At 52.7% G+C, this 70772-nt stretch overlaps 1 protein-coding gene across 1 annotated transcript; it reads right to left on the reverse strand.

Annotated features, from left to right (window-relative positions):
• Positions 1-13594: 13594 nt before the first annotated feature.
• Positions 13595-45475, reverse strand: LOC113181698 (guanylate cyclase D-like). Its single transcript, XM_026387309.2, has 18 exons — positions 44755-45475; positions 40400-40695; positions 39252-39606; positions 36733-36817; positions 36174-36270; positions 35960-36088; positions 34740-34820; positions 32214-32390; positions 31851-32001; positions 31425-31574; positions 28155-28303; positions 26629-26792; positions 25794-25986; positions 21474-21648; positions 20460-20558; positions 19086-19180; positions 17735-17820; positions 13595-13703 (listed from the first exon to the last, which is right to left on the reverse strand). The coding sequence occupies exons 1-18, from the start codon at positions 45473-45475 to the stop codon at positions 13595-13597; spliced, it is 3312 nt and encodes a 1103-aa protein (XP_026243094.2).
• Between the last annotated feature and the right edge of the window lie 25297 nt (positions 45476-70772).

Genomic DNA, 70772 nt, shown 5'->3' on the forward strand with positions numbered 1-70772 from the left:
CTGTGGAAACAGACCTGAGCAGATGGAGGGAACCCACAGAGACATGCTGTGACAGGAGTGGCCCCAAGGCTTGTGGAGGTCAGGGAAGGCTTCCCAGAGAAGGGAACCAGAGCTGCCATGAGGAGATGCCTAGGAGGTTGCAGGAAGGGATCCAGCAAGTCCAGAGAAGGGCATCCAACCCCGCAGACCCCCAGCCCAATCCCACCCACCTCCAGCCCACATGGCTAATCTGTGCCCACAGGAATCCGAGCTGGTCCATCCTGGCCCTTCTCTGGTGCTAGCGCCCTATCTGGTCAAACAGAACCTCAGTTTCTCTTGGAGTTGATGCCATATGTAAGGACAAGGAATCCAGGTCAGGGCCTGTGCCCAGGGGGTGTTCGGTAACTACTCTGATATCTATTACAGTGTTTGGTTGATACTTCTGTTATACCTTGAGGGCTTCCTTTTCCAGGTTCTATTCAAGGGAAAGTGCTTTGCAGCTGCCCTGTGCTTTGAGCAGATCCAGGAGTCCTGAGTTCTCTGCCACCTGCAGCTTTCGCTCAGGCCCAGGCTAGCTGAGCCCTGCCTTGCCCTACCTGGGTTGCTGCGGAGCAGAAACCACTGTGCTTACGAAGCTTGGGGAGAGCTGCAGCAGGGTGGGGCTGGGGCCATGGTGGTGGGGGCAGGGTGGGATAGCAGCCCCCCTGCACCCCTAGAAGCTGTGGTTGTGGTTAGATGGTTCACGGGGTTCCACCTTACTCTGTCCGGATGGGGCTCCCCAAGAGTTGGAGATGTGTGGGCATCCACGCGTGCCCACCCACTACAGATGCCTCTTGGGACCAGGGGCTAAAGACCAGGAACTCCTCGGCACCCTTCCTTCACCCCCTCCCTTCTTCAGCTGCCACTTTATGTGTGACTTTTGGCAGATTGCTTGATCTTTTGACCTCAGCATGTTGATCTGCAGAGCAAGGCTAATTCTATCACCGAGGTCGTGCCCTGATGGGAGGGCATGTGGAATGTGCTGAGTGCCTGGTGGGGCCTGGCCTTGTATCTGCTCAGAAAACATCATCCCCTTTCCCTGGTGGGCTTTGGAGAGATGCTGATGTCTGTGCCTACTCTGTGGACCTCCCAGGCCAGATGGGAGAGGCCACAAACACAGAGGATGACTGAGTCCAGAGGCCTTGAAGGCCACATCCAGGAAGCTGAGCTTGAGTCTACAAGAGGTAGAGGGGTGGGATTTGCCAGGCAACCATGCGGAACGCAGTGATCTGTTAAAGGCCACAGAGGCCAACTTTCCACACAATACTCTTAGCTCCTGCTCACACGCAGGTTCTAGGAGAACTTCTGGGGAGTTCTCCTAGACAGCCTGTGAATGCACAGCTCAGACTCTACAGTGTTGATGTTTCTGTGGAAATTCTTGCAGTCTCTCATGTATTGGTCAGTGAAGACAGGAGACATTTCTTTTTCTGGATCCTCATGACTATTATTCTGAGACAGTGCCTCTCAAGCACCAAGTCAGGTTTACTGGGTGTGTTTTGCACAGATCAGGTTGAAACCTCAAGATCTTATGTGTGGCCTTAGAGAAGTTGCTAAACCTCTCTGAGCCTTGCTATCCTTATAGAACTAGAGTGGGAAAGATGATGGCACTCTGGACCCCAACTCAGTTTTCTCTGCTTTTTGCCACTCACTCACTACAGACCTGTCCTTCCTGTCACGTGGCAAATCAGAATAAAGACAGCCGTAGTCTTCCAATTAGGTGCCTTTATTCTCAATTATTGGCTGGAAACGGAAGTTCACAGAATTTCAGTAACTCACCCAAGTCACACAGTTTTGGAGTCAGGAATTGAACCTGGGTGGGTCTCTTACTTCCTAGGCCACATCTCAATGCAAAAACGTGACTTGTCCTCACTCCGGGCCCCTGCCCAGCCCCCATGTGGGCCCGTGGGAGTCAGGGAGTTCCCCATCAGCCCTTATTTGAGCCCTGCCTTCTGGAGCAGAACCCTGGGTTCCCCAGTTCTCCCCCGCCCACCCTCCTTTGTGCCCGCAGGCAGCTGGGCTCAAGCCATATCCCTTGTGAACCCCTCCTGAAGGGACAATGGGAGAAGGCAGCGGATGTGTCTGGGTGTCAGCTGCAAGGATTTTGTGAGCCAAATGCCAACATGGGGTTCGTGGGAAACAGACGCCGTGGGGACTGGGGGGACTGTGACTCAGGAACGGCTGGTGTGTTTCAGTGAAAGCAAGAGGGCTTGCAGAACCTAGCCTGGTGCCAGCCATCCACGAGGCAAGGACCCCACTGGCCCCTTTTACAGAGGAGGGACCACCCCACACAGTGGACAGGGAAGGGCACGGCAGGTGCTCCCATCTGGGTCCTCAGGCTCCACCGGCCTCAGCCCTGGTTCGTGGCCAGAATTTGCGTGGCTGTTCTCCGTGGGACACAGGTCACCCCTCACCGTGCCATTGTGCGCCAGGCAGGGGAGCAGGTGCCAGTGAGGCCCAGAGCCCCCCTTGGCCTCCACGCAGGAGACTTCTGGCTCAGAGTCCCATCTGTGAGTAACTGTGGCTGAGGGCTCTGGAGGCTCGCTGAGGGCTCTGGAGGCTCCCCGAGGCCCCCCAGGACGGGGAGATGTTCAGTGAGAAAATTCGAGACTGGGTGAGCCAGGCAGGGCAGGATTAGAAGCGTCTCCGCGGCCTGACTCTGTGCTGAGCTGTGGACCGTGAAACCACAGCTTTCTTCTGCCCCGGGGCTGCTGGGAGCCCGGGGGCTCGTCTCTCTGAGCCTCACCACTCCCCCCCCCCCTGAGTTTTACTCGTCTGCAGGTTCACCTGGGTGGATCCTGTTTTTGAGGGTGCCAGATTCTGCAGCCTGGGCTTGGGTTGGGGTCCATGAGGCCGGAAAGCACCTACTCCAAGCTACCGACAGCCACCGAGCCACACCCCGGGCCAGGCAGCTGCCAGCACAGGAGTCCCTGAAGAGGGCGCCGCTGGGAACAGGGTGCAGGCCAAGGGGAGGCGGGCAGCCTGAGGACAGCCCTGCCCCAGGGAGCTGCCGCCCGAGCCATTCTCCCTGGGGTGTTTCCTCAGCTGTAAAAGGAAGGTGGTCATCCTGCCAAGTTCAGGGGGTGGCGGGCATGGTGCCGTGGGAAGAGGGAGGGCACATGGGCTGGGTAAATCTGACGCTTGGTACCATCTTCCTCATGGGAAAGTCCACAGTCCATGGTTGACTGAAGGGAACTGATGGCAAAGGAAGCCCCCCGTAGCGGAAAACCATAACCGGAAGTCCTGGGAGGCCTGGGAAGTCTGGGCTGTGGGGGGAGCTATGTCAGGTCCCTGGCCCCTGAGGCTCAGTGCACCCAAGTCAGCTCCACGCCTGTGAAGCTGGGAGGGCTGTGCCCTGGCAGAGGTCTCCTGGTGGGCACATCCTGCCTCCAGCCGTTCCCACAGCCCCTCTCCCTTGGTGCAGACCAGGGTTTCGGGTTCCTCACTGGGCTGAGCTCCTGTCTTCCTCAGAGTGGTCAAATCCCCAGGGCCTAGCAGAGCGTCCAGAGAGTGGCTCTCATGCCTCTCTCTGGGTGATCCTCACAGATAATGGTCACCTTCCAAAGTTTCAGAGAATGCTACTTGCACTCCAATGAGGATGACAGATTCTAGGCTCAGAAAGGGTAAGGATGTCGCCCAAGGTCACACAGTACACCGAAGGTCTGATTCTCTTGCCCCAGACTGGATCCTTCTGCATGCCCCGCATGGGGCACTGCCAGGTTCACACGATAACCTCTTCAGAGGCCAAGTCCAGTTCTTCTCAAACTTGAGAAAGTATCAGAATCCCCTAGGGCTTGTTAAAATAGACTGCTGGGCTCCACCCCCGGCTGGTTCTGTAGGTTGGAGGTGGAGCCCAGAATCTGCATCTCTAGCAAACTCCAGTGGTGCCAGGGCTGCCGGTCCACAGACCACCCTTCGAGAGGCGCTGGGCCAGGAGTGCTATCACCACAAAATCCAGGGAATAGGGGGCCCCCGCAGGGAGGCTGGTGCAAACCTTGGCCGGGGGCTCACAGTGGGGCAACCTTTGCTAATGAAATGGGGGTAATAGTAGCCCCTCCCCCCTGAGGTGCAGAAATGAGGGAATGAAGTCCAAGGTCCCGGTGAGCAGGTTATGAATTTGCTTATCATGAGTGATTTCACCAGCTGGGCCCGGCAACTTTCACGTTCCAGCTCATCCGATCCTTACTGTACCCAGTGAGGCGGATTTTATTATCATTCATATTATTATGAATGTCCAGTCACCTTGCTCCCCTGTGCACTGGGGCAGGGGACCTGGGTTGGAGGCCAGAACTCAATTCCACTCAATTACACTATATTCTCCATTTTGCAGATGACACATGAAGAAACCCAGAGAGGTTCAGTAATTAACTTAAGCTTGCACAGCCAGTGCAGATGGGTCCAGGCAGTGAGGCTCTGGTGCCTACCTACTCATTGTCACTTGATAGAGCATTAATTAGCCATTAGCCAAAAGAGCAGATAATCTGAAATTTCTGTGTTGAGCTCTATTCCCCCTCCCACCATAGGTGGGGTGAGGAGGGCCTGAGGAGGGCAGAATGGAGAAAGGGAAAAGCCTAAGTTTTGGAAAGAGATCCACCTGGGATTCTGTTCTTGCTGTGCCACTCTGCTGTGTGCTCTTGGGCTGGTCTTCTCTCTTCTCTGAGCTCATCCCATCTCTGTGCAATGGGGACAAGGATGCATGACTCTGAAGAGTGAGCTGGTTTGTGACCAGTGCCTGCCCCCCACGGCACTCAGGCGTCAGTGCACAGCTGCTTGGGTTCCTAGTGGGTTACTGATGGCATCCATAAAGCCTCAGTTATCTGTCTGATTTCCTTTGGGGAGCTCCTAGAGTGGTCTGTGAAGCTTCTCCCGGGCAGTGCAAGGGGGTGGCCATCCCATTCTGCAGGGGGAAGTGGAGGCCCCCCAAAATGGGTGGGAGGGTGAGGGTGGAACCCAGTCTCTCCCAGCTCTCAGCTGCAGACTGATGACCTTGTCCTATTCACGGTGCCCTCCTCCTCGGGACCCTGAGGCCTTCCTGGGCGCTGCAGTGCTGCCTTCAAGGGGAAGCTGAGGCTTGAGATGTGCAGTAGCTAGCTCCAGGTCACACAGCCAGGAGGAGGCAATGTGGGGTGGACCCTCTGCTGCTGGACACTCTGCTCCCTCCCCATGACACTGCTCCATATGCTACTGGGAGCCACACGCGCCCCACAGACAGCACACCTGGAACCCACACTTATCCGCCTCCACATGTACCTGCAAAATAATACAGGATGCCGGACCACAGCTCACGGGAACCATAGGCATGCATCACCTCACATAAAAATGTCACACAGGCGCATACTGTCACAGACACCAAGGCTTTTAGAGACACCCTCAAGAGTCATATAGTCACACATGCTGAGACACACACCCTGCACGAGTCCAGCTCACAAATATGCACAGGAAGCACCAAAATGTATGTAATGTGCGTGCCGCGGATCTGCAAAGCCTGCAAGAACACCAGGCCACATGCACCACACACGAACCCCGCGCAGCGCACACCCCACAACATAGCAAGGCCTTAAGATGAGCAGACTCCCCAAATCCAGTGCCCACACCCCAAGACAGCAGGGAAAAGTCCTGGTCTGGACACGAGGGTGCATCTGCACGGGCTGGTGCTCGTGCTCCTGGGAACCGGGCTATCAGCTCGGATTGCACGTGACTCGGATTTTCTCAGAAGCAGACCACACAGGAGTCCAGTAGCTTTCGCTCCAGCTGACATCCTGGGATGTAAAAAGGAAAGAGGGGAAAGGCCATCGTTTGGTCTAAATAAGTCAGAGACTGCCGTGGCCCCTCTGGGAATCCAAGATGAGTGCAGATGGGATGCTGGGGGCTGGCCCAGGGCTCTGGATCCCGTCCTCTGAGGGGTGGATGCTGGCCCTGTCCACAAAGCCAGCTGCTCTGCCAGGCACCCTCTCCAGCTCTGGAAGCTTGGAAATGGTTATCTGGCCTCTTCCAGACCATGGGACTTGTCTAGTCACCTTGCTCCCCTGTGCTCTGGGGCAGGGGACCTGGGTTGGAGGCCAGAACGCAATTCCCCAAGACAAACTTGCTGATGGCATCCATAAAGTCTCAGTTATCTGTCTGATTGCACGTGACTCGTGCTCCCCAAGACAAGACCTGCCCGCCTTCTGGGGGCCGGGCTGTGCTGCCTGCTGGGCCCCTGGGAGCTCCTGAGCCCCACTCCTGCAGGTTCTCCCACTGTCACCTACAGGCTCTGGTTCATAACCCCCTTCCAGGCTTCCCTGGTCCCCTCCAGCCACTGCCTGACCCACCTGTCCCTTCCTAACCTGTGAAGCAGCACCTTCTCCTCACTTCTGCCTTCACTGCTATCCAGACCCCTCATTCCACCAGTCTCGAGGCTGGCCTCCATGGGCAGCACTGCTGTGGGTGGTCAGCCTCCCCTGGCCACGGTCACATTTTCCACAGCCACCCTTCCCTCCTTCTCTAATCGCCCTCCTCCCTAGCACCTGTACCACCTGCTCCTGGTGCTCCTCTTGGCCCCGGCGTTTCTCCCTCCTTGCCCTCTCCCCAGGACAGCACCCGGGCCAGAGTCCCCCTTTCCTGTTTACGTGTCCACCCGGTCATCCTCCACGGGCAGCCACGTGGACTTTCTCTGAAACACAGTCTTGACCAGGTGACTCCCCTGCCTAAAAGCCTTTGATGGCACCAGGAATCAAAGCACGGGCCACGGTTCCCATTTTCCTGCTCCTATGTGTCACCCACAGGCATCCTCCATCACCCCCTCTCCGTCCTGCCCTCTCCCAGTCTGCTCGAGTCTCTGCCAAACTCCCTCTCCCCTCAAACCTTCTCCTTCCTCCCCCTCTCCCTCTTTCTTCCCATCCGTGCCCCTCTGCCTGCCCCTCTCCCTCCATGGGATCTCTTTTGTGGGGTTCTTTGCCAACAACAAGAAAGTCTAGCCCGCTGCTGGAAGGGGCTCCTCATGCTGGTGGACCACGGGTCCGGGATCCAGAGCAGGAACTGTGGCAGCCGAGGCGAGAAAGCCCTCTCCCCTGGCTTACCCTGGATGACCACAGGTCATGGGCTTCCCTGCTCTTCATTTTCCCATAGTCCCCCTGACACTGTGGCTCTGACCTTGACCTCTGTCCCCAGAACACTCTGGCATCTGCCCTCTCAACTCCTCCATCTGCGACCCAGACATCTGGCTGTTGGCCCTGGCTTCACCTGGGACCCTTTCCTCACTGGCCTAACTCCTCTGAACCTCACCCCATAACTCACCCATTTCTGTGACTGGGTCCCCCCCCCCCCCGCAGTGGGTGACTGTCTGTGTCACCTCTTCCCATGTGGCCCCTAAGGATGCTAGAGTAGAGCAGTTGGTAGGAGCTTGGAGTCAAGGTCCATTTCTGCCACTGGCTTGCTGAATGACCTTGGGCTGAGTCTTAAGAGCTTCATCTAAAAAATGAGGAGAGCAATACTTACCTTGTGTGATCGTAGTGAGGACTCAATTGCAGAGATATTATTCTTGTTATTTCTCTTTTTTTTTTTTTTTTTTTTTTTTAGTGAAATTTAGCGCCTCCATGGGCTGCCCAAGAGGAGCCTTGAAGGTAGCTTGTCCAGGCCCTGGGAGACCTGGATCAGCCCTTTAAAGGGTTCCTGAGCCTTTGATGATACTACAGCTGCTCTTGGGGTAACCACCAGTGAATCAGGAAGCTGAGGCTGCGTGTTGGTGGGACCCAGGGAGTTTGGAGAAAAGAGTGCCTGGGGCATGTGGGTTGGGGTGTAGTCCATGGTGGAGAGCTCACCTAGCATGTGGGTGGCCCTGGGTTCAATCCCTAGCACCAGGTAGGAAACAAAGAGGATGATGGGAAGAAGACAGGGAAAGGGGAGGGGGCCACGAGGGAGGGAGCTCTGGGCTCCCAACCGAGAGGCTGACTGCAGGGTGAGCAGTCTTCGACAGCTCTCCAATTCTCTCTGGTGCGCTGGTTTAAGGGCTGTATCAAAGCTGGGAGTGTGGGCTGAAGGTGGACGTGGCGGGGCGGCCCACAGCCAGCTTGCCCCAGGCCCTGTTTATAGTAACAAATCTGGGAAAGAGCAAAGTGGATCTCACGATGGTCCTCGAGCCATGCGCCTGACACATGGTGACAGAGACCGTAATTACAGTCTCCTGGCCACTGCTTCCAGGTCTTGAGGGGTGGTCGTAGCTCTTAACAGAAATACTTTGTATGATAAATAGCCTCGGGGTTGGGGTTGGGGGTTTGAGCAGTACTAGAGGACAGGGTGAGCCAAGGTGGAGCAGGGAGGGGAAGGGCTGGCGGTCAGGGAATGGCTGGGAGGGCCAGAGGCAGAGCTCCTGTGAGGGACCTCGGCCCCTGCAGTGAGCCCGAGGGGAGCAGCAGAGTGTCATGAGGCCTGTGCTGCAGGGACACCTGCCTGCACGGGTGCCCTTGTGAAGGACCCGGCTGATGAGGCCTGAACCGGAGTCCAGGGCTGGCTGTAACTCAGGGTGGCTGTGGGGTGAGGAGAGGTGTCATGCAAAGGTCGGGTGGAGGATTGGTCATCACCCCATCTGGCCCAGGTGACCAGGCAGAGCATAGGGAGATCCGGGGCTCACTGGGAAGGTATCCACAGATCAGAGATGCTGCTGGGCCTGGAGCTCAGAAGGAAGGTCCCAGGCATCTTTGAAGAGGACAGCTCTCCAGTCTGTAGATGGGGACGGTCTCACCTGCCTCCCAGGAGAGGGTGTGGTAGGCCAGGGGGAGCCAGTGCCCAGGACAGCACACTGAACATCACCTAAAAACATGAATAGCTGGCAGTCCGACAAACCCTCGGACACATGTTGACCTGGGCCACACCTTTTGGGTGGGAACAGGACACACATGTGCTGTCCTCTCACTGTCCTTCCGTCATCAGGGAGATTACCCCATCCCTCGGTGGACCCCGTTCTCCCTCCCGGCGCTGGAATAGCCCAGCCCTGGCATCTCCAGGTTGAGAACCAGACGGCCCCGCTCCAGTTCTCTCTGGCACAACTTGCCTGCCCTCTAGTGGATCTCGGAAGAGTCTCAGACTCAAGGAAACCCTTTGGAGAGAGACCAAGCCACTCAGTCCAACCCTGTCCCCCTCTGAGTTGAAGACTGGAGTCCTGAGCAGGAGAGACTCCTGAAGGAGGTCAGGAAGATGGGTGGGGCAGGCCCTCAGGAGGGTAAGGGACCTCGGCCTTGAGAAGGAGCAGGGGCTTGGGCGCCCAGCCCCAGGGGAGCCCAGCAACACATCAGTCACTGCACCCTCCCCTGGAGGCCTTGGTCCTCACCCTCAGCGGGGAGGCAGGCACCATCCCCCAGGGCTGCGAGGGTGGCTCCCAGTGACAGCACAGGACGGGTGCTGGCCTGTGGCCCTGCCCTGCCCTGACCATTCACCTCCTCCTCTCGAGTGTTGGCTTTCTGATCCCCTTTTGAGCAAATCCAGACTTTCATTCATATGGATTCCTTAAATTGAGATTCACCTGCCACCATCTCCTCAGCTCCATCGTATTTCTTCTTCTCTGTGACTTTTCTGGCCAGACACTGGGGTCAGAGAAAGAGGACCCAGCCTTGCCTGTAGGAAGGTCCTACAGCAAAGTCCAACCCAGGACCGTACCAGAGTGTGATCAGTACCAGAAAGAGTGGCTGAGGCTCCAGGGCCAGAGGAGGTGCCCCTCTGACAGCACATGTGGGTGGGAGGGAGGGCATCAGGGAAGGCTTCCTGGAGGAAGAGTCAGAGGAGAGGAAACATGGGGCAGGAGGGCCAGAAAGTAGGAAGCATGGGTCTGGGAAAGAGCAGGGGCTGAGGGTGAGGTGGCCTTTGAGGAATGAGGGGTAGGGGAGAAGCACCAAGAAGGGCCATGGGCGGTCACGCTGTCGGCACCTGGCATGCCAGGTCCCAACTAAGCATTAGACCAAGAAGGTCAGAGGCAGGGTTCATCAGAGAAGAAAAACCAGGCAGATGGCCTTGGGGGCTGTCACTGCGGGACGGAGATTGTTCCCAGAAGCCTTTGGATGAATTGATCCGTTTATTCTTCCCTTCAATTTCTCCTCCTCGGCCTGCCTCCTCCCGCACCATGGGCCAAAGGAACGGACTGGATGAGTTTTCTGCTGTCAAGTGCGGGTCAGGCCTGGTGACAGCTCAACCATTCAGGGGACAGTTGGAAAGGACCTCAGGAGGAGGTGTTTCCTTAGGTGGACCTTGGAGGGCGTGACACTTGCTGGCTGTTGAAGGGGGACACAGTGCTCTAGGTGGAGAACAGCAAGACGAGGATCTGGGGAAGAGTAAGGAGCCAGCCATGGCCAGAGAGTTGGGGACAGGGGGCAGTCAGGGGGCCAGCATCGCAGGCCTTGAATATGGCTAATGTGTTGGGGCTTTTCCAAGGAGTCCATCCCAAACTGGGCCCACACGAAGAACCAGGAACCAAGGGATTCTGGGTTGCCTAGCCCCGTGAGGACCCTCTGGAAGCCTGTGGCCCCATCTTTCATAGTGAGGCCCCTTTCCTAGAGATTCCAATAGTGTCCCATTGTTAGGAACCCACCCCAAGAGACAGAAAGGTGGCTCTAGGCTGATGGGACACCTCCTGGCACCAGTTGCCCCAGCGCATCCTGAAAGCCATGACTTGGGGCCCATTTCCAGGTCCCACCTGGGCATGTGCTCAGGAGCCCATGCAAACGCCAGGCTGGCTCCTCTCCAGGGGTGGCAGCCCAGCTCCAAGGGCCTCCTCAGCCTCACCCGGCAGGTGTTATCCTCACCCCATTCTGCAGAGGAGCAAGCTGTGTGCCCCTGACTACCTCTGCTGGAGCCTTTCAGGGACCAAGGCTACTCCTCTGCTTCTGAAGCTCTGAGTTCTTCCTGAGATCAGGAGGCAGACAGGCTGGCGGGGACAAGGCGCTTCATCCTCCCCCACCCCCACCCCCATCCTACCCCCCCCCCCCCCCGTGTTTCCTCATCTGTAAGCAGGTGGGTGTGGTCGGAATACAGAGCATGGAAGCCCCTGCCCACTGCAGGCAGCAGGTACACAGGGAACGAGCGAGGCTCAGAAGCAGCCAGCAGGGGCATGCTGCAGGACCTGGTGGGCATTGTGCCTCCCTCACCCCGGGCTGATGGCAGAGGTCGGGCAGAAGATCCCTGAGTGGAGAGTCAGCACACAGCGTGTGGGCTTTGGAGCTGGGGTTCCCTCCCAGAGCTCCCAGGGGATCTGAGCAAGTGCCTCTGAGAACAGAACTGCCTCAGCCCATCTGCAGCTCTGAGTGGGCAATGCAGAGGGTGGTCAGAGGCTCAGCAGCTGTCCCCCACACTACCCATCCGGAGGGCCCAAGAGCTGGACCCAGGCACACCCTGGCAGACTCCCCATGCATAAAAGATGCATACATGGACACATACAGACGGACACATGTCACCTGCAGACACAGATTCATGATGTACCACTGCCACCAGAACTTTGGTGCCCAAACGTACAGGCTTAGACAGCACACCCAGCTAAGGCCGCTTACACGGAGGAGGCCCACGTGATACAGGTGCACAGACACACGGGACATATGAGTGCAATATGTACAGACAGCACCCACAGACGTCCAGACGAGCATGTGCAAGCAGATAAAGTGGCAACCCACACGTGCCCACAGGCGCAGACACAGGCTTGCAATCACCCACCGTCTGCTAAAGGTCCTTTGAACTCTGATGGCCCCGGGATCTGAGCAGGTGCCTCTGAGAACAGAACTGCCTCAGCCCATCTGCAGCTCTGAGTGGGCAACGCAGAGGGTGGTCAGAGGCTCAGCAGCTCCCGAGAACCATCCACACCGCCCCCCACACCAGCCAGGTCTGTCCCCCATCACTCAGTGTGCTCTTAGCTCTCTGCCTCCTTTGATCTCACAGCAGCTGGAAGGGGAGGCAGGGCAGGGGTCTGCAGTGAGGAAGGAGATCTAGAGATGCCAGCTGATGGCCCAGGCCACACGGCTCACAGAGGGCAAGCTGAAGCCTGGTTTGAGGTTGGGTTTCTTGTGTCTGCCCACCAGGCTGCTCCTCCACTTACCCAGGCAGGGGCTCATGGATACAGCGAACACACAGCCAGGCACCTGGTGGGGCCTCGCTGTCACCCAGTCTAAACACTCATGTCCCAGTTGAAGAAACAGGCCTGAGAGAAACTCTGCAGGCCTTAGGTGGCCACAGTGAGAGCCCGCGGAGGAGCCAGGGTCACACGTTTGTTCACACACGCCACCACCGAGGCTGTGACACACACACACAGACGGGATCTCACAGGAGCTGTGGGCATGGGCTGCGGACACACGTGCATAGGTTCTCCTGTCTCATCAGCCCTCGCAGGGCCAGACATGGTCCTGTGTTAAGTCCTCACAGTGACAAGGGAGGTAAGAGTGACTGACCCTATTTTGCATTTGAGGAAACTGAGGTGTGAAAAGATAAGGCCCAAAGTTGTGCAGGAAGGGACAGGCAGTGGCATGTTCCAAAGGCAAGTCCACACGTCATACACATCCCCATGCGTCCCCTCTCTCTCTCTCTCTCTCACACACACACATACACACACACACACACACACACGCACGCACGCACACACAGCTTCCTGGACTCTAGACACAGCAGCCCCCAGATGCAACATTTTCCCGGCAACCCAAAGTTCAAAGTTTTAGTGTCAGCACCTCCTTCCCAAGGGGTCTCCTGAAGACTGACGAGTTTGTTTAGGGCTTACCCTGCCTCCCAGGCCCCTGGCCCCCGCCCCTCAATGGGGAAATGAATCCCACGTGCACCTAATCTGCCTGCTCTGAGATGGCCGCGGGATCTGGAGAGGGCTCTTTGACGTGGAAGCCAGGGTACTGCACGGATTGTGGGTTTTTGGTGGTTGCTGTTTCATTTTCCTGAGAGCCAAGGAATTCTCAGCCTCCATCTCCCATCCTGAGATTCTGGGGGCCCAAAGCCTGGACTCCCAGCACGTACTCACAGATGCCCAAGGTCAAGGCTGGCTCCGGAGAGACAGGGAAGGCGCCAGTGCACCTTGAGCATGTCCTGTGGGCCACGCTCTATGTTAGCAACTTTAAAATCCTCTCCCAGAGAGGACCACACCAGGACTCCAAGAAGTGGCCCGAGTGTGTGGCCCAACTGATCCCGAGTCCTCATCCGCCTGTCTCCTTCCCCACCCCAGTCCTGACCCAGTTCCTGGCAGCTTTGCCACCTGGAGTGAGTGACCTCCTCCCTCTGGGCCTCCGGTCCTTCCACGGGTCAGTGAGGACAGTGTTCCTCCGTGTAGGAATAATGAGCTCCTGTGATAACAAGCCCTGTGTCAAAATGATTTGTCCAGCACCAAACACTGTGTGACCAGAAGGGAATAGTTCTATTTTTATTGTTTTCATGTCAAGAGGCAAATTTGCCCCTAGGATTCATACAGGAACGCATCACTTAATATGGCTCCTGGGCACTTGGTAATGAGCACCTGGTTGGCCACCAGAGAGCCCAGCAAGCCAGTCCTCTCAGGAAGTGGGGCGGTGGGGGTGGGGTGGGGGTAAGCACCAGAAGCTTGGCTGGTGGGGCCTGGCCTGGCCTGTTCCTCCGCTCAGGGCTGGGCTGGGGCCTCCTCTGAGCTCGAGGGCCCCGCTGCACCCTGGCGGGCTCTGGCAAAGGCTGCCTTGATTTCTTGGTTGATGAGGTCCCGCCAGGGGTCTCTGAGGAAAAAGGAGAAACAAGAATCATAAACGATCACCAGGAACAACAGTCAATGGAGCCCCGCTGAGAGCTGAGGGGCCACTCCTTTCGGGTCACCATCTCCTGACCCCACAGCAGCCCTGCCGTGGGCATGCCCCGACCCCCACCCTTGAACTGTAGGGACCTAGTGTTCAGACGGGCGATGTGACTTCTCCAAGGCCACACAGAGGCTCCCTCGTCTGCATGTGTGTCTTCCAGCCCAGTGGCCTCCAGGAGATGAGGAGCTAGCCCCAGCTCTGTCCCCTTCTCTGGACCTGACCTGGGAGGCCTGAGGCCCTGGGGCAGGGGCTCTGTGACTCTCAGGTGATATGAAATTCTCAGGAGTTCCTGGTCTCCCACCAGAACCTACTTTTGCTTTCTCATTTGCTGTCCTTGGGTACCTGGGGCAGGCAGACCCAGGTTACTGTCTTGACGCAGTGAAGGAAGCGAGGCTCTGTGTGACAGCTAGACATCACAGCAGCATGACAAGGGACACTTTTTTTTTTCCCTAGTGCTGGAGATAGAACCCAAGGCCTCATGCATGGAGAGAAGGAGCCGCTTTGTGGAGTGTCCTCCTGTCGTGTGACAGAGGCACTCCTCTGGGCTCTGCTGCTTGGGCTACCTCCAGACATGGTTGAGAAGTTTTTATGCCTTTGCCCTGATCTCTGCCAGGCTTTCCAACACCCCCAGAGAGAGGCTAAATAACTTCTGCAGATAGAGGAAATATGTAAGGTGAAGATAAAAGCATCTGGGAAATTTGGCTTTAAAAAAAAGTCAGATGTAACATTGAATTCAACTAAAATGTGGTAACAACCTTGTAAATCCACTTCCAAGAAGAGTTCCCGTCCAGCTGGCACCCAGGGCCCTCCAGCAGAGATCTGTGTGTGTCTGTCTGTTATCTCATCCCCAGACAAGCAGAAGGGCTTGTGGTTCTGTTTCCATGCATGTGCACACCTAGTGCCTACGATGGATTCTGTGTGTGTGTGCGCACGCGCGTGCTCATGTGCATGTGCGTGCACAAGGACCCTGTGAGCTTTGTGCAGGACCAGAGTGCAGATTCTCCTGAAAGGTTCCTAAGCTGGGGAGATGCTCACTGCAACTAATCTCTCCTCCCCCCCCCCTCCTTTCCTGAGCCAAGACGATGAAAATGTTTCTGGCACTTTCTAAAGTTTCTGTCTAGGAGTGGAAAAATCATCAACTGGGAGAGCTCGGGTGTAGGAGATGACAAATGGCTACCAGACCTGCAGGTTCCCAGGGTGGCAGGAGGAAGGCTGGGAGCTAGGCTTCCCATAGTGCTGGCAGGGACAGAGCTAGGCTGGAACAGGGCCAGAGGGTAGCTGGTCAGAAGCCCACACTCCCTCAGCGGTGGGCACTAATGGGCGGAGGTACAGGCGCCTTGGCCATCCAGGGTCTCATGAGACTTGCAGGGCAGGTAAAAGCCCCATAAACACGTCATCAAGAAATACCAGGTAGTTACGAGTACTATGGAGACCACCACACTGGGTAATGGGCTGGAAGGTGACAGCAGGTGGCCAGTGGACAGAGGTGGCCATGGGGCAGGTGCTAGCCGGGCTGGTGAAGTCTGGGAGGCTTTGTGGGAGTTGGGCTTGAGCCCCCAAACAAGAGGATGGCCCTGGAGGGAACTTCCATGTTCATCATGTCTGTGCTTTTAACTTTGGTGGAGATGGGTGGAGGGACCCAGTGGACAAGAGGAAGCTGACTGGGAGCCCTGCAGGGGGCCAGGGTGGATGGGGAAGCCAGCCAGAGGTGGGGGCAAGATGGAGGCCAGGCGGCGGGCTGCATGTGCCTACATGTGGGTGGGGGTCCACGGGAGCTGAGTCCCTGGCCTAGGCGGGAGCCCTCCTGCCTGGAGGTCCCAGAGGCTGCAGACTTGCTTCTGACAGATTAGATGGAGGTGCGCGTTGGGACCTGGGGGAGCCTGGGACAGTAGGCCACTTTTCCACTGAGGAGGGTGATGCCCTGGGTGAGAAGGGGATTCTGCAGGAGGCTGGGTTTCCAGGGCGGTTGGACCTTTGGGGTCTGAGGTTCCCTGAGAGCCGCAGAAGGAAGGCCTGGGGTGGGGAGATCACCGGCCTGGGGAGCCAAGGCAGGCTGAGGAGAGCACTGGTGCCGGGCACCCCCAGGGCCTGCACAGGAACGGAAGCCCCCAGGGTTCCACGGAGCCCAGCACTCAGGCTGGGAGAGGAGAGGGAAGGAGCTGGCAGGGAGCAGAGAGAGACCATTGGGGGGGGGGAGAAGGGAGTGGAGGCTGGGCCGCGTGCTTCTAGGAAGAGGGAGGCTGCGGAGACGTGGTGGGACTGTCAGTGACGAACTGCAACTGCCCACGGTTCTAAGTGACATGGATGGAGGTCACGGGTGACCTTCTTGAGAACCTTGTGGGCGGGACAGGTGGAAGTCAGACTGCGGGGGCACCAGGGAAAGGGTGGGAGGAAGTAGGCCGTCAGCAGACCCAGCAGAGGCAGGAGCGGTGGGTGGGCCTACAGGGAAGTGGGCCAGAGGGCCGGCTCCTGGGGCACAGGGGGGGAGGCCTCAGGGTACAGGAAGAGCAGGGAGGGCCCTGGCCCCTGCCACAGGGGGAGGGTGGGCTGGGGCTGCTGTGGCAATGCAGCCAGCCTAGCGGAATCTCCTCGGGGCCCTGGGAGCCAGGCTGGGGGAGAGGGACCTGCCAGAGGCCACACAGAACCCAGGCTGGGGCCCTCTCTGGCCCTAAACCTGAGTCTTCCTCACACCCAGCTGGTGCCAGCAGCCATCCACACCCAGACTGTACACCAAGGAAGGGCCCTGGGCTGCACGGCCTCTCCATGAGCGGGGGCTGCTTCTGCACCCAGGAGGCTGGTGTGCCCAAGTGAAAAGGTGCCCTGTGTTCCGTACCCCAAGGCGTCTCCCTTTGCCGGTGCCACCCGTCAGTGCTCCCTTCCCCCCTGGGAGCCCCTCAGGACCCTGCTATGTGTGGTGACAGGTGGCCGAGCACTCAGGTGACTGCCCTCAGGCAGGGCTATGCCCCAGGCTCCCTGGGTCCTGAGGCCTTGGCTCCCTGACAACAGGAATGGAGAGAAATGGCTGCTTGACCAGCTGCCTACAGTGGCCCCTGTCCACACCAGTCCTGTCTGCTTGGAAGCATGGCCTGGCCTGCGTCAGCCCGAGTCCGTCCCAGGGAGCCCGCCTGTGCCCCACACATTTCGTTTCGTTGAGGGATGGTCAGGGGTGGCCTTGGTCAGGGGTCCGTCCTTCAAGAGCTGGGAGATTTGGAATGAAGGGGAAATTCTGGGCAGGAAGAGGACAAGCCTGGTTCTGGCCCAAGTTCTGCTGTCATGCTGAGCGGCCCCAGGGCCTTCCCAGTCACGGGTGACAGCTGTGTCCCTTGCCCTCTGCCCTCTGTGGACTGCCCCTGACTGGGAGGAAGTGAGAGGAATCAGCATCTCAGAGCAAAACAGCCCTGCTCCCAGGTGGCCCCTGGGAGGGACAGGGGTCCTAAAAGATGGGACAGAGGGAAGAGCCAAGCCACAGCAGGCTCACGCTCTCAGAGAATCTGCTTCACGTGGCCCCTAAAAGGCAGGTGCCCTTTGGATCCCCAAACTCCATGTGTGGAAACTGTGAACAGTGGCAAAGGTGTAATATTTACCAGATTGTCACCCAGAAAGGAGCCGCACGCTCAGCAATAAGGGAAGGGCCAAGCCAACTGCCCCGAGCTGCGGTCCTGGCGTGTCACCACCACACGTCTGAAGTGCTCTGCACCATACAGGGGCTGCTCAGGGCAGAGTTGGGAGCTCAGGGCGGGATGAGGAGCTCCCCGGGTGGCCGGACCCCACCCGCCAGGACCCCCCACTGGGCGCCACGCTAGTGCTGATGCGGACAGACGTGCTTGAACGTAGTTGAAGAATTCTATATTTTCCAAGTTTTCTGCCCGAGGCACGTCTTACTTTTATAATCAGAAAAACAACAAACATCAACCTTAGAAGAGCCAGGCCCTTTGGGAAACCCTCTTACTCACCCGGGTTGGATGGGCAGCGGTGTGGGGAGGGGTCTGGGGAATCCTGCCTTCCCCACCAGCCAGTAGGTCTCCTGTACGCCCTTCCCCTGCAAGAGAGAGGAAGGGTTCTGAAAGGCCTCCTGCACCCCCAAACCTTCTCGAATGAGTGAGGGCACAGCTGGGCGATTCCTCCAGCCTGTCGGGAGCAGCTAGAGCCTGGAGACCCCTCCTGGGTCCGGATCCACTTGCTCTGCCGCTCGCTGGCTGTGTGATGTTGGCCAACTGACTTGGCCTCTCTAGGCCTAGTCTCCTCTGTACCTCACACAGCTTTTGTGAAGATTTTTTTTAAAAGTTCATATGTATCGGTGAAACAAGAAAGAAGGGACTTGAACTTGGTGGCCAGCAGGTCTGGGATGCTGGGACCGAGGCTCCTGTGATCTGTGATTCTCTCCAGTCCCCACCACCCAAGCCTCCGATGGCCTTCCTGGGAGAGGAGTGGCAGCCCTGGAGGTGAGGAGGGAGGGAGTCTGAGGGGTGCTCAGGTCAGGGTTGGCTGGTCTGGAGGTTCTAAACCCACCCTGGCCGAGGTGTCACGGGGTGGGTATGGCACTACGGAGTCCCACGCCAGCTTCAAGAACCCAAGGTCAGCATGCTATCCTCCCCGCCTCTCTCTGCATCCTTTCCTACCATCACAGTCCTGTTTCTCAGGACACCCAGTGCCCACTCCCTCAAGCAAGAAATGCCTGCTCTGACTTATCCAGGCTATTCTGCCATATCCCCAGCCATAGGGAGCCATACAGGGATTCCAGGCTGCGTGACCATGCACAAGTCACTGCCCCTCTCTGAGCTGCATTCTCGTGCTCTGACTTTCTGTAGTGTAATGAAGAGAGCCCCACAGTCCCTGAGGGAAGGAGGTGAAGCAGAGGCGTCTCTGCACATGGCAGGTTCAGTGAGTGGCAATGTCCGAGCCCGGGTTCCAGGGGTGACCAGGAGCCTGACCGTGCTCTGGAGAAGCACAGGCTTTGGGGACATCGGATCTGGGTTTTGAGCCGTGTCACTCTGACAAGTCACTTGTCCTCTCTAGTTGAATTACTTCAACTATAAAACGGGGCCGAGTTACTCCTGTCACTATTGCTGTGAGTGACAGATGGGTCGTGTGCATCACACAGCAGTGCGCTACCCCTGCAGGTTGTCCCCACAGGGACTGCTCTGCTCTGGCCAAACGGTTTCCAGGGGAGAGAGGCGTCACTGGAATTTGGGGAGCAAAGAGCGCATGTGCGGTCATCAGACAGCCCAGCTCCCAGCGGCCAGGTCAGGTCAGGTCCCGCGGCCCCCAGAAGCCGCGTCCTTGGGGACTAAGGACGCCTCTCACCTTCAGCTCAGTCTGACCCCGGACAGCAACTTCGTAGCCCTCATCGAGGCCGAGCAGCGCTTCCACGGCGCTCCGGCTGGCATGAATTCTGTACGCTGAGGAGAAGGGCAGTGTCAGGTCACAGCGGGCAGCAGCAGGCCCCGTATTTGGTACAATCATCAAAAAGCCCCAACAGCTCCAGCCCAACCAGTCACAGGTTCTGTGTCTCTCCAGATGATTGGTTACCAAGAGAAATCCCAAGGTGAAGCAAATTGCATAGATTGACTATTAGGGGAACTCAGGATGAAGTCAGAAGCCTCAGAAACATGATTTTACTTGTAGGAAAGTCTATGAAGGCTGAGTCGGAGAAGGTAGGCAGTTGTTTTTCTGAAAGCAGGAATACCCCGTGGGGCTATCATGTTCAGTTACACAGCATGTGCACTGAACATTAGGGATTACACAACCTATTCAGCCAGAAGCAGAGGCCCTGAGGATTTCAACATTTCAGCTGTTCTAACCATGCTATCAGAGTAGCTCCTGTTGCCAGCAAGGGCCTGCATGGTTAGGGATGCCCTTGTGGCAGTGTGAGGGCTATTCCAACATAATGGGAGCTGGCAGGCAGTCAGGGAAAAAAAAAAAAAACTGGTGTCAGGTTCAGTCTTGAAAATGGAATATTACTCAGCCATAAAAAAGAAGAATGAAATTATGGCATTTGCTGAAAAATGGATGGAACTGGAAGCTCTATCATGCCAAGTGAAATAAGCCAATCCCAAAGAACTGAATGTTCTCTCTGCTATGTGGATGCTGACTCACAATAGGCTGAGGGGAATGGAGAGTGGAGGTTCACTGGATTGGACAGGGTGGAGTGGGGGCAAGGGAGGGGGAGGGGAATGGGAAAGACAGAGGAATGAACCGGATATACCTTTCCTTTGCACAGAGGAAACTGTAACTCCACGTCATGTGCAATCACAAAAATGGGAATGTATGATATATGTCAAAATACAGACTACGGTGTGTATATCTAAAAAAACAAATAAGAAATTTAAACCAAAAAAAAAAAAGAAAGAAAGAAAGAAAGAAAAAGCAAAACTGGAAGGGATCTTCTCACTGAAAATGAGGAGACTGCGGTCCCCAGGAAGAGTACTTTGCTCAAGGACACTAAGCAAGCCAGTGGCAGGGCCAGGACTAGGACCCAGCTTCCCGCATCTGGAGTCTCTGTTCTCTCTGTTAATCCCCTCATGAGATCATCACAGGTTAAAAGGACCCATGACATGTCCTCCCCACTGCTTTGACAACTAGTGCACACTGCCACCACATGGTGACCTGGTGACTAAGCACCGAGCCTGTAGAGCAGGAGAGCCCCTCCCACGCAGGACAGGAGCAGGCCATACTCACGCAGCCCCGTGGACTCCATCCGGGATGCGGTGTTGACAGTGTCCCCAAACAGGCAGTACCGAGGCATGGTGAGACCCACGACCCCTGCCACACAGGGCCCTGGAACCCGAATGTGCCTGGTGAGCTCCAGCAGGTCCCGGACCAGAGAGCGTCCCTGTGCCAGCTGCACCTGTCCCTACCCCCACTGCCATTCCCTCTGGATGTCCTGGGCTGCGGTTGGGGGCGAGGACAATGCTATCTGCAGTCTCCAACAGTACCCACCCGAGAAGAGAGGACACCTGGGTGAGGCCCTGGGCTGGGCACGGGAGGGCCAGTCCTAGCCCCTGGGCGAGCTGCATGACTGCCATCAATGCTGGGGCAAGGGATCACTGTGCCAGCCCGGAAAAGGACCTCCAGCCCCCCCCCAGGGGCTTTCTGGAGTAGGTGATGCTGAGCTGCGTCTCAAGGGTCGAGAAATAGCAGGCAGGGAACAGCAAGTGCGAAGGCTCAGAGGCAGAGCCCAGGGTTCTGTGGGAAACACAAGCAGCAGGAACGAGGACCCAGGCGGGGAGTGGTGGGCAGTGGGGTCGTGGAGGTGAGCAGGGGCTCGGGGGCCATGGGGTGCAGTAAGTGTGGACTTGATCCTACAGGGCGGCCACCGAGGAAGGGAGGACTGGGGACGTGGGGAAGGCTGAGCAGCTGCTCTGAGGTCTCTCCCGGGTTGTGCACACCAGACTCTTGTTCCGCCTCCTGCCTCAGACTGTCAGCTCCTCTATACGGAATCAGACACCCTTGGCCAGGCGCTGAGACCGACAAGCCCAAACAAAAGACCCAAATCATCACAGACTCTTTGATTCTGATATATTAGAACTTGAAGATGATAAAAGGGAAAAAGAAACCAAATTATTTTAGCATAGAATTTTAGAATCTCAGAACTCTGCAAGCAGTCATTGGGGCTGTCCCAAGCCAACGCCCCAGGGAGGCCTGGACACTGACCCTACCCACATGTAGTGTCACCCAGGTCCCCTCCCATACCTGAGTGCAGGCCGGCCCTGATGTGTACAGGCACACCGGGCGCGTGCCTCATCCGGAAGTCCCCCACAGAGCTCAGGAGGTCCAGGGCCAGGTTGGCGATCTCGGCTGCGTGCCGGTCCCCATTGCGCTGGGGCAGCCCCGATGCCACCATGTAGGCGTCCCCGATGGTCTCCACCTAGGAACCACAGTCTTCATGCTCCAGCTCGGGGACATGCCCTCCCTGGGCTGCCCCACACCTACCCACATGAAGCCACTGCTCAGGAGCCCTGGCCCAGCCCTGTGGGTCCCCTGCCCACAGTGCCACCTCTGCCGGGCCTCCCGCCTGGCACTTTAGCAATGACCAGATCTGTACATTCCGAGTGACCTCTGTCTGCATCCCAGGTGACCATGGCTTTTTTGTCTCAGACCCGGGCTGTGAGGGATAAACGTGGGGACAGACCAGGGGTGCCATCTACACAAGGCCACTGTGGCAGGCCAGGCCTTAGCTGGAGGCCACAGCTGCGTTCTGAACCCCTCAGGCCTTCCAAGGCACGATGGACAGAAAGTGGGCTCTGGAACCAGACGCATGCGGGTCCAGCCCTGGCTCTGCTCTCGGCCTGGGCACACTTTCCACCCTCCAGAGCCTTCATGGGAAGGGCGAGCACGCGGGAAGATGGCCCCTGGGGAGCCAGGCCCGTCAATGCTGAGTGGTGGCTGCGCTCCCTCCTCCTCCTCCTGGTGTTGGAGAAGATAAGCCCTCAGCATCTCCTAAGTGGCAGGGACTCTAATGTCACCTGCCTCAACTCCCCAAGCTCCACACTCTACCCTGGCCAGGGCTCTACTGTATGACTCTTGGCTGCTGGGTCCCCAGGCCAGTCTCCAGGACCTGAGGGTGGCACGCTGTTCTCTCTGCCCTCTCTGCCTCCCCTTCTACCATCCGAGGCCTGAGCTGGTCAGGACACCCAGCAACCACTGCCCCAGCAGGACTCGCTTCCCCCACCTACCCAGCTCACTCTCCCACAGCCCAGCCATCCACACACCAGAGGCCAAACGTGACCGCCTCCGTCACAAAGGCGGTGACTCAGAGGTGCCAGCAGAGTGAGCTCTCGGCTGGAGGCAGGGCCCTGGCTCCGGCACACGGTTGTCCCCTCTCATCCATGGGAGGACGCAGCCAGAGCACAGGTGAGTGCAAAGGCTTCAATACTAATACACATAGATGTGAAGGGTTTTTTTTTTATCTACCAGGGATTGAACTCAGGGGCACTCGACCACTGAGCCACAACCCCAACCCCACTTTGTGTTTTATTTAGAGACAGGGTCTCACTATTGCTGAGGCTGGCTTTGAACTCGCAATTCCCGTGCCTCAGCCTCCTGAGCCGCTGGGATTACAGACATGCGCCCCCACACCTGGCCATAGATGTGAATTTTAACTCTAATACTGACTTGCTGGGTGACCCTGAGCGAGCCATCACCTGCCTCTGAGCCTGTGTCCTCATTTGTACAGCAGGGATAATAATCCATCCTGCGGAGAGGCATTAAAAGGGTTAAAGAAGAGGCTGCATTTGTGGCTCAGCGCAGAGCACTTGCCTAGCAGGTGTGAGGCTCTGGGTTTGAGCCTCAGCACCACATAAAAAGAAAATAAATAAAATACAGTTATTTTTTTAAAAAGGATTAAATGAGACCCGGTGAAAATCCCGAGGCCCGTGACCCCTGTGGATGCCACGCAGCTGCCCAGGCCTTGCCCTGTGGCTCCCGCGTGCGTAGATGCGTGGCATTGTGGTGTGGATGAAGGAAGGACAGCACTGTCTTCTATTTCCTAATCTGAAGCGCAATCTGTTACCACAGGCGCTTTCATCCATCTGCTTTACAAATGGAGACCTTCAGGCTCAGGGTTGGCCTGCCCAGTGTGGCTTCCCGGGACTCACCCCAGGCTGGGTGGCCATGCGGGGCTCACCGGGCTCTGCTCTGAGCCTGGTCCATAGGAGTGCCTGCTCAGCCAGGGAATCCCAGACCCCTGCAGAACCAGGAAATGGCTGCCTGGCTGCCTCCCAGCCCAGACAGATTAGAGAGCAGAAACCAGATCCTGCTGGGGATGGAACCCGAGGCCAAGGCGGCAGTGAGGAGTGACGCACTCGCCTCCGAGCCCCACATCTGGAGGGGTGCAAGGGCCTGGTTTTAATTCACCTCCCTCTGCCAGAAAGATGCAGGCCTCCTGGCCAAAGTTCAGAGCAGATCAGAAAGCGTGAGTCAGAGCCGGGAGGGGACACGTGCAAAGATCAGCAGCCCAGGAAGAGTGGAGACCAGGGGTGACTCAGGGCCCATCAAGGCCACTGGGCTCAGCCAGATGGATGAGGAATCTTTTCCTGAGGAATCTTTTTCTGTGTCCCGTGGGGCTGGGGCGGCCAAGAAGGCAGGAGGGAGACAGCCAGCCTGAGGACAGACCCTCCGAACTCCAGGGGCGCAGAGTCCTGAGCAGGAAGTGGAGAGGCTGCAGAAGCACCTGGGCCACTATGAACCTCTGGCTTTACTTCAAGGGTGTCCACATCAGGCAAATGCTGAGCCTGAGAAGGGGCCTTGGGGACCAAATGCTAGAGTTCAGATTTGAGCCTCACATTCCCCAGAATATAATATCAAACAAGCCACTTAAACTCTATCTCCTCATTTTCTTCATCTGTAAGTTAGGGGTGCCAGTATGTACCTCAGAAATCGTGCTGGTTAATGGGTCAGCTCCTACAGAGCATTAGTAGCGGCATCAGTACACAGGAAGCCCTCAGTCAGTGTGGGTGACTATCGTCATTGACACTATAGATAATGACATCACCAACTGCCCCACACTCAGGGTGACAGCTGTCCTCTGGCTCCTCTTTCCCAGCATCCCCTTCAGCCTGGCTTCCGCCCTCAGCCCCTGCGTCCCCCTCTGCCTTCTTGGATGGCTGTGGCTGGAAGGGAGCTTGGGGGTTACAGATGGGGACTAAGGCCAGTGGCCGAGTGTGGCTGTCTCTGGGCCCTCCCTCCCCTCCTTCTCCACCACATCTGAAGCTGCACCTCGGTCCCCAGCTCCTGGGTCAGTGTAAGGGGCAGGGCTGGGGACGGGCAAGGCTGGGGAGGGGCAGGGCTGGGGTGGGGCAGGGCTGGGGTGGGGCAGGACTGAGGTGGGACTGGTCCCACGGCAGGGTGGGCTGGAGAGGACAGGGCAGGAGGTGTGCTGGGAGAGGGTCCTCCCACCATCTAGGAACCTGCTGGTTTGGGGTCATTACACTGGACAAGGAACCAGAGAGGGGAAGTGGAGATTCTTTGTGTAAAGCTACACAGGAACCTGTGGCCGGGCTGAGACCCAGACCCCGGATCCAGAGGTGCATGGGGACTGGGTGGCAGAGGGTGTTGCGGCCCTGCCTGGGCCCCTGCCGCTCTCTCCCCAGCCTTGCCCCTCCACGGGGCCCCTTGGTGGCCTGCCGTGCCAACCCACTCAGCACCACACTCTCCCCAAGTACCCCCAAACCTCAGGCCTTCACAGGTGGTACCCATGTCCAGCCTGGAGCTGCCACGGCCAGGCAGGGTGATGCCGGGAAGACAGCACCTCTTCCAGGAAGTCCTCCCTATCTGGCACAGGGTGCTCTCAGCCTCCCTCGATGGCCACTTCCACTGGGTGGACATTATCATTTACCTGCAGGCCTGAGGGCTTCTGGAGGGCAGGGACTGGGCAGACTCCTCTGTGTGCCCTTGCCCACTAAGGGCCAGGCACAGAGGGACCCATCTGTGGAGATGCTAAAGGGATGGGTGGGTGGATGATGGACAAGGGAACACAGTGGCGACATAAATGCAAGTGGCCCACCCTGTCCACCCCCTCTATATCCACACCCAGTGGGACTCTGCAGTTTCTCCCACCAGAGGTGGAGTTTATTTCGTCTTCTTGAATCTTTTCCTTTGACCAGTAGAATATGTTAGAAATGGCAGTTGCCTCATCCCAGGTGAGGGCATGTGCCTCTGCCCTTCTCCCAGGACCTGGACACACCATGGAAACAATCTGAGTCTCACTGGTCAGAAGGTGAGACTCTGTGGACCAGAACTAAGTCTTCCCTATCAAGGCCACAGAGATGTGGAGAACCCAGCTAAGATCAGCAGAGCTGCTCACCTCACCCACAGCTGACCACAGATGCATGAGTGAGTCCAGAAGAAGGTTCTAGCTGGCCCATAAGTTTGTGAGCAACAACAAATGCTTATCATTTTACATTACTCAGCATCGGGGTTATTTGTTACACAGCAGTAGCTAACTGGAAATGGAAATGGACAACACACAGTAGTAAAGAGAGGAATAGAATGCTAGCCTCCTGCTATTCTCACCTTATAGACATCGTGACTGCCCAAAACAGCATCAAACAATGTGTAGAGGTCATTGAGCAGGCCTACCACCTCGATGGGCTCACTCAGGGCTGAGATGGTGGTAAAACCCACAATGTCACTGAAGTAGATGGTGACTTGGTCAAAGTATTCTGGTTCCACAGTTGCTCCCATCTTCAGAGCTTCGGCCACAGACCTGAAGGGATGGGAGGGACCCGAGTCACACTTCGAACAATTTGAACAGTTTGGAGGTTAGAGAGGAATGTTTAGGAAGAAATGTTGGGTTGAACGTCAGGGGACCTGGGACAGGTCTGCTGGTGTGCTGGCTGCCCTGGCAGCAAGTCCCTGTCCTTCTCTGAACTTGGCTTCTTCTGAAGTGAAGTGAGAGCATTGTGTCCCCTCCTTGTTCCCAGAGGTGTGGAGAGCAGAAATTCAACACCTGTGTGCTCAGCACAGTGCCCATCACACGACCAGTGTCTACCAAAATATGTTGGATAAACAAACAGGAATGGATGAATTGAATGAGTTCACAGACACTGATTTTTCTGATCACCCACTATGTTCCAGAGAACATGTGTGGAGCCAGGCATGGTGGTGCACACCTGTAATCCCAGCAGCTCGGGAGGCTGAGGCAGGAGGATCGAGAGTTCAAAGTCACCTCAGCAATGGCGAGGCACTAAGCAACTCAGTGAGACCCTGACTCTAAATAAAATACAAAACAGGGTTGGGGATGAGGCTCAGTGGTTGGGTGCCCCTGAGTTCAATCCCTGGTGCCCCCCACAAAAAAAAATCTCAGAGTACATGCGTGGAGGCACACTGGAGTCCCTGGGCCACTCACGGAGGGAGCATCTGCGAGAGCAGCCTTTCTGTCTTCCGCCTCTCCAGCTCCAGCTCCTCCGTCCGCTCCTGGACCAGGCCCTCCAGGTTCTGGGAGTACTTCTCCAGCATCCACAGCATGGAGTCAGCGACACTGGTCTTCTTGCCTTGGTTGATGCTTTTGAACTGAAGATGGAACAACAATCTTTATTTTCCCATGAAGGTCAGTATACCTGACCCTCAGCTTGGGAGTCTGGGGTGACCGGAAGGAACTGGACATAATCCCTGCCCGGAAGAGTTGGGCTGTTACAGGAGGTGGATGTGTAAGTAGACAGGGGGAGGGGGTTCTGATGGGGGCAAGGCACAGATGGCTGTGAGAAATAGTTGGTATGGGGGGACAGGCAGCGGGAGGATTTTGCAGAGGAGCCCGGGAAGAGCACAGCACTGCCACCAACAAACATGACCCTACTGACCCTTCCTGGGACACTGTGGGCTCTCTTTGCCCTTCTCAAAGATGGAGAGGGACTGGGGCTGTGGCTCAGTGGTAGAGCACTCGCCTAGCACGTGCGGGACCCTGGGTTTGATCCTCAGCACCACAAAAAATAAATAAGTGAAATAAAGGTATTGTGCCCAACCACAACTAAAAAATAGATATTAAAAAGAAGATGGAGAGAGAGATGGGTAGATGGATGGATACATGGATGAATGGATGGATTGAATATATAGAGATTTTATATATATACATATTTGTACATACCTATATAGAATCTACATGTATTTTATATGTAGGTATGAAATATAGATAACTATTTCTACCCCTCTATTCCTCTTCATATTCCCAAAATAAATACATAAACAAATACTGGCAGTGGTGGTGCACCTGGAGCTGAGGAAGAGCCTACCCTGGGGGAGCACCTGACATCTGTCCCCTCCTCCCTCTGGATGCTTCTCTCACTCAGTGAACCTCACCTTGGCAACTTGCCACTGTGGCTGGGGATGGAGGGTGGGAAGGGGAGGCCCAGATGCTGCCCCAGGCTTGATGGCTTGGCCTTGAGGAGCCGTGGCCCGCACACTCCACCCCCACCCACAGGACTTGCCTGGCCTCGCCCACTGCAGTCTCAAGGCAGCCTGGGGGACCCGGGGTGCTCTCATCTTCCCCTCCCCGACTCGGGAAGCAGCGCTATCTTGCAGTCACAAATGGCCTGTCCACTTGGTCACCAGGAGGCCCATCTAGGTAGAGCTCCACGGGCAGCTCCGCAGACAGACACACCTGGCCTGTGCCCTCTGTGTCTCATTCCTCCCCTGGAGAGCCCAGACACTTCCGTGCTTCTTAGGGAATTGCCACGGGATGAAGTGACACCTCGTGGGGGCTGGCTGCAGGAAGGCTCTGATGAATGTCCCCGAAACTCGTGATGCTGAGAAAGCTCTCTTCAGAGCGTGGAGCTCAGGGAGGCAGCGCTGGCCCGGGCTGGGGCTCGCACTTAGCCAAGCACAGCCCATGGGTGGACCATGGCTCATGGGTGCCCTCCTCTTCTGGGGAGCACTGACCTGGCTGTAAATCTGGTCCAAGCTTGGTCTGTCATCTGGAGCCTCCTCCCAGCACTGCTTCATTAGCTGGATACACTCGGGTGGCCCGAGGTCAGGGGACACCAGTGGCCGGCACAGGGGAGGGGGAGATGCCACCTTTCTGATGATTTCTGCAAAAAAACCACCCCATGAGCCGTGGGTCTGAGGTGCCCTGAGGGCTCATGGCAGGAGGGCAGGCTAGGCCTGGCCAGGTGTGCGGATGAGTCCCAAGGATGTTCCTCGCGTCCCTCTTCTGTGCCCCAGGGCATGGCTGGCCACAGCTTTGCTCTTTCCTGAGTCTGCCCCCAGCGTGTGGCCGGGAACAGGTCTCAGGAGCTGGGAGAGCTAGGTCTGAATTCCAGATCTGCCACCATCACTCTGAGGTGGTGGAGAAGACAGTGACCGCTCTCAGCCTGTTTCTCCTTCTGTGAAAGAGCTTAGTAAACGAGGCCCTGAGGCGCACACCTGTAATCCTGGCTCCTTGGGAGGCCAAGGCAGGAAGATGGAAAGTTGGAGGCCAGACAGAAGAACTTAGCCAGACCCTGTGTCCAAGTGAAAAATCAGAAGGGCTGGGCTGCAGCTCAGTGGTAGAGCATCCGGGGTCTGATCCCAGAACTGGGGGAAATGAGTTCAGCGAACTGCCTCCTTGAGAGGGGTGCTGAGGGAGGAGGAGGGGACGGATGTCAGGTGCACGGCCCAGGGCAGGCTCTTCCTCAGCTCCAGATGCACCACAACCGCCATTGCTTAGTTCCCAGCAAGGCCCACGAAGGTGAACCTTGCCTCTGAAGCAGACTGGGAGGAAGAAGGGCTGGCCACCACATTTGGGCTCCAGGGTCAGCAGATCAGAATGGGGCTTCAGTTACCATTTACATTCTGTGCAAGTTATGTCACCTCTCTGAGCCTCCGTTTCTACACCTATTAAATGGGCATGCAATACTACATACATATCCCATAGAACTGTTAGGGGATAGCAGGTCACCCTCCTCTGAGGAGGCCTGGGAGCCTCTTCTGATGGAGGTGGGAGGCCCTGAGCCAGTGAGGAGAAACCTCCTTCTGGATTCATTCCCCCTCTACTCCCACTGATGCCCCTATGTTGGGGACAGTGCAGGAGTCATTGTCCCATTTTACATTCAGGGAAACCAAGGCTCCTACGGGCGAAGGAGGGCACCCATCTCGGGTCAGTAAAAAGCAAACACTGTAACTGGGCCTGATTTCCACCAAACCTGCCCAGAGGTCCCCACCGTGCAGGCACAAAACCCCAAGTCAGGAGAGCCGGTCTGTGCTTGTAGAAGAGTGTGTGTAGATAGAACCCACTAACCACACACACACACACACACACACACACACACACACACACCTCTGTTTTTCAAAAGTCTGCAAACGATACTGTGATGAATAAAATACAAATGCATTTCAAAGAGTCACAGACTTCAGAACAGATTTTTGTCCTTGGATATTTTCATAGCCAGCAAATATTAAAAAGAGTCCTGTAGTTACACTTGTGACATTAAAATGTTCTCATATGCAAACAGGCTGGGAACAGCTGCCCCGGCCAGGCCACCTCAGGCTAGTCTAATCTTGTGTTGTCCTCATTGGGGACATGCTTCCACACCCCAGGCACCCCTGGGATCCATCACCTGTTGCGAAGATCACCCAGGTCTCTGGGGCCTGGGGGGATGACTCCAGGGGACTTTAGGTTTATCAAACTTGAATCAAGGGACTTCCCAAATCTCACTTCTACTTCTCACCTAGGAGCCCCTCCCCTTCTCATCTCACTGACTCCTCTTTGAAAACCCATTTTGGGGGCTGGCCAGTTGACACTGCAGGTACAAGGGCCTTGGAAACTGCAGAGGGACGTACACATATGGGACCTTAAAATGATATTAGAGACAGGTGAGAATGAGGGACTCCCATGACCACATCCCTCAAACCACCCAGGCAGTATTTACCGAGCCAGCCCTGTGCCAGGGCCTTGGCCTAAAGCAGGCACTTCACTGACTCTTACAGCTATGCTGCAAACGAGGTTCCATGGGCCCCATCTTACAGATGAGGAAACTGAGGCTTAATGCTGAAAGGGATCTATTTGAAGTTGTAAAGCAAATGGGTGGAGTAACTGGCCTTAGGTGGGTGTCCCCCAAGTCTAAGCTCTGAACCCTGTAGTCCCTGAGGCTGGGAAGTCTTTGGAATAACAGCCCCATTCCAGGTTGGCCAGAGCATTCCAGGCTGGGTCCCTGCAGCCAAAGTCTGTTGGTGGAGCCTGGCTTGGAGGGTCTTGCACTGGAGTGTGTCCTGCAAACAGGGTCTGGCTGGTCCTTGCCTCTCTCAGCAGGCAGATGTGGGGGCGGGGGCAGCTGAATAGTGTTGGACAAATGGCCTGATAGAGCCCCTTCTCCTGTCCACTCCCCCACCTCAGACACTTGGGGCCTATAATGCTCATTATTGACCAGGCAGTGATTTGGTAGAGAAAGGGGAGGGGACTAGGCCCCTATGAGTTCAAAGATTATCCATCAGGAGTGGCCGGATGGTGGGCTCAGCCCTGCCTCTGCCTGGCACTGCAAGCTGGAGTGGGGACAGGTCCTGAGACTGGACAGAGACAGCAGGGGGACAACTTCAAGAGTAGCCTGGGGTTCAGAGAGGCCCGACAGAGAACACAGAAGAGGGGGGAAATTTCTGAAGTTGGTCCCTCCCACAGGGGCCAGAAGAGAGAAAACATCTACACCCAAAAGTATGGGCACAGAGAAGCTCTTGGCGGAGTCCCACCAGGGCAGTAACCCGGCCCCAGCACTGAGCAGCCTGGCCACATCAGCCGTGGGGCCTGGTATCTGGATTATGTTTTAATTTTCTCTCCATTTTAAAGATGAGAAAACTGACGCTCAGAAAGGTGAAGTGATTTGTGCAAGCCCATGTGTAAGGTCACATGGTAAAACTGAGGTCTGTCAGGACACAGGTCTGGACTGGGCGTGGAGCGAAGCCTTGGTGAGGGAATGAGTGTCGTGGACCGGGCAGTGCCATTGGGAAAGGAAGGGGCGAGAGTTTACCCTGAAACCAGCATCTTTGGCCTAGAGCTGATCAGCTGCCATTTTGGCAGAGTTGCCAAGGGCTGCCTCGCCTGAGTCAAGGAAAGACCCCATTTCCACAGTCACTTTGCCCGTGAGGTTGTTCTCAGGCCCCGGTTTCTTGAAGGCCACAGAGCTCCCCAGCTACCTGGAGACTCCAGCCAGGGTCGGGCCAAGGAGCAGCAGGGGTTCTTACCTTCCGCTGGGAGACCCAAGCCGCCATAGGGTGGGCCCCGCGTCAGCACCTCCTGCAGGATGATGCCTATGCTGAAGATGTCCCCTTTGAGGGTGCCCTGCCGGGGCCCCCCAGGTTCCCGCAGCAACTCAGGAGCTGTCCACAGTAGCTCTACAATCGGAGGACAGGGCCACACGCCATCACCCACTGCACCCCGGCAGAGCAGGCCAGGGGCTTCAGGCCTGTGTCTCCTCTGTCCCCACCATACCCTGGGAGATAAAGCCTTCTGCTCCCCAGGAGTCACAGATGAAGGGCGGAGCCATCCCCCTCAAGGACATAACACAAAAAGTGCCCCGAGGACTAGAGATCCCCGCTCTACCCCTGCTTCACAAGCGCCTGGTTTAAAGGTTTCAGGACCTGTCAGCCTCCTGCCCACCCTGAGCTGACCTTCTGGGGCTGGCGGGGCAGACCACTGGGCATCCAGGAGCTCCGCATAACCGTGGTCAGTGACCTTGAGCACAAAGCGTCCATCCACCACACAGTTCCGGGACTTGAGGCGGCCGTGAGGGAAATGTTGGTGATGCAGATACCGCATGCCCTGGGTGGGACAAGATGGGATCCACTAGGTCTCCAGGATGAATGAGAGGGACCAGGGTGTTCCCACGGCCCCCGAAGACTTTCCTGCCATGCCTCTCTTTTCGCCTGTTGCTCTAATTTCTCAAGGTGGAAGGAGCCCCAGCATGGGAAATGTGAGCACCTTGTGCCTCCCTGACTTCCCACCACCCCGTGGCTCCCAGGGAGGGTCCTTACGAGGATCAGATCCAGCAGCAGGGAGGCCTTGAAGGTCCAGTCGAGCTGCAGGGCCTCGTTCCGCAGCAGGTCCTCCAGGCTGCCCCGGGAACAGTACTCCAGCACCAGAGCACTGACCCCAGGGCCCACGAAAAAGCCCAGGCAGGCTGCCACGTTCTCGTGCCGCATGTCACGCATCTGCCGGGACAGTGGAGACCTTAGCCGACTCCACGGGACAGGAACACAGGCCTGGTTCTCAACCTGCATCACACCATGCCCCCAGAAGGCATCAATTACCTCCCTGCAGATGAAGGGATTGCGGAGGGAGGAAGAGGAGCAGAAGGAATCCTGCATTAGCAGAAAACAGCCTGCCTGATGTTTCAGACCCCACCAGGGGAGCATATGCCAAAGCAGGACAGACGGACCCTTGTCTGGCACGGCCTTCCTCACAGACACAGTTCAGGGCCCCCGGCATCCTCTTCCCCCTGAGAGATTCCCTAGCACGTTGGCATGTGTGGAGAGTCAAGAGTGGCCTCCAATCCTTTGACAGTCTTGCCATGCAGAGGTGAACTCTGTCCCCTCTCCTGTGACTCCTGGGAACAACTGAATACAGTGGAAATGGCCTCCTACACATGTGTGTTCAGGACTCAGGAGACTGGCTGCTTCCGGTTCCTGTCTCTTGGAACACTCTGTGTTGGAGTCCTTCCACCTGAGTCCTCCCACTGGAGACCACGTGGAGAAGCCCTGAGACTATCAGGAGAGGGAAGATGTGACCAGCTTAACCAGGCAGGGAGCGTGGGAGTGAAGCCATGTTAGGCCCTCCCGACCAAGAATCAGCAGTGTTTTCTGTAAAGGTCCAGATAGTAAATATTTTAGGCCTTGTGGGTCTCTGTCACAACTATTCGCCTCTGCTCTTATAGCACAAAAGTACTCACAGACAATGCCTAAAGGAAAGAACATGGCTGTGTTCCTATAAAACTTTATTTATAAAGCAGGTTTGTGGACCTGGTTTGGCCTCTGCTGGTCCATTTTCCAGCTAAACACCACTGAGTGATCCCCAACCAGTGCAGAAGCAGAACAGAGTTGCCCACAAGATATAAAATGGTCATTGTTTTAAGCCACTACATTTTGGGGGCACACTGTTACACAGGGGTAGACAACCAGAACAGCACAGAGAAGGTTCTGAGAAGTGCTATGGCCAAAACAAGCAATTTCCAAATTTATGTGACCACATGCAGGACCTTTATTTGAGGAAACAGTTATTCGCTTTGGTTGGAAGATGCCCACTGGGAAAAGCCTAAGTTTACCTCCAGTCACTTAATCTCTCCAAACTTTATTTCAAATAGTGGTTGAAGGATATGGAAAATAGCATCCTCCAAGAAAAGGGGAACAACAGACCCCAGGGAGAAAAGGAGGACAGTGTGATTGGGGGGGAGGAGGGGAAGGCCCACAATGGGTCCTGGGCTCTGGGCTCCCATCCTCTCCCAGTGAAGATGGGTCCTACGGAGAAGGCAAACAACGGGCTCTGGGCTCTGCACCTTCATCCCAGTGAAGATGAGTTTCAAGCTTTTACAACTGTTTTCCTGAGTTAGATTTTTAACTTGCACAATTAGTTTCCTCACTGCCTAAGAAGCACGTCCTCAATCTTTAGTGATTACGTCACACTAAACATCCTGCTATGATCCACTCTCATTAAGACCTAGGAAACACAGACCCCTTTGTAACCAGTCGCCATTTTATCCCCTAAAAATGTGCCATTCCACCCCAGCTGAATAAAGACAGCTTGCTGATCTGTTGAAGTCTGCTTCTGTTTTGGTTTCTTTTCTTTCTTTCTTTTTTTCTTTCCTTTCTTTTCTTTTTCTTTCTTTTTTTTTTTTTTGCTTACAGTGGTAATGTTGAAAATAATAATAAAAGTAACAACATTAATAAACTAATAAAGTTCACAATACATCGAAGGCATGCCCCTTGCCAGGGACAGTTCTAGGCATTCTGGATATTCCTGCTCTCCTTACCACTGTCCTAGGACTGGGTGTCTGGCTCCATCTTTATCCAGGATCTTCCTGAGCTCTACCTACCATCCCACGCTGCCCTCAGGATAGTGCCAATCTCAGGTGAAGGTGTATATGTGGTTTGTGGGGACAAATGACTAGAAGCTCTGTAGGGAAAGAACCTCTCTTCTCCAAAGCCCAGCACACTGGCACATACATGATGCTTAATAAATAACAGATGAGTGTGTGAAAAGGTGGGGTGTGTGTGCAGGATGAGGACCCTTGATGGTGTTGAGATGCTATGTGATAGCACTGCTGGGGGACTGTGCCCCTGGGGTTATGATGAGGACCCTACTGGGGTGGCAATGGGGTGTAGGGATGCTGGCATGCAGGGGTGACAGTGATGGAGTATGCTGTGCTGAGGTGCTGGCCATGGGTAGCTATCGTGAGGACAGAGAGGACTTCTCTGAGGCAGAAGCTTCCACACTGAGCAGGAACCAATCCAACCAGTAAGGGTCTCCTCACAGAAACCCCCCCCCCATGCCCTCTGCAGCCCTACCTTTCTCAGGAGGCTGAGGCAGCTCGGGCGCAGGTCAGGGGCTGTGCCTGCTTCAAACTTCTTCAGCCAAACCCAGTCTCCCTGTAGAAGGATGAGCAAGAGTTTGTGCCGTTCCCGCTGCATAAACCTGGGGAAACCCTCCACTCCTCAGCCCCGGCCTCTTCCCCATCAGTGTACTGCTTCTGTGTGATCTGAGCCTGGTGGAGCTTGGTCAGCGGGGACAGTGTTAGAGTGACCGGGACCCAGCTAGAGTTAGGGCCCAGGCTTTGGCTGATGGACATGAGTTCTAGTCCTAGCTCTACCACATCAAAGTTCCTGCAAGTGAGGGGAGGAGGTGGCCTCAGGCTGGGCTAACGGCCACCCACGTCTCCAGTGCCCAGGAGATGGGAATATGAAGCACGTTAGTTCTCACCTCCAGGTCAGCTTCACCCTGCAGGCCTCAGGCACCCTTGATGCCCAAACCCTGTGAGCCAGAGGTGGGGCTCTGGGACCCAGGGACATAGGAGAGGCCTCAGGCTAGACTCTGAACTTGCCCAGGCTCTGCCCAGCACCAATTTGGCCTCACCCACAGCCAGCTAGTTCTCTCAGAAAAACAGAAAAAAACATGTTTGGTATATCATTGAAACCTCCTCAACAGAAAGGAAAAGTGGAATCCCCCAGGAGGCCAGGTGGAAAAGAAGCAGCAAGAGTCTCATGTTGCTTCCCACATAAACAATTAGTCTGGCTCCTCAACTGTGGGAGGCGAGAACATGAGGACCACATAGTGTTAATGAATTATTGAACTTGAGAATAACAGCCACCGAGAGACTGAGGTATCCTTAGAGTCTCATTGGTCTAACCTCTAACCTTCCAGCCTCCCTGGAGGATGTCCTGGGCTGGGTGCTGCCCTTCACATCAGGGCTTGGGGACCAGGGACCACACTTTCCTTGAGCAGAGAGGAGAGTGACTTAGGCAGTACCCAGGGACAAGTGGCCAGGAACTGGTGGTTTCCAAAGGTCAGATCATGAACCAGGCTGGGCTGGGAGCTGGGATCCTGCTGCCTGGTTCTAGCTCTGCTTGCCAAGGAACCCAGGAAACCCACTGCTCCTACCTGGGTCAGTTTCTAGTTCCATAATAATACTGAGGCACAACACAGAGGCACAAAGGGCTGTGGGCTTCCTCAGCTTTTCCCAAACTGATTAGAGCTCCCCAGTGGGTATGTGGATAGCAGAGGCCCTCACCTGATACAGGGCTACATTCGTGGGCTCCTGGGGGGCTGACAGGCTCCTTGCTGACCCCTGGGCCATTGACCTCAGGCTCCCGCCATCTGTCACACTCCTCGATTCACTTGCACTGTCCACCTGCAACCTCTGGAAGGGGTCAGGCATGGTCAAGATCTAGCCCTGTCTTCTGTCCACTGCCTGTCCCACACCCTGTCCCACCCGCCTCGCACACCCATCTACTCGGAGGCCGATGGAGGAAGGTGAGCTCCTGGGCTGTCAGCAGGATCTGTTGGGGACCCCTTGCCAATTGCAGCTGCTGGATGCCCAATCTGGAAGGGAGAGAAAGTGGGAGTACTGCAAAGATCACCCCCACCTCCATTGGCTGGTAGTACTGCCCAAGTCAGAGTCCTCCCTGATTAGCTCCATTTCATCTCCCAACAGACCCAGTGGGACTGGGCGGTCACTGAGCACTGACTTCACAGAACCCTCAGCCTCAGGCACAAAGGGCTGTGGGCTTCCTCAGCTTTTCCCAAACTGATTAGAGCTCCCCAGTGGGACCCGGAGTCTTCCAGGGAGAATTGTTTCCAGAGGTTCAGAGCCCCCTGGGGATGGTCCTGGCCAGCCCTGCTTTGTACAGATGGGGAGCTTCAGGGGACAGAGTCTTATCCAGGGCCTTGACCAGTCCCCACTGTGGATGGAAAGGAGTGCTGAGGACCCTGAGGTCTAGGGAGATGGAGGCTAGTGGCAGGCCCTGTGGGCCAGAGCCAGGCTCAGCCAAGACAGTCTCTTACCTGAAGAGGTACGCAAGGGCCCCACCTGCCAGCGCCAGGACACAGGCCAGCACCAGAGTGAGGAGGCTGCCCGGAGACTGCACACCTGCGGGGAAGCGGGGATGGACAAGAGTCACAGCGGTGGGGACAGCTGCCTTCCCTGGCCCTCACTCTCTTCCTTGGTTTCTAACTGGGAGAGTCCTGCCTGCTGGCAGAGGAAGCTTCACCGGCAGATGGCAGCGTCAAGTCCCAGCACTGCTGTCTGTGGTTTTGCCTTGGGCTCTCTGCCTCAGGACCCCATGAGAGCCTTGGTCACATTCAGAGAAAAGTGGTCTTTTTTCTGTCAAGCCCCTTCCCACTAGTCTGAGCTGCCAGACAGCAGGGCCTGTGTCTTCCCCCTTTCAGTGTCCCTAGCACTTAACACAGGCCTGGACAAGGCAGCTGCTGGATAAAAACGGAGCAATTCACTGCCACTTCTTGCTTGCCCCCTGCAACAGGCCACTTGCTACCTGCCTTGGCAGCCAACTTCACTGTGGGAAGACACTGGCGACTGGAAGAGCCTTACTCTGAACCCAGATCTCTAGGCCTACACCAGGAGCCAGACACGGGGAGGCTAGACCCCCGAGGGAGTGGGTGGGCGACTTGCATGGGCAGCTCAAGCATCTGCCTGGACAGCTAAGCGAAAGAGGACACTGAGCCCTGCTGCCCAGCAGAGGGGACCATCCCTTCCTTCCTTTCTTGTCAGGTCACACAGTTGGTCAGCAGACTGTCAAGCTGCAACCCTAAGTATGTGACACCAAGCCCCTGCTCCCTGGTCCTGCAATCTATGGTATCAACTGTGTACAGTATCCTCATGATAACCATGGCCATCCTGACTTAGATGGAGTGGTCATTATGGGATCCCTGAGAGAATTCAAACTCCAAGGCTGGTGTCCCTGCTCAGGATCCTGCCTCCTGGATCCCTCTTAGAGCCACTCCACCTGCCTTTGCCCCCCGGCCTCCATTATCCTGTGAGTTTTGCCAGCGTCTGAGCTGAGCACAGAGTGGATGTCAGTAAGTCCAAGCTGATTGGTTACCGATTGGATGGATTAAAACCTGTTAGAGGGCACCTCAGTGAGCCAGGCTGGGGGAAGAGGTGTGGGGAGGCTCTCCTCCAGGATCCATTGCCCCTGGCTGCCCTGTCATGGCCTGACCACACTGTGTGGTGTGGTTTCTGGCTGTCCCTGTGTCTGCCACCAGACTGAACCTACTGGAAAGAGGGGCCTGGGTCTGATCTTCAAGAGAATCAGCCCATGAGGCAGGAAGGGTGTGTGATTCTCTCCCAGACCCTGGGGCTGAGCACAGTGGCTGGGGTAGCAGGGACAGCTGCTCAATCATTATTTGTGGAAGAAAAGAGAAGCCAATAAACAATCAGGTGAAGACTTCCCCCGGTCCTCCCTCACCAAGGGGATGCCTTGGACCTCACATCTAGCTGGGAGACAGATGGCACTAGCCGTCCCCAGCATAGGACACACACCCTGTGAACACACTACAGTGCCATGTGCTCAGGGGCCATGGGAGCACAGAGGAGAGGCCCCAGGTTGACTGCAGGGCTGGTCTTGAAAGACAAAGAGGATGAAGGAGAGCTCGTGACCCTGGGATGGAGGGTCACGAGCTCTCCAGGGAGAGCAAGGTACACAGTCAAGGGTGGCCCAAGAGGGAAATGTCTGTGGACAAAGTTTGGGAGAGCAGGGAGAGCCCAGGTCAAGAGAAGTGTGGGGGTTTGGGGCAGGATAGGGGTGCACACAAGCTTAGTCAAACCTGAGTTGCCCACTAGTGGTGGTGACCACCATAACTACGTGTGCATTAGGGAACATGGGTGCACGTGTGTATACCCATGTGTGTGCACATCTTTATAGACCTAGGCACGTGTGTCAGTGCAGTCTCTTAAGGGTGATACTCAGAATGGATGAGTGACAAGACTCAGAACAGTGTGGACCTCCTGGTCTCACACCCTTGGTGGTCATGAGGAAAAGAAATCTTGCACTTAGTCAGAATATTTATGCTCAGCATGAGCTCAGTCACAACTCTATGTGTGACCTCCAGCAAGTGACCAAATTTTTCTGAGCTTCAGATGTCTAGTGGTAGAAGGAAACTAGAAGGAAGAAGGAAAATAGCCTAGTTAGGAGCTGTGGAACATTTTAGATCAAAGAGAAGGAACATCTCTGTAAATGCTTTAACCCTTCTCATCTGAGGGAGGCCTTGCTCGGTCTCCCCTGGTGCTCCACAGCTGTTGGTTCGGTGTTCTCATGAAGTTTCATATCCTTTCTTTACACCTGCTCCTGCTACTCACCTAAGATGGCCCATGTGGAAAACTTTAATGAAGGATGGATGGGTGGTGATGGGTGGATGGATGGATGGATGGATGGATAGATGGATGGGTGATGGATGGATAGATGGATGATAGATGGATTGGGTGATGGATGGATAGATGAATGGAGGATGAATGGATGGGTGGGTTGTGAATAGATGGATGGACGAGTGGATGATGAGTTAGCTACCTCTCATACACAGCGTATTGGGGTCAAACCAGCAGCTGGAGTCATGGACTGGAGGTGCCCCTCCTGGAAAGTGAATGGCCTTGCCCAGTGGCTGCACTTGCCATGTGCCTGTGTCCAGAATGTGGGTGGGTACCAGCTGGTTTCCTTTAGCATCTGTGTCCAGGATGACATACTGGGCCAGCCTTCTGCCCCTCTTGTCCGTTCGTATCCTCTGGCTAAAGCCTGCCACATTGAGAGCCCCTGTATGGTCCCCTAAGTGAGCTCCTGAGAGCCCTGCCCCATGGCTCCCAGAGTGGTTCAGGGCATGGGCCAACAGGACAACAGCATCATAGATGGTTCCAAAAAGAGGAGACACCTGTGGAAGAGAAGCCCCCCACTGCAAAACCCCACAATACAGGCTCCCAGGCATCTCTGGGCCTTAGTCTTTCTACTAATAACAATTATTTAGATAACTGCTCCCCCTTGTCCTCAATACAGTCCTTTCTGAGGCCACCAGATCCCCTCAGTCCCCATAGCCACCCTCTTTGTCACCAACTCTGAGGCTTCACAGGTATCTCAAACCTTCCCAAAGCAAAGCTCCTGGTCTGGCTCATTGTTCTCCATCCATCCTTCTCTGGCTGCTTCTGAGTATTCAGAGCTCAACTCCAAGGCCCCCCCAGGGGCTGCCCCCTCCCATTCTGCCTGTGCACCATTCCACCCCAGGCTCCCCCATCACTGGATCCTCTTCTATTTTCTTGATGGCATTTCACACTTGAATTTGGTTATCTTGTCCCTTGGTTATTGCCTGTCTCCAGAAGGAAGCCCTTGAAGATCAGGTCTGTCTCCTATATCACCAGGCTCCCTGCACGGTGGCACATATTAGGAAATAAGTCTACGTTTTTCAGATGAATAACCAATGGAATGACCCTCCATCCACACCTGCATCCCATCAGGAGCTCCAGACATTACTCTCTTCTTATCACTAAGAAACAGAGATGCCAAGGGACACTTGAGTCCAGCCAAGTCCTAGAAGCCACAACCAAGGCAGCAGCACATCCTGTCTGCCGAGTCCTCAGACGTGCCGTGATGTCACCCCATCCTACCCCCATTCCCACCTGGCACTTCCAGAACCCCCAGCCTCCAGGTGTATGAGAATCTAACGCACCTACCTGCTCTGGCTGCAGGTGGGCAGCCGCCTGTGCATCCATGCTGGCAGCAGCAAAGGCCTTGTCTTTGGGGCCAGACTCCAGGGTGACAGTGAGCACTGCATCGTAGACCTCCTGCAGGGCCCCGGTGTCACCCAGGGCCTGGTAGGAGCGGTTGTGGTAGGGCAGGGGGAAGAGCAGCGTGTCGTAGGGCAGGAAGACCAGCCTCCCGCCCGCCAGGCCCTCAGCCCAAGCGCGGCTCAGCAGCACGGTCTGCTCGGAGCCCCCCAGCAGTGCCGAGTGCATGCACAGCACCACAACTGCAGGGAGACAGCAGGGTCACCTTTGCAGCCTGGTCTAACTGTGGCCTTCCCTGAAGCCCAGAATTCTTTGGCTTAAGAGCTGCTCAGAACTCTTCTCCACTCCCTGCCCCACATCAGGCTGCAAAGGCAGAATTTCCTCTGTCTTCTCCCCATAACCATTATGGCCATGGCCACCAAATCTGGATTTGTATGAACCCAGCCCTCCCAGCCTCCCCTCCCTGCATGCCCATCTGATAATTTTGTTCAACTTCCCACCCTATCTCAACCCTCTGACCTTGATAACTACTAATATTTATTAACAGCTTTCAATGTATGTGACCCTTGCTTTTGGTCATATGACAGCACTGGCCAAGCATGGTGGTGCATGCCTGTAATCCCAGTTGCTCGGGAGGCTGAGGCAGGAGTATTGCAAGTTCAAAGCCAGCCTCAGCAATTTACCGAGGCTGTGAGCAACTTAGACTCTGTCTCAAAATAAAAAACAAGCGGCTCAGTGGTTGAGCATCCCTGGGTTTAATCCCTGGCACCAAAAAAAAAAAAAAAAAAACCAACTACAACAGCACTAAGAAGTACGTTTATCAGCACCTGCATCCCGTCTGGAGTTCCAGACACTACTGTCTTCTTATCACTAAGAAATAGAGATGGCAAAGGACACTTGAGTCCAGCCTCAGATGAGGATACTGAGGCACAGTGTGGTTAAGGAATTGTCCCAGAATACATCACCACCAACGTGCTAGAGCCAGGAGTTGGACATAGGGCTGGCTCACAGTTTATAATCCTTTAAATTTTTTTCAAATGAAGAAGATTCCCATATCATAAAAGTCGCTCTTTTACAAGTGTGAAAGTGTACCATGGCTTCAGTACATTCAAAAGGGTTGTTCAACCATTGCCATTATTTAATCCAAGAGCATGTTTGTCACCTCCATTAGTAGTCACTCCCCATTCCTCCCTCCTAATCTGTCTCTGTGTAGATTTTCCTGGCCTCCCTCCTAATCTGTCTCTGTATAGGATTTTTTCTGTATCTTTCATCTCAATGGACTTGTACAACATGCATTCTTTGTGTCTGGCATCTTAGTGTGAAGTGTTCTGGGCTCATCTTTGTTGTGACATGTCAGGACTTCATTCCTTTCAATGATTGCATCATATTCCGCTATGTGGCTGACCACATTTTTGTTATCCATTCCTCATCAGGTTATACTTTTTTTTTTTTTTTGTACTAGGGATTGAATCCAGGGGCACTTAACCACTAAGCCACACCTCAGTCCTTTTTGTATTTTATTTAGAGATAAGGTTCTCACTGAATTATTTAAGTCTCACTAAATTTCTGGGGCTGGCTTTGTATTCTAGATCCTTCTGCCTCAGCCTCCTGAGCTGCTGGGATTACAGGCATGTGCCACCACACCCGGCCAGTTTGTACTCAGCTGTGGCCATGGGCAGCATCCTAAAGGTCTAAGCAGATATGGATACATTCATCTTTGTCTTATAATAAGGTAATAAGGAAGCCAATTGCCTGTCCAGGCACCAGGACCCTGCCCAAGATAAAGGTCCACATCAGATTTCCTCAGCTGCTTCTCTCTTCCCCACTTGGGTCCCTAAACAGGGCTCCAACCACAGCACAAAACAGCTACTGCTTGTTTGGATGTGTCCCAGTTTCCTATTGAAATTCTTCTTTTTCCAGAAAACCCAGGAAAGTGGAGCCACCAAGTAAAGCTAGGGAGTCCGCTTGCTGGGGCTTGAGGCCCCTCATTACATGGAAGTAAGAGTCTTGAGCCCTGGGTCTCAGCTGAATCCCCTAGTGGCCATGCTGTGTGAGCCAGTGGCCACAAGTCACCCCCTCTGGATACCAGATAATGTGGAAAGTCCTTAGAGAGACCCACCAGGATGGCGCAGAAATGGAACCAGTCTTTGTGTCCTATCAGATATGTTTGATTTCTGCTCAGTGTCCCCCAAACGCCCCTTAGCCCAAGTTGGAAGCGCTGTTCTATGTTTGGCCCCTAGGGGGAGCTGACTCACACAACTGGGGATGAAGCCACTTAAGTGGAAAAGCCCTCATCCTTTGTAAGCGGTGCTCACTGTGAACCCGCGCTGTTCTGAACTCTTTATTTGCAGAGGTCCATTTCATCATCACAATCCTACGAATTAGGGGCTTTGATTATCCTTGTGCTATGGATAAAGAAACCACAGCACACAGAGGTTTGGTGACTTGCCTGAAGTCACACATCTGGAAGGGCCAGCAGTGGGATACCCACAAGTATGTCCAGAGAATGCCCTGTAAGAGTGTCACCTACACTCCTTTGCGTAAGCTGGTCCCTCACCCAGAATACAGCTGCCCCTCATCTCCATTCTGCAGTCAATTTATTGCCATCCCTGCCCTAATGTCACCTCCCTGCACCCAAGCAGTTCAGATTGAGACGGGGGAAAGGCCAGGCAGTCTGTGTAGGTAAGAATGATGAGTCCCAGTGGCTCAGGAGGCCCAGGCAGGAAGATTCCAAGTTCAAATCCAGCCTTGGCAACTTAGCAAGGCCCTAAGCAACTTAGTGAGACTCTGTGTCTAAATAAAATATTTATTTAGGGGATGTGGTTCCATGGTTAAGCACCCATGGGTTCGATCTCTAGTCTCAAACAAAAAACGAAAGAAAGAAAGAAAGAAATGAGAAAATTGGCCAATGATGGTTTGAATCAGTCAACAGGGGTAAAAATAATGAGGGTCAAGAAGACGGTAAACAAAGGGTTGCTGACTGGAATTTTTCAAGAAAAAAAAAAAACAACTTCTGAGTTTGTGCTCCTAGACACGTGTACGGGGAAGAAAGGAAAAACAATGATTAATGAAAGAGAGATGTTCCAAAGGCTATCAAAAAGGCAAGTCACTTTTCAGCTTTTCAGCTCCCCAAATCCCCTTCTCTCTGGAGGAGTCTGTTCTCCATCACTTTCTTAAATAAATCTGGCTACACTTGCTTACCTCAGCTGTTCACGGTTTCATTCTTCGATTCCGTGGAACACGAACTCAGTACCAATCACCAATAAGATGGATATCAAGATTCCCTGACCTTGGGTTCTTGTGTGCCCCTCTGCACCCCTGTCTCCCCACCAAACATGAGCTCCTCACAGCTGGGGCCCAGCTAGTCTTTCCCAGGTCCCCAGAGCCCAGCAGGGTCTGGATACACTTCACCTTGATGTACTCACAAAGCAGAGTGCCTAGGAACTGAGTCTACTGAGAGGAAGTTTCCCGGGCCCCCACCAACCCTTGCTGCCTGAAACGCACTCTCAAGTGGACGCAGTCTCATTCTGGTCTGTTCTATTCTGTTTTAAAATACTCAATTCTACTTTTCACTATCTTTTTCTGTTCCACCTCACTAGTCATGATTCACTAAATTGATTTCCTAACCCACATGGGCCACAAACCCCGTTTAGATTCACCTGAGATCCCATCTGCTTGCCACTTCCCCAGGCACCATGTCTGTCCCTGGCTGGTGACCTCCTTAAGGATGGACACCTTCTCCAAGGAGCCTCTCAGAGCCCCCGGCTCAGCCCCTTCTCCTCTGGCTCTACAGACCTCTCAAGATGGTTCTGCCACTTCTATCAGAACCGGTTGCTCACATATCTGTCTCCCCATCCCTGGGGATCCGTCGCCATGTCTGTCCTGTTCACTGCTGTGACCCAGCACCTCTGGGACTTAGTGAATGCTGGAAGGATCATTAGGCAATAAACACATGGAGGTTATGATTCTAACCACCAGACCAAGACTGGCGCTCACTCCTGGGCTCAGATGCTGCCACCCTTTCATGACCTTCCCATCACCGGCCAAGAACCTAGGAGGCCTTGAGCTCCCACCCCAAGACTGACACTTGGACCAGAGCGCAGGATCCAGGTGTGCTACATGCCAGCTGTGTGACCTGGGCAAGTTCCTTCTCTGAGCTGCCAGAGACTGCAACAGGACGAGCTCACCGGGTTGTTGTCTGTGAGTTAAACACAGAGCAACCATGTCTGATGAGGAGGAAGCCCGCCTGGTGGCCATAGGAAGTGCAGGCTGCCCACAGAGGAGAGTACCTGCGTGCTTACCTTTCAGGCCGTCCATACTGCAGAGTTGCTGTAAGACCTCCGTGGCACCCTGTTCCCCAGGTCCCAGAGAGGTCACCAGCCCCACAGGCAGCCCCTGTGTCCTGAAACTCATGGCCAGCTGCTGGGCTGTGGCCACCCAGATGTCCTGGTGGGAGGACACAATGGCCAAGTGAGCCCAACCAAAGTATCTCATGACAGTCAGCAGCACCTGGGCAGCAGAAGGCAAGGTGGGCACTGATTCACGGCCTCCCTCTGGAGCCCCACATGCCCAGGAGAAGAGGGTCTTGCCCCAGCTTTGTGCTAGCAGGGCGGCTGCTGGGCAGTAGCCAGGATTTACAGGGCCCACAAAAGCAGCCACAGTGTCCTTGTGGGTCAGGAATGTGGCCAGGGCCTGAGGAGTGTGGCAGCCTGTTGGCAGAACTACGGAAGCCAGATGTGAGCCCGGCAACAATGAGGGGTCCCCGTTGACTCTGTCCACAGCCAGCTGGGCAGCCACACCAGGGAGGGCCTGGGCAAAGATGGGGTCACAGTCCCAGGGGCCCAGCACCCCCACAGTGAAGGTACCCGTCCCCCAGGCCAGATGAGCAAGGGAGCCAGCCCACAGGAGGGCACCCCAAAACACCACAGAGGGAAGTGGCAAAGAAGAGGTTGTTCCTGGATGACTAAGAGTAGGCCCCTGGGGACCCTGGCAGGGCAGGACAATCTTCCCGTGTGGCGGCATCCGGTCCCAAACTTCAGGGTACAAGCTCCCTGTGGCCCTGGGGAAAGGGGGATATGGAAAAGGCTTGCTTTCTAGTATTTTCTAGCAGCATTTCCGGGCAAGATTGAGAGGCAGATACCTCCTCCCAGAACCTCAGTCTCCTCGTTGGTAAATCAAGGGACTTAGACCCATGAACTCCAAGGACTCCCCACAAGAGTTGGGGGCCTCACATCCTCCCAGGACAGGCTCATAGTCTCATAATGCCCATATGAAGCTTTGAGCTGCAGTTCAAATGCTCTGTGTATAGGCCATGGAAACAATTAGCCAGACCCGACCCCCTATTTCCAATGTTGGAAACCTGGGCCAACCTTGAAGCTTTCTGAGCCTTATTTTCCTCCTCTGTGAAATACGGGCAATAAAACCTACTTGATAAAGCATTATTGCAATGATTAATTGACATCCTGTGGAACCCTTAAGCATAGTCTCTGGTACTTAGGTATTCAATAAATCCTCCCTCTTTCAACATACAATTGTTTCTCCCAGTACTGATCTTCAAAACAGAACAGGTTCTCCTGGTGCCCCTCAAGTGTCCCTGCCTCTTTCCCTCCAAGCCCAGCACCATCCCACAGCTCTTTACCCTAGTGGACTCCACATACCCTAGCAACTTATGCAAGTCCAGATGCAGGGACCTCACCCTTCAGTGTGTGCATGGGAATTGTGGCTGGTCAGTTAACCCTACACGTGCTCCTTCCATCTCTGACCTCCCCCATAGACCTGGACGCAGAGGCCTTTCCCTCCCCACTGTGCAGACAGAAGACTAAGGAAATCTGACGCGCTAGTAGAAAGATAGGATTTGAGCCAAGGCAGTTCAGCTCATCAAACACCCCACACATGATGTCCTCTACCAGGACACTTGAATGATGACATTTCCCACTTCATCCTACTGTTTCTGGGCCTTGATGTGCAACTGAAGTCCCTGCTTCTACCTGCTTCCCGGCTATTGCACACTCTCCACCCATGGACGCTGCCTTCTTTCTTCCCACCATGTATGCAGCCAGTGTGTGAGCTGCATAGGACAGATCCACTCTCACCTTAGGGAACTACCAGATTGGGAGGGAGGCAGGTCCCAGGCAAGAGAAGAGCTGACCACAATTTTGGACTCTAGGCAGAAGGACCAGGGAGGAGGCCCTGTGGGTGAGGAGAGGGGCATGGGGGGCTTCCTCAAGGAGGCAGAGCTTGAACCAACTCAACACTTGAAAGTGTGGATCAGGAGAGTGCAAGGAGCCCTCTGAATGCCAGCAGCAATGGCCTGTGTAGAGTAGCTCCTTAGAAATCAAGTTCAGTGCAGAGGAATAGAAAGTCCTCAGATCACAAAGAAGAATCAACCCTGGTTTTTTTGCTTACTAGCCCCTAACCTTGAGGGATCTGAGGTCCTTGTAGGTCCAGTTCTTTCACCTACAAAAAGGAGATGAGAATAGCTACAGAATTGTGAAAACTAAAACGTGTACAGTATCTACAGTGGGACTTGAATAAGGAGACATGAACTAAATGGAATGGTCACCATCATCATCACCATCACCATCTTTAGATCCTCAGGGGAGTCAGGAGTCAGGTGTACTGGGGTGCAAATAGAGCTGGACAGGGAGGTGGGAGGCCTCAGTTCCCTGCTAGACCTCAGCCTCCCCATCTATAAAAGGAGCCAGTTTGCAGAGCTGGTCAACCCTGCACCCTGCTGGCCTATGATGCTCTGGTTCTCTGAGCTCTAGGTTCTGTGAGTTGGGGTGGGGGACTCTTCCATTATCCTCTGTGCCTCTGGTTCTTCCTTGCTCTTCTACTATGATGCTCAAAGTATCCTAGCAGCAGGGACAGGGACAGGTCCATCTACCCTGGAGATGAATCCCCCAGGGCTGTTGGATGAGCTCTGGACTCACAGAGAGCCAATCATTTCCAGATGGGAGTATGAGCCTATGCTCCTGCCAATAATGACAGTGGCCTCTCCTCTCAATCTCTACTTTGCCAAGTACCTGTGATCCACTGCTTTCCTTGGCCCAGAGGAGACATTTTCAAAGGTGGAAATTGCAACTCTGGGCAGGACAACAACTTGTCCAAAGTCTCACCAAAATTAGGACTGAGTCAGGACCAGAGCTTGGCTTCCAATCTCCCAGTCAAAGACAAAAATCCCCTCTTTTCCTTGATATCTAGAACACCAGAGCTCAGAGACTCAAGCATCCAAACCAATTTTTCTGTGTCCAGATGGGGGAAATGAGACTCAGAAATGAGGGTGGGCTTCTCTTGGTCCCACAAAAGAGCTTCCCTGGCCCAAGGTCCTGCTGGCCACACGTTTTCCCAAGAATTCTGCAGCTGACGGCCTACAAGGGCTCACAGAGGGCTCAAGTCCTTACAAGGCCAGCTTCAGGATAAAGCAGGAGCCAGCTCTTACTCCAGCTTTGTCCCTCATTTGTGACACAGACTCTGTACTCCTTTTTATACCCTAGTTTCCCCAAGTGTACAAGGACAGCTTGGTTTAGAGATCTATGTCTCAAAGATCCTTCAGCTCTGATGCTCTAAGTGTCAATAAAAATCAAGGTCTCTAAGATGACCAGGTGGCATGTTTCCTTTCCAAGCCTTCCCCTGAGTGTGGGAGCATCGGGGGCCTCCACCCCCAGCCACAACAGGTCAATGTGCCACCTTCCTAGGGGCGACCACTTATATTTTTAGAGTCAGGGAGACGGGCCTGAGGGTTGGCCACTGGTTTCTTGGCTCACAGGTCCAAGCTCCTGGAGCTGGTTCCCTCCAGAGCACCATAGTCCAGGGGTGAAGGAGGCTTTGGCTGCATTAACAGACACATGGCCAAAACAAGGAAGGTGAGGGGCGCCCATGGAAGGGGAGTAGGGATTCCTGCAGACTCACCACCAAGATGAGGCTGTCCCAGGTCAAGCTTTCCAAGTAGCCTCTGGCCCTTGGGCTCCTGTCCCCAGCACAGTTGATGTTCAACACTCCCACTGCCTGTCAGCTTCCTGAGACTCTTGCCTGGGGATGGCCTCATAGATGGTTGTCCCCCTCAGGAATCTGAAGAAGCCACTTGGAAAATTAGATCTGTTCAGACCCCAAGACTCTAGGGAGCCACATACAGAAAGGAAGGAGAGAAAGAAGGAGACGTGGCAGTGAGAGAAGACCAGTCTTCAGCACTGTGGACAGCTCCAGGCCAGGGCTCCCAGGAGGCAGGAAGGAGGGACAACAACTATAGAGGCCAGCTGGCATTCACCCAGTGCCCATCCCTGTGCTGGGCACTATTCATTCCACCTACCGAGAGAGCTGTTATTACTATCTCACTACACAGATTTTTTTTTGAAAAGTATGGCCCAGAGAGGTTAGGTAGTTTGACCAGGACCCAGAGCTATTAAGTGGGGAGGCCTGACTGTGTCACACACATCTTGGAGAACTAGAGAGGAGGTTTTTCTACCTTCCTTTAGGACAAATACCTATGTGGAGGTAGAAACCTCAGTCCAGAGGACTTACAGACCTCCCTCCTCCACCTCTCTCCTACCCAGGGGAAATTAACTTGTACCAAGCTCGCTGACTACTGTGAGCTAGCATCATTCACGCCCCGCCTCACTTAACCTGCACAGCAACCTCATCAAGCGGGTGTTGTGTTGTTTTCTTTGTGTCGCTTTATTCATTCAACTAATATCTATTGAGCACCCAGTTCCTGGTTCTGCCCAGGGAGAGGCAGAGCCTCCACTTTCCTCCCCTCAGTCCTGTGCCTAATCCCTGTGCTTCAGATACTCGAGCTACAGCAACAAAGGAAGAGAGCATTTTCTCCTCACAGAGCTGACTTTACAGTCGGGGTGGGGAGGGTGTGAGGACCAACACACAGGCAGCATGACAGGCAGCAGATGAGTTCTCCATGTTATAAACTGGGGTGTATTTAAAAAGGTAGAGAAGGGTGATGTTATAGTTTGGATGTGAGGTGTCCCTCAAAAGCTCACAAGTGAGACAATACAAGAAGGTTCAGAGGAGAAATGATACCCAATCAGTGAATTAATCCCCTGATGAGATAAACTGAGTGGTAACTAAAGGCAGGTAGGGTATGGCTGGAGGAGGTGGGCATTGGGGGCGTGGATTTGGGTATATATTTTTTATCTGGTGAGTTCTCAGTTCTCTCTCTCTCTCTCTCTCTCTCTCTCTCTCTCTCTCTCTATATATATATATATATATATATATATATATATATATATCTTTCTCTCTTTGCTTTTTGATGCTCATGCTAGCTGCTTCCCTCCACCACACTCTTCTGACACAATATTCTGCCTCACCCCAAGTTCCGGGGAATGGAGCTATCTGCCTATGGATTGAGACCTCTGAAATCATGAGCCCCCAAATAAACTTTTCCTCCTCTACAATTGTGTGGTCGGGTCTTTTAGTCACAGCAGTGAAAAACCTGACTAAAACAGGTAATAATGCTATGTGTATTATAATTCAGTGTAAGTGGTTTTCATATTGCTGCTCAGTCTTTGTATTCTACTTTCAACAGTCTTGAAACACATAGTGTTGGAGATGTAACTCAGTGGTAGAACATTGGCCCAGTGGGCCTGAAGCCCTGGGTTCCAGCCCCACTACTTGATGTGCGCGCACACACACACACACACACACACACACACACACACATACACGCACATATTGAGTGGATAGGTCATAAAAAAATAAATACTTTCTGGCTGTATATTTTTATTTAGACCTAATCTTCTTCTGGAAGGACTCCAGTGCCCCTGCTGTTGTACCATTTATGTGCCTGTTTACTCTCAGACCACTTCCCTGGACTGACTAGGCTCCCAAGAGGCAGGAGGGACTCTGTACCACAGGGGCTGATCCTGAAACTTTGCTTCCCAGCACCCCTTGCCATAGGCCTCTGGCTGGATCCTTTCTGCTGTAGACAGTATCCCAGCAATGGCCCTGTCTCCTCTCTGGCCTGGGTCCCTTTGACATCTCCTTATGTGGCCCCAGTTTCTGGGCCACATTCTTCTTTCTTTTGTCCCTCGGCTCTTGAGGGATAGAGGTTTCCTGCTCTTGCCAATCTCATATCCCAACATGCTGAACCACTCCCCCGACTAACTCCCCACCACTGATCGTAGGTAAGGGCTCTGTTTTCCAGGTAAATCCTGACTCACACACTCTGACCTGAGTCTGCTGCAGCCTCTCATCATTATATATAGTTCCTTAGTGAATATCATGCTTTTGCCATCTTGGATTTTTTCTCCTTATGATAAACCCTCAGGAATAGACACACTGAATCAAAGAGAATGAACATTTTTTAAGGCTCTGGTTATATATCATTGGAAGCCCCCCAATGCATTAATATCAAGATATTCTTTAGATACTTGGGGATGTTTGAATATAGACTGGGCATTAGCTGATTCAAGGTTGTTCTTAAGTTTGTTAGGTGTGAGAAAGGCAACGTGGTTATGTAAGAAACTGGCCAATTTTTTCAAGCTCACACACTGAAGTATATAGGGGCCCCATGATATCTAGGGTTTATTTTTAAATTATCATATAAATGGAGACCAATAAATGGAAGTATGGAGAAAAACTAATTTCTAAAATATAAGCCATGGTGTACTTGGGTTTATTTTACTTTCTTCTTATTTTTTGTGTATATTTGAAAACCTTTACAACTGAAAGTGATGTTATTACCAATTAACAACATAGATGTATAAATTTTACCATTTCTCCCTGAGCATCCAGTAGTCTATTTTTTTCTAACTTTAAAATCATGTATTATGGGCTGGGGTTGTGGCTCAGTGGTAGAGCACTTGCTGCACATGTGTGAGGCACTGGGTTCAATTGTCAGTACCACATATAAATAAATGAATAAAATAAAGGCCCATCAACAACTAAAAAAAAATCCTGCATTATATTCCTTTGCTATACTACATAATAAATTACTGCAAATTTAGTGACTTCAGACACACCTAACTATCTCTCAGTTTCTGCAGGCCACAGGTCTGGGTACAGCTTTACCAGGACTTCTGCTTGAGGTCCTACAGGCTGCAATCAGGAGCCAGGGCTAGGCTCTGCAAGGGGAAGGTCCACTCCCAAACTCCCCCAGGTCTCTGGGCTCCACAGCAGCTTGCTTCTTTAAACTCAGCAATAGAGCTTCTGGCAAGACAGTCTTACCTAACTTAATGTCAACATTTGCCATATTCTGTGATTAGAAGCCAGTGACAAGTCACACTCATACTCATGGGGAGCATGTATACTGAGATGTAGCAATTGTGAGGCACCTTAAGGTCTGACCACTGCACATGTATGACAGAACAAATGGACAGCCTGGAGAAGTTCAAAGAGGAGAGTCACATTCTGCAGGAAACCGGGTCAGACTCCCTCAGAACTTCATCACCACTTCACGGTTCTGTCAAAGGGAAAGCAAGAGCTTTCTTCTTTCCTCCCCCACTCCCAATTCCTGTCATCTCCCCATGCTCTGCCGCAGGACTATCTCTCTAATCTAAAACCATCCCTTGGGAAAGTCAATGCAGAATCCATTCTCGAACTGAAGAATGGATGGTGGATAAAAACTTACCAGGATCCTGGCCCAGAGCATCTCCAAGATCTCCAAGAGATCTGCTCCAGCAGAGGGAAATTTACTTGAAGACACATGAGGCCATTAAAAATCATTGGGGACGTGGAGCTATTTTAGGGTGGTCAAACTCATTCTAGTAGAGGGAACTCAGCTCTACAGAACTCAGAATTCTCAGCCCAATCAAAACAGTGGGAACGGAATAGAAGACACAGAGACAAATCCACATAAATATGGTTATCTCATACTAGACAAAGGTGTCATAAACATACATTGGAGAAAATTTAGCCTCTTCAACAAATAGTGCTGGCAAAACTAGAAATCTATATGCAGTAGAATGAAATTTAACCCCTATCTCTCACCCTGCACGAAACTCAATTCAAAGTGGATCAAGAACCCAGGCAATAGGGCTGGGGATGTGGCTCAAGCGGTAATGCACTCACCTGGCATGTGCGGGGCGCTGGGTTCAATCCTCAGCACTACATAAAAATAAAAAAAAAAATAAAGATGTTGTGTCCGCCGAGAACTAAAAAATAAATATTGAAAAATTCTCTCTCTCTTTCTCTGAATAAAGTCTATCTTAAAAAAAAGAAAGAAAGAAAGAAAGAAAGAACCTAGGCAACATACCAGAAACCCTCCACCCACTAGAAGAAAATGTAGGCCCAACACTCCATCACAGCAGCTTAGGAAATGACTTTCTCAACAAGCCTCCTCAAGCACAAGAAGTAAAATCAAGAATCAGTAAATGGGATGGTATCAAACTAAAAAGCTTCTTCACCGCAAAGGAAATAATTAAGAGTTTGAAGAGAGAGCCTACAGAATGGAAGAAAATCTTGCCACCTTCAACTCAGAGCAAGCATAAATCTCTAGGATATATAAAGAACTCAAAAAACTTAACACCAAAACAAACAAATAACCCAATCAATAAGTGGGCAAAGGAAATGAACAGGCACTTCTCAGAAGAAAAAATATAATCAATCAACAAATATATGAAAAAAATGTTCAATATCTCTAGCAATTAGGGAAATGCAAATTAAAACTACACTGAGAGTTCATCTCACTCCAGCCAGAATGGCAATTATCAAGAATACAAGCAAATGTTGTCGAGGATGGGGGCGGGGTGGGAAGGCACACTCATACATTGCTGGTGGGACTACAAATTGGTGCGATCACTCTGGAAAGCAGTATGGAGATTCCTTAGAAAACTTGGAATGGAACCACCATTTGACTCAATTATCCCATTTCTCAGTGTGCAGCCAAAGGATTTAAACTCGGCATACCACAGTGAGGCAAACATTCTTCCAGTGAGTCTATCAGGTAATGGTGAAAGAGGCTCCTCCTGTCATTTGCCTTGGTTCGTGGTCTATGCACCTGACAAAGGGATGACCCGGTGGGCCCTGGTGTGAGGCATACACTGCACCCGTCAGGACAGGATGTTTTCTCCCCCCTCATTCTCACCGAGCCTGTAGCAGAGCATTCCATAGTTCTATCCAGTCGGATCTCTCCCCACATAGAGGGAGAGGGGAGATGAGGGGAAACCAGTGAGCTGACCGCTCCGGCTCCTATGCAATAAAATCCTACCTCTGATCAGAGGCTATGTTGGACAGCACAGTGAAAGATAAGGCATTCTTGTGTGACTATAACAATCACAGAATGATCATTACAGGGGCCAGGAAAACAAGTTGAGTGTTGCCTCCTCCATGAGGGGAGAGATATGATATAATCAACCTGTCACCAGAGAGCTGACTGACTGACCCCCACACCACTACACTGCCCAACCAGGGAAAGGGTGCCAGATTAGGGGCTCAGCAGCGACCTCTGCTGTTGACAGGTTGAACACTAGACTGTGGCAGGAGGCAGATGAGCCTGGGTGAGTGTCCATGTTTTGAGTCCACACATAACCCCCAACCTGGCTGCCGTGCCTACTTCAGCCCATTCCGCACAGGAGTGTCTGGGGAAGTGGCTGATAGCTGGGTTGTCTTGTCTACCTAAGTGACTGGGGCTTCCTCTGTCATAGATACCCTCTGTGGGCATTTATGTGAGATGAGTAGCTTTTCACACACTGTGACTATTCTGAGAGGCTCATCCATACACCTCAGTGATGGTGCCCAAGACATCAGGATGCTGGCCATCCAGATGGCCCATTATCAACTGCTCGGGAGTGACAGTAAAGAAGCATCCTGGGCCGTCTCTCCATCTGCTCATGTACATATCCCCTGACATTCTGCCCAGTGGGAAGCCTCCCTTCACCACTCGGACTGTAGAACCAGCCTTGATTTGAGTTGGAATGCAGTGTCCATCATGTCCAGCTCATGTCCCTCCATGACAGCTGGTGATCAGGAACTTCCTATGGGTGTGGGTAGAAGAAGGGGGAAGATAGGGCTAGGTATCACCAAACCATACACTTGGTCTCATAATTTGCCACTTCCATTTTATTAAGGGAGATTTCTTTGCACGTCTAATCTTGTGACCCAGTGGATCATATTCTACCCAGTTCAACTGTCATCTCTGGTAACCTGGTCATTTGGTGTTCGTGTCAAATATTGATTCTCTATCAGGACTCAGAGAAAGTCACAAGCTGCTTTTCCAATGGATAAAAGTGATCCACAGAAAATAATATGGTTCTTCTCCAAAACCCTAGGGGCCTGCAAGGTGGTTCTCTTGCCAGAACTTATACAAGGCTCCATGTGGCATCTCTGCCTGCTATGGATTACCACTGGGTCTCTTGAGTCACAGGCTGAGTGGCAGGGCAGCTTGCCTAAATCTGCTGCATAACTCTTTTTGGCTCTGGACTCCACTCCAGAGTAGAAGCTGTGTGGGTTATCTGATCGATGGGTGAGGGCGATACATCTAAATGTCATATACATTACCCCTAACATCCAAACAGGTTCACCAAGCACTATACCGTTTCTATGTGATGGGTGGCACAAAGCACCACAATTTGCCTCTCATGTTATAAAGAATATTCCAACACAACTCTAGGCTAACTGGACCCCAATGTGACAGCCTCCTAAATTTCTGCAGACAGTGTTTCCCTCTCTTTAGCACGTATCACTACAACATCTAGGATTCTGGCTATCTCTCAAACACCAGGTCTAATTAGCAAAATGACATCAATATAATTAACCAGCAGGATGTTCTGTGGCACATCAAGCTGATCCAAAGTCCCTTTGAGCCCTATTATGACAAGGAACTGGGAGAAATGATATAGCTCTGGGGACAAAACAAGTAAGGGCATACTCTTCTCCTGCATACCACTTTTGATTTTCCTCACTGATAGGATGGAAAAGAAAATATTTGCTAGGCCAGTGGCTACCTACCAGGTGTCAGGAGCTGTGTTGCTTTGATCTAGTAAAGATAGCTGAAATGGTAGCTTCCCTTGACATCACCCTCTGATGGCGTTTGTGATGATCAGCTTTATTCTCCAGGACTTATCTGGCTTTTGTACCAGTCAGAAGGCAAGTTACATGGAGATTTCATAGGATTGACTGTCCCTGTACCTCTCAAGTCTTTGGTGCCGGCGTTCACTTCTGCAGTGCTCTAGGGCACATGGTATTGCTTTTGCTACACTCTGGGCAGAGGAAAGCTATGGGGTGCATTTTGGGGGTTTCTAGTTGACATTTTCTCCCATAGAACCCTCAATCTGCAGGCCAGGGAAGCAAAATATGGGGATGCTACTAGTTTCTGTGGATTTCTACTCCTATCCTTCACTCTGGAACTGGAGAAATAACCACAGGATGGTGCATGAGTCCACTAGACCCTCTCTTAGAAGTCTTCAGGCCGACTACACATCCCACCTAGACTTCCTACCTCTACCTGTGACCCTCCGGGCATTCTGGTTCTTCAGGCACCGGGAATGGAGCCAGTGTCTAGTAACCTCCTGGATGGTGTGGACACTTAATGGTCACCCTGGTGGAGGCCATAGTTCCCCCTTGGAGGAAGATTCATGGCATGCACTTTGCTCAAAGGGACTTGGAACCTCCCACCCCAGTCAAGAACCTGAGAAGGCTCGACTAGGAACTAAGAGGCAGTGCACCCCACTATAGTGACTCAAGATGGGGTTCTTTTTATGTGTGTCAAGCCTAAAATTTTTTCTTCCTATGTTCAAGCATAACCTTAGAAGGCTTCCAGCTATTTTTCCCTTTAGGGAAAAATTAGTTAGCGATCCCCCACGGATCCCTGAGACCCTTCAAGAACCACTCCACACCTCTGGTAATTCTCCCCGCTGTTTGTTTTTGATGGTCGAGTGCTGCCATCAGTCTGGACTCCTGTCACCCACCAGGACACTTCCACCACAACATCCACCTCTAGCCTGCAGAGGACCACCACTAGAGGGTCCTTCAGCATGACCAAGCCCCCACCTGGACGTGTACTCCTTACTGCTCTGCTGGAGGCAGCAACCCCAGCTTCCCCAGGGGCCAGCAGGATGCAGAGACTAGTCAGCTTTCCTGAGCCTCCAGCACCTTCCACTCCCCATTCCAAGGAGATTCTGGCACTTCCTCTTCACTCAGTGAGGGCCTCCCGCACTGGGTGTGAACTCCAGTTAGTCAACCTAGAAGATGATTAAAACTACTCCTAAATGACCAAGTCAAAACGTCCCTAAATCCACTGGAGCACCATATCAGCGAAGGTGGCCCAAGAGAGACTTAGAATCTCCCCACTGTGTCTAAACCCCTCTATCTAATCCACTCCCTTGGACTCCTGGTGATACAGATTGACGAGATCTTAAGAGTCTTGCACTACAGACTATCTACTTGACATGTGGTGTAGACCTTAGACTTCTCCAGGCCAGACTGGGATGGAACCCTGGCTGTGGCCTGAAGGCACAGCCTGTGTCCTCAGGGGCATGGGTACTGGCTCGTACTGAATGACTGTTCAGGAGCCACTGAAAGGTTTTTATGCCAAAGAGAAGGGGTGCTCAGAAAGAAGGAGAGGGACTGTCTCTGCTGGTACACGGGGTTCAGGGGGACAATTCTTGGTCTCATCCATGTCCTCCCCTTGTCTCCGTGTCCCCCTGTCCCCACCAGGGCCCCTCCTGTATTGTAGGAGATCAGAGGGCTCTGGAATTTGACCAGCAGATCATGGGTTTGGGCCCATTATATCTTCCCGACACCTGCAGGACAAGAGGGACTGGGTCATGCATCGTGGAAACCTTCTGTTGTCCACGTGATCTCACCTATGTGGTCATAATTTTATATTTCTTATATACAAGTATGCACTGCATAATGAGCAGTGAGAAACTACCTACGTAACAGTATATACCACCTAGCTTATGCATGTAGCAGGCTGTACCGTGTAGGACTAGGTGAGTACATTCTAGGAGATTCACACAGCACATTTCTCACAATGTGTCCCCATTGCTAAGTGACTCCTGACTGTAAATATGCTCTCTGGGTCTGTAAGAAACAGAAAATACCTCCTCTATCTCTATAATCAGCATCATTGCCACAGGGACCAAGTGCCACAGTCGCATGACATCCCAAACTGTGGTCTCTCAGCTTAGACTTCACATTGTGCTATAACCAGTGATAGTTTTCCGCTTCCCCCAGTAAAGAGATTATCCCTGTATTGCACAGCTATAGCACCAACTCCAACTCCACGATCCTGTTTGGAGGGTCACTTCTAGGGTCACTCCTAGTCAGAATCCATGCACAGTCAAATTGGGATCATCCAAGGAGATCTTGTGCATAAATGCTTGTGATGGAGCAGGGTACCAGTATCGCAGCGGCCCAAGGCTAATGGTTGCATCCCTGTTAACCTCCCCAGGTCCAGTGGGTGGAAGGAAGGGCATCCAGGAGCCAAGAAGAAGAGAGTTGGCTGCCAAGAAAGGAGCAGGGACTCTCAATGGAAGGATACACCAATCTGCAGCATCCTTGCTAGGAGAACTCAGGGAAGTAGAAACCCAAGGCCATGTTCTTTAGCCCTCTGGTCAGCTGCTAGAGCTTCTTATTGATCAAACCCAGCAAGAATTCAAGATTTGAGACCTCATGGATATTGTTCACACAGGTCAGCCTCCTGGGACCTGGAAAGGCAGGTGAGGTGAAGAGTGGGTATGGATGGGCTGATGGGAGACTTCGGCTTAACCTTTCCCTGTGGCAGTCAGGGGAGGGGTGGCCTTGAAGAAGGGGGGGGGGTCTTTCCTAGGAGCAGCTGGAAGGAGGACATCTAAGGAGAAAGGAGTGACATAAAGCAAACATGCAGAGACCAGAGCATCAAAGGTGCATAGATGTGGCAGCTACTTGCCTAGAAGGTCCGTGTGGACACTCACAGCTGACAGGCAGGCCTGGCCTCAGACTCTGGGCCCAAATCTCCAGGGCTAATCTGAAAGGCATCCCATTTCTGGGTCTGTCCATTTCTGTGGTTTGGCATTGCCCCCATTGGATACTCAGAGACCTCCAGAGCCACAGGGTCCACCCAGGGACGATAACCCTGGCCGGGTCTCCCACCCAACATTTCCCCCTGCTGTTCACCCAGTCTCCAAGGCCTTTGGGCCCTGATCTCACCAGGCCTCAACTGACCAAATGGGCCCTTTATTCAGCTCTCCCTGAGTGTCCCATTCTCCATGTCAGACGTGGCTCCCAAGCCAGAGGGGCTGCTCTCTGGTGTCTGTCTCCATAGAAAGTCCTAGGCAATGGCCGCCCTGACAGAAGGAACTACCAGGTGTACCCAGAGCCCAGGTGGAGTCAAGGAAGACTTCAAGAGGATCAGTCAATGACTATACCTCAACCATCCACAGCAGTTCACCAGGCAGATGGGAGCAGACAGCGCATGAGTGACAGGGACCAGCAGAAGCAGGTGTCTGGAGGCCTGGGAGCATGGACAATGCCAGATTCCTGAGTCTGGGGACGTGGCAGGGGATGAGACTGGAGACATTTTCAGGGACCAATGGAAAAGGGCCTTAAATACCAGGTTTGGCAGTTTAGATTTCACCCTGAAGACAAGGGGCAGGTATCAGGGGTGTTTACACAGACTGCTGTGACTCTGTGTGCATTTTTCCAGATGTTACAATTCCTGTCACCATTTTAGAGATGAGAAACAGAGATTAAGGGCAGGTAAGTAACTTCACAAGGTGACATAATTCATATATTCTAGAAACACATTATCTCCTTGAATTCTTGGAGAGCTAAGCAGAGTACAGGGCATGCTCTAACTTTCTAGTTATCCATACAAAACTTCAAGGCTTAACACAAGGATCATTTACTTTGTTCATGAATCTGCAGTTTGGGGGGAGGCTGGGAAGGTTTGTCTCAGTGTCATATACATCCACCTGGCATCGGGGGTGTGCCTAGGACTAGGAGGCAGCCCTGGGAAGGGTGCCCAGGTTGTCCACCAGTCTCCCTAGGTCCTGGAAGAAACTGAGCCACATCAGAGGGCCTCAGGGTTGAGACCAGCAGGTGTCAGGCAGATGCTCTGGTGAGTGTCCCCAAGAGGCAGTACCATCCTGGCTGCTTCCTCTCCATCTTGGGGGCTTCCCCACGGGTATTAACAGCAACTCCATCTGTCCCCCCAGAAAAATGGAGCCTCTTGATTGAGGAAGGAGCTTTAAGTGGCCTCTGTGCCAACTCTCCAACTGGGCAGCACTGCCTGTTTGTATGTCCACCCTGCTCACACACCTCCATGCTTAGCCACTTACCAGCCCCTCTTGTGGGGCTGCTCGGCTGTTGACACTTCTGACCTGTTAATTGACTGGGACGTCTGCTCCCTGGTTGCTGTTCCTCTCATCAGCCCCAGGGAGGCAAGGAACAGCAACAGAAAGTACTAGTGAATTTCACCACAAGAGCCTTTGCACACAGTCATGGGAGTCTCAGGCTGTACTGGATGCTTGGCACACAGTGGCCCTCTGCCCTCCTGAGATAGGAAGGGCCTTCCCCATCTTGTTCATGACTGGCCCCCCCTATGCGCTTGGCACATGCTAGATATGTGATAAAGCACATGCTGAATTGTTATCCCCATTCTGCTGATGAGAAAACCAAAGTGCAAGGAGGATATTACCTGCTGAAGGTCACAGGCTTCTCAGGGGGCAGAGCTGGGATTCAGACCAGGCAGCCTGGTTCCAAATTCTGTGCTCCTGACCCCTATCTGTACTGCTCTTTAAAAACATTACCTGAACTTTTCTTTTCCCACAAAAACATCTCTTAACCTGATTGTGTTCTTTACAGAGGTAGTAACAAAGATATGACGTAAGTGGCATTTCTATAACAATGCAGGATGTTCCCATCTCATATGAATTTTACCATAATGGCCCAGTGTAAGGCTCGGCTCACAAGAGCAGGGGCCCCTCCCTCCTTATTCATTGCTGTGCCCCAAAGCCAAATCTGGCATCTAAGATATACACAATAAATATATGTCAAAGTGGCTTACTTCACAGATAAGGAATCAAGGTTTGAAGAACTTAAGAAACTTTCCCAGGGTGGCAGAATTAGTAAGTGACAGAGCCCTGATTTGAAACCGATCCCTCTGTCCCCAGACTGTTTCTGCCATACCACTTGGTCTCTCAGGTTTCAATCTCTTCATCAGTTAATTGGGATCTTTAGGCTCTTTAAGGACACTACGGGGACAGAAGATATAATGGGTTTAAAGGTGATCTGCAAATAGGAAAGAGACACAGATGAAGGCCTTCCTTCTTCCTTTTCTGTCACTGAAGCCTATGCAGGGCCTGGTGCAGAGGAGGAGCTGGGGAGTGTTGCGATGGGAGACCCTGTGAAAGTGGGTGATGCCTAAAGGACATGAGTGAGACTGGCACGTGTGTGTGTGTGTGTGTGTGTGTGTGTGTGTGTGTGTTTGGATGAATAGGATGGATAGGCTTGGGAATGGCTGGATTAGTAAATGGTGGGTTGGTTGGATTGATGGGTGGGTGTGTGGATGGTAGCTGGATGGGGAGGTGGAAAGGTTAATGGAAGGATGCTGATGGATGAAATAAATGCCCTTTTGAAAAAGTGTTGTCTCCTCTTAGCATTTTAGTCTTTATCCAGCAGAGGGCACCAAATCTCCAAGTAACTGGCCTCAGCTAGCGTCTCTTGGCGTTGAACTAACTACCTATAAGAGGGCACACCTGGGCTTCTCCTGTCGTTTGTTGGCAGCTCTGGCAGGTGAAAGTCTCAAGGCACAGAAGACCAAGTCAGAGTCTGCTGGGTGTAGGAGCAAGTCATCAAACGCAGGCTCAGAGACAGCCACACCTGCTGCCTGTACTCGGGGCCTCAGAGAGCACTCTCCCTGCCCAGGGCCCAGGGAGATGAGCGCGCCTTCTTCTGTGTCCTCACAAGGACTAAATGAGATGCACGGTAGACAGTGCTTGGTCTGCTGGAGGCCCATGACACTTACAGGTGAGGCCTTTGGGGGCTCAGAGACATCTCCCAGGGTACCCAGAAAGCACGAGGTAAGAAGAAAAGGCATCAGTCTCTGAGGATCCAAATGAAGTTTCTTTGAGAATGAAGAAAACTCTATTTGAGTGAAAGTAGTTCCTGGGGATGGAAGACAGTCTGGGGAGCTGTTCTTAGGCTAGGGAAGATGCTGCAGACACGTGAGACCATCCTGCCACCTGGGCAGACACCAAACGCACCCTGCCCCAGGGGAGCTCCAGGTGCAAGTTGGTAATGTGGGAAATGAAGATTTTATGTGAACTGAACTTGCACCTCCCCAGGGTGTGAATTTGCTCACTTTACAGGACAGTGAAAGGCCACGTATTCCCTTTGGTGGTGATTTTATGCATAACTGTCACTCTTGACCCCTGCCAGGATTTATCACAGGGACAAGGCTTGGGTCCAATTGCTTCAGAGGGACCTCGATGGGCCCTCATTGGCAGGGGGCACCCTGCAGAAAGCAAAGCCCAATTAGACACAACTTCAAAAAACAAAATAAACAACAACAACAAAAAACAACTTCAAGATGCCACAAAGTAACTGGCTGTGCCGAGCCAGAGGAGTGTCCAGCCCAGAACACAGAATAGCAGTCAGGCTTCGGGGGTGAGCTGGTCCCCAGGATGCTGAGCGCAGGTCTGCAGCCTGGGCGAGGCCCACATGGGAAGGTACCTGCAGTGAGCCTTTTTTCTCTCATCAGTCAGTGTCCAGAACATGCCTAGGTGCTGCAGGCCAGTGTAGAGTTGAACAGGACCACACCTGCCCTGGCCTAAACCCTCTCCTACAGAGGCTATAGCCTGAGACCTCTGTATTGCAACAGCCCCGCTGAGCCAGCCAACACCTCTGCCACCAGGAGGGTCTGACTCTTCTGCCAGCAGCTCACATCCAGGCTCCTAGTCCTGGGCTTCAATAGGATCTTCCATCCTTGATGAAGTTCCTCAGGGGCATCCTGCTCACTAGTCACATGCACACCTCTGCACATCTGTGGGTTCCATATTCTCTGATCTTCTACTCTGTGCCTGCTCCATTTTTCATGCCAGTGAGACGAGGTGCTGCTGTAATTTGGTAGGGAAGGCAGAGATTTGGAAGCAGGCAAAGGATGGGGCACATCAGGAGATGAGAGCCACAGGCTTTGGAAGGGATCCCTGGTCTGGTGAATTCCAGCCCCTCCACCCTCATGCATGTGCAGGTGGATGAAACCCCCTCTGCGACTTCATCTCCATCCCCGGATGAAGATCGGAACTGGAGCCAGACAGAAGCAACAACTGCGCAGAGTCAACGGCTAACTGCAAGGAGTAGATGGGGGAATCCAGAAACCCTGAGCAGCGGTGATGAGAAAGGAGCCACATTTGTCAGATGGGCCCTTGCCAATGTCCTGGAGGCTCAGGGGGCAGTTTTCAGCCTGAAGTGCTATCCAGTACTCTCCATGGCCCCAGTGACCCCCGAGGGGAGGCCTGGCACAGTGTTTGAGAACTCACCATGGACCGGGAGCAAGAGCGATGGCACAGAGCAGACTCCAGGGTTTGGAGACCAGAGGACCCTTTCCTGACGTGGTGCTCCAGAGGCCCTGGGCTGTGAGCCAGGGAGGAGGCAGATCCTTGTCTGTGCTGATAAACCACCATCCAGCCACCTCCAAGAAGGGAGGCCTGTCACAGCTTCCTCTTGGACCATGCTTTGGGACTTTCTCACTTCCTCCGGGCTGTGCTACCTGTGATTTGCCTGTGCCTCCAACTCTTACCCTACAGAGTCAGGCCTGCCACACTGCCCCACCCTGAAAACGCCGGGCCTTGAACTCCGCCTGGTCCCTGCTGGAACAGCAGTCTGACGTACTTTATTTCTGTTGTGCCTTTTCCAGGACCAGCTGCCAACGGTCTGCTTCTGTAGGCCAACGCAGCTTCTCCCTGCCCCCTGGCGCCCCCCACTGCCAGTTCTTCAACCTTGAGTTGTCACAGTGGGCAGAGAACAATATGGGCAGATTGGACTTGTGCTGGACTGTGCCTCTATCTGGCCTGTGACCTCAGGAACCTAAATATCACCTATGAAATGGAGAACTGTGCCCACCTCCTGGGGAGGCTGTGAGTTTTGTGTACAGTGACAGGATCACCTGGCACCCGTGGATGCCAGCAAATGTCTGCTAGGTCTGAATTCTAGAAAGCATGGGACGGGGTGAGGGGGGAGAGTGCAAGGTACAGAATCTGCAGGCTTGACGGGGTTTAAAGCAACTCCTCACCTGTGCATGGGCCAGAACTCTCTCCCTGTGAGTGTTGATCATCTCCACATGGAGACATTCCAAGAGCCAGCCCAGGGCTGGGAGCTTGCGATCAAGGCTGGAGTAGGCTCCAAGGAAAGGAAGCCATCTTTCAGTGAATCTGAACGCCAGCAGCAATCCCTGAGGGGAGCTGACCACCAGAGCCGGTGCCCAGCTGTGTGTGCAGAGACATGTGCCCACACACACGGGGTGGGCTTGGTCATGGAGCCGAAGCCCACTCTCTGGGTTTGGGCTGTGGCAGGATTTCTACCATCTGAGTGCCACATGTGACTTTCCGAGCCTTCTTTGAGGCAGAGGCAGCCAGCTGGGCCCCACATGCTTCCAAGGGCCAGCCTCACAGCTGTGTTCCCATCACAGGGAGGAGCCTGTCTCTGTGGGGATCTCGTGGCACCAGAGCCCAGCTCCCAGTCCTCTGCCAGGGCATGACCAGGAAGGAGGACTCTAAATAGGGAGAGGGAAGTGGGTGGAAACCCAGAGACACTGGTATTAGGAAAGACTGAGACAGCAGAGTGGAGGGGGGACAGTGACAGAGGGGAACAGTTCAGAACAAAGTTGTCATAGACGGGAAAAAGGGAGGAAGGCAGAGAGACACGAGACAGAGACTCTAGCGTCACAAGCCAGAGAAACAGAAGGAGAGAGGGGGAGAAAGAGAACTAGATTCAGAGAAGGAAAAATTAAGACAAGAAGTGGATGCTGCAGGAGGGAAGTCAAGTCATAGAAAGAAGAAGGGGAAGGAGAGAGATTCCAAGAGCACTCAGAGGCAGAGAGGAAAAAATGCAAGATAGACAAGGAGCAGGTGAGAGGACATGTTCCAGGGACAGGCGTTTGGAGAGGGAAGAGCCAGGAGGGCCTGAGGATCCAACCCTCTCCCCATTTTCCAGATGAGAAAACCAAGGCCCAACGAATCAGAGGCAGAATCAGGCCGAGAAAACAAGTGACAGAGATAGTGAAAGGAAAAAGACACCTGGAGGAAAGGTTGATAATGGACAGAAAGGTCCAAAGGGAGAGAAGTAGGAGGAGAGACAGGAGGGAGAGACAAGATCCCCTAGCTGTGGCAGGAGACCTGAACACCCAGAGAGGTCAACATCCAGCCAGCCTCTCCCCAGGTGGTGGCTTTGCCGGTGGCTAACCGTCACCAGGGCCCCCTACCTGATCCACGTGATGGCTATCAGCAGAGACACAGAAGGACAGAAGGGGCATTTGGCTTGGGTGTGGGGTGGGACTGACAGAGCTTTCCACTTCCACACCTTCCTGTCCAGCAGGTTGTGGTTCTCAGACCTCAGATCAGACACAGGATGTCAGATGGATGCCCTCTGGAGGTGGGCACGCTGGCCAGCCTAGGAAATATCAGCCATGGACATCAACATCCATGAACCACAGACACGAGAAGCCACGGAATTTCTCAACCTGAGACCATGCAGCAGGACAATGGTATTGTGACAGTGAGTGTGTGTGTGACAATAACGCAGTTAGCAGCCACATCCAACCACCCTTTGTAAGCATAACTTACAAAGGTACAGAAGCAGACCACAGGGTTCAGAAAAAGGGCCTCAAACCAGGAGTCTCAGGCTGTGTTGTTCTCAAGGTTCCAAGATTTCAATGAAGGTTTCTTCTTTTTCTTTTTTTCTTTTAAATACATTTATTTGTTTGTTTGTTTTTTGTTTATTTATTTATTATGTGGTACTGAGGATCAAACCTCACATGTACTAGGCAAGTGCTCTACCACTGAGCTACAACTCCAGCCCCTCAATAAGGATTTCTTGTGTGTTTTGTTTTGTTTTCCAGTATTGGGAATTGAACCCAGGTGCATTCAACCTAGCTCTTTTTATTTTATTTTAAGACATAGTCTTGCTAAGTCACCCAGGCTGGCCTTGAACTTGCAATCCTCCTGCCTTAGCCTCCTGAATCACTGGGATCGCAGGCATGTGCTGCCGTACCTGGCTCAATAAGGATTTTCAATTGCATTTTCATTTACTTGAAAATATTTCTTATGAGCTTTTCCCAGTTATACAAGCAAAGGTTTTCCTTTCCAGTAACAATTCAAAATTAAAAGGCATTTTTATAGGTTAACACTTGAATTTCTGAGCATTGAGTGGGTCAGTTCAACCAACATCAGTCTCTGTCTACTACTTCCCCTGGGCCACCAGGAAGGTGGGGTCCAGCATGGGCTGCCAGAGCCCCTGCAGGGTGAGGAGGGTGTCTACACACACCGAGCTGTGGTTGTAAATAATCAAACAAGTATATTAAAGTAACGGGAGCCATGTTTCAAGCCTGTTAGCAAGGAGAGTTACAAATATGGCCAGAGAGAGAAACAGAACTAACCCGTGATGTTGGATTGGAATCAGAGGTGGTGATGTGAACTCAGAGAGATCCAATCTGCAGCCCTCTCTGCTGAGAGTGCCTGGGAACAACACCCCAAAGCAATGAGCACTTAAATCTTGGCTTCTAAAAGGAGCCAGTGCTGCCTGACTCCAGGCCACTCCAGGGAAAACACAAGATGAATCTGGAACAGCCTGTAGTACCCAAAAGTAAATAAGTGCCTAAAGAATGATGGGGACAGGTCAGAAAGACCCAGCAGGTACTTTGCAGGAGCATCCATGGGCAAATCTGCATCACTCTCTGCACCAAAATAAGTAATGATAGTAACAGATTATAACTCCTTGAATAAAATAAGAAACCACGAGTCCAAACTGTTAGGGAGGAGAGGAAGGAAGGGAGAATTTGATGGTGAGCAGGATATTTATATAGTCTCAGAATTCCTCCCACAATATAATTATTTGGTATAAATGGAAAAGGGATTTCTGCAGTGATTTTCCTGTGGAGAAGCCTGGCAAACTCTCTCCAAGGGATCACAGCATACATTACCGGTGATGGGACAAGATGAAACCATAATACAGCAGCCCCTGGGACGTTCCTGCTGAAGACTCGAGACCTGAATCTAGTGATGAGGAGACATCAGACAAACCAAAATTGCAGGGTGTGCTGCAGAGAACTGGCCTGTAATCTTCAAGATCAAGAAAGCCCTGGCTCCACCTCAATCTGAAAGAGACTGAGACTTGGTAATGTGAGACTTGGAACCGGATCCTTCAGCTCTAAAGGACATGAGTGGGACAGAAACCTGCATGGGTCCCAAGGAGTAGATGGCAGTCCTGTGTCCATGTCCATTTCCTGAGGTTGATGGTCCTGTTGTGGTTACGTAAGAAAATGCCCTTGTTTGTAGGAAACACTGGAGTATTTGTTCAGGACAAATTATATGTATCCTACTTCAGCTTTCTGTAAATTTGAAATCGTTAAAACGTGTTTTTTGATCTGCCCACAATAAAACTCCCAAGATAAAGATTTTTCATATAAACAATGCCAGACCTTCAAGGAATGATTAACCCCCAATTTGCACACATCCACCATATCAAAATCAAGGGCAGTGTGGTAAAGGAAAATTGTAAGTTGATGGAACCTACAAACACGTATGTAAAAAGCTCCAGTAAAAGATGGCTGTGTCCAGGGCACCAGCTTCAGGAGCCTTTACCGAGAGCCCTCAGTTGGCCAGCCCTTTGTCTCTGCCTCACCCTTCTGGCCGCTCCCTATGCCGTATGTGGCTGCATTGGCCAGAGTGCCACCTTGGATAAAGAGGTATCTCACTGGAGAGTGGCAGCCTACGAGGGGAGGGCCCTGGGGCATGGTACACTTGCTGGAGCACCAGGGCCAAACTGCCCCTAACTGCCTGCTCCAGACGGGTGTGAGAAAGACCGACATCCTCTGGTATGAAAGCCACTATTTTGGGTCTTTTGTCATTCACTGCCTAACCTAATCCTAACCATAGGTAGGTTATAATTTTATTATATAATTTTATTGTTAGAATCAACAATAGCAGATTATAGAAGAAAAGATGTATTTCATCTCATAGATGGAGGGGAGAGGAGTCAAGAAAGTTCCACATCGATTAGTGATTTAAAAAAAACAATAAATAAACTCTAAACAAATTTGGAAGAGACAAAAACTTCCTTGACTTCATAAAGAAAGAATAAAAGAAAGAAAGAAAAGAAACCCACAAGCAAGACTCACATTTGATAGTGACATGTTTTTGGTTTGCTTTTGGTTTTTGTGGTGCTGGGGATTGAACTCAAGCCTCACATGTTAGGCAAGTGCTATACCATGGAGCTACATTCTCTAGTCCTTTTTAAATTGTATTTATTTTATTTTATTTATGTATGTATTTATTTATTTTGGTACCAGGGATTGGACCCTGGTGCACTTAACCACCAAGATACATCTCCAACCCAATTATGTATTTTATTTAGAGATAGGGTCTCAATGAGTTGCTTAGTGCCTCGCCATTGCTGAGGCTGGCTTTGAACTCATGATCCTCCTGCATCACTCAGGCTCTGGAGACACTGGGATTACAGGTGTGCACCACTGCACCTAGCTTAATTTTGAGACAGGTTCTCAGTAAGTTGCTGAAGCTGGCCTCCAACTTGAAATCCTCCTGCGTCAGCCTCCCAAGTTGCTGACACTACAGGTGTGTGCTGCCACATTTAGCAAGAGTGAGATTTTTTTTTTTTTTAATCTGGAAGAAGACAAGGATTCCTGTTCTCAGGAATTCTGTTGAATTCTGTTCTGGACACCCACCCCCACACCAACCCCACACGCACACGAACACACACACACACACACACACACACTCACACTCCCCCCCTCCATCAGCACAATAAAATAAGAGAAGGAAAAAGCATAAAGATGAAAAAGGAAAAAACAAACTTCATAGTCTGCAAATGACATTATTATCTACATAGAATGCATCATCTACAAAGGAGTAATTAAAATGAAGTATAGAGGTGTACATGAATATAAAATAAATACATAAAAAGGCCGTGCAGTGACAGATGACTGCAACCTCAGATAGTGGTAAGATCCAAATTTGAGGCCAGACTGGGAAAGTTAGCAAGACCCTATCTCAACACACACACACACACTCACACAAACACAATTTTTAAAAAGATGAATTGCTTAGTGCCTTCCCCAAAAACAGAATTCCTTAGGAAAAAAAAATCTCACTCTTGCTAAATGTGGCAGCACACACCTGTAGTGTCAGCAACTTGGGAGGCTGACGCAGAAGGATTTCAAGTTGGAGGCCAGCTTCAGCAACTTACTGAGAACCTGTCTCAGTAAGTTTATAATAGCAACAAATTTAAACATACCTTAAAACAAATTTAATAACAGATGGGCAAGCTTTATTAAAAATGAGAAAAATTTTAAACTTTATTGAAAAAACATTAAGAATATCTTTAAAATGGTAAAATATTTTAGATACATGAATAAAAAATGATTACTTACCAGTGTCACATAATGATCTATAGATTCCTTATTCTTCCAGTCAAATTCCAGAATGTCTCTTGGGGAATTTTGCAAGCCAATTCTACAGAGACTTTTTTCTTTTTAATCAATGAGCAAAAAAACTGAGATAGTCCCCCAAAAAGAAAAATAAGATGAGGAGGCCTGCCCCATGAGCTAGTGAGATGAATTATAAACCACAGAAATTAAGCAAGCATGGTGGTTGAGAAAGGTAATAATCAGAGCAAAGGACAGAATAGAGGCTCCTGCAATCATGTATCAGAACTTGCGTTACTGAAGAACAAAGAACTGCTTGCTGAACAGTGCTGACCCTTCTGGTTTTTCCTTATGAAAAAAAAAAAAATGTGATCTGCACCTGACACCAAACACAAAGATAAGTGCCACATGGACTAAGGCCTTCACATGGGACAGCCAACTGCTTTTGTTAATTTTAGGAGAAAATATGGGAACATTCTTTTATGAACCTAAGCTATGGAAGAACTTCAACAAGACATTTAAAAATGCAAATACCAGAGGAAAGTGCAATCTATTTGACTATGATAGCATTTAGAATTTCGGTGTATCAAAAGATGCCCTAAGTGCTGGGGTTGTGGCTCAGTGGTAGAGCGCTTGCCTAGCATGCATGAGGCACTGGGTTCGATCCTCAGCACCACATAAAAATAAAATAAAGATATTGTGTCCACCTAAAACTAAAAAATAAATATTAAAAAAATAATTTTTTTTTAAAAGATGTCCTAAGAGAAGCAGGGTGTGGTGGCAAATACTTGTAATCCCAGCTACTCCAGAGGCTGAGGCAGGAGGATGGCAAGTTCAAGGCCAGTCTCAGAGACTTAGCAAGACCCCATCTCAAAATAAAATTAAAAAGGGTGTGTAGTTCAGTGGTTAGAGTGCTCCTGGGTTCAATCTCCAGTGCCATAAAAATTTTAAAAGATGCCACCAGAAAGTGAAAATACAAGTGTAAAGTGGGTGTGATGAGTTACATTTTCTAAAGACAGCTGTGACAATAGCTCTTACCCCAAAGGCCCTGCTAGAGCCTTGCCACTTCCCATCAGGAGACAGTTTCTATCCTTTGCCCTTGAGCCTGGGCAGGTATTTGTGGCTGCCTTGAGCAACAGGGGACAGACAGTACAAAGCTGTGTGACATCCAAAGCTAGGTCATAAAATGCCATACTCTTCAGCCTCATGCCCTGCTTCTGGCCTTGGGCTGTCCCCATTCCACTTGTACCATGCAGGTGCCACAAGGCCGCTCTCCGGCTCAGACCCTGGCTTTACCACATCAGATATGCTAAAGTTTGCTTGAGTTTGGCTCCTCCAGCTGTCTCCTAAGTCCCTCCCTGAGATCCACATGGCCTGGAGCCTTGCTCTGGTCCTACCTGGGAGCAGACCTGAGAGGTGGGGAGAGGCCCAGAATACAGAAATGAAAGACATATCCAACATCCACTCATGCTGAGGAGACAGGGAGGGAGCAAACCCACATGGGTGCCCTCAGAGTGGGGAGTCCTGTCCCCACCAGCTGCCTGGTCCTGTCCTCCAGACATGCCCAGTAAGTGGGAATATGTTGGGCCTTGAGAGTTGAGCCCTCCTCTGCCTTTGACGAGCTATGTGACTCTGGCATGTCACTGTGCCTCTCTAGGTCTCAGCCTCCCCAGCCCCCAGGTTCCTGTGGAGATCTTTTTTACCATCTTATACCTGTCAGGGATCTGATATGTGCTGCAGGTGCTCCATAAGAAAGGCCCTCCCCGCCAACCTTGTGCCTACCCAAACCTCCTG

The sequence above is a fragment of the Urocitellus parryii genome, chromosome 4 (assembly GCF_045843805.1).
Source record: "Urocitellus parryii isolate mUroPar1 chromosome 4, mUroPar1.hap1, whole genome shotgun sequence".
NCBI classification, from domain to species: Eukaryota; Metazoa; Chordata; class Mammalia; order Rodentia; family Sciuridae; genus Urocitellus; species Urocitellus parryii.

Excerpts from the sequence above, each read along its gene's own strand:
- LOC113181698 (XM_026387309.2), bottom strand. The coding sequence starts at position 45,475 with ATGCCGCCACACGGGAAGATTGTCCTGCCCTGCCAGGGTCCCCAGGGG. Across the intron at positions 36,818-39,251 it reads CAATACGCTGTGTATGAGAG|GTGTGCAGTCTCCGGGCAGC; the intron begins GTAGCTAACTCA and ends GCTTCCCCGCAG. Across the intron at positions 34,821-35,959 it reads CGAATGTAGCCCTGTATCAG|GGAGACTGGGTTTGGCTGAA; the intron begins GTGAGGGCCTCT and ends ATCCTTCTACAG.